Source organism: Sturnus vulgaris, chromosome 13, assembly GCF_052056855.1.
Source record: "Sturnus vulgaris isolate bStuVul1 chromosome 13, bStuVul1.hap1, whole genome shotgun sequence".
NCBI lineage: Eukaryota > Metazoa > Chordata > Aves > Passeriformes > Sturnidae > Sturnus > Sturnus vulgaris.
In genome coordinates, this window is record NC_142255.1 from 10,021,054 (window position 1) to 10,092,457 (window position 71,404).

General features: G+C 39.6%; 4 protein-coding genes and 1 long non-coding RNA gene across 11 annotated transcripts in view; 3 read left to right on the top strand and 2 right to left on the bottom strand.

Annotated features, from left to right (window-relative positions):
• Window positions 1-17,918: 17,918 nt before the first annotated feature.
• SLC24A5 (solute carrier family 24 member 5) lies at window positions 17,919-27,255 on the top strand. The gene is made up of 9 exons (XM_014874116.2): window positions 17,919-18,040; window positions 18,292-18,471; window positions 19,762-19,845; window positions 19,935-20,038; window positions 20,354-20,454; window positions 21,206-21,489; window positions 22,433-22,639; window positions 25,376-25,477; window positions 26,027-27,255. The coding sequence occupies exons 1-9, from the start codon at window positions 17,947-17,949 to the stop codon at window positions 26,347-26,349; spliced, it is 1,479 nt and encodes a 492-aa protein (XP_014729602.2). The 5' UTR covers window positions 17,919-17,946; the 3' UTR covers window positions 26,350-27,255.
• On the bottom strand, window positions 20,122-44,089 carry MYEF2 (myelin expression factor 2). Of its 2 annotated transcripts, XM_014874112.2 has the most exons (17): window positions 43,854-44,089; window positions 39,133-39,362; window positions 37,874-37,926; window positions 36,591-36,598; window positions 36,386-36,479; window positions 35,327-35,518; window positions 34,538-34,691; window positions 34,083-34,132; window positions 33,933-33,996; window positions 33,678-33,779; window positions 33,428-33,478; window positions 33,284-33,352; window positions 32,903-33,001; window positions 30,571-30,642; window positions 29,148-29,350; window positions 28,986-29,037; window positions 20,122-27,233 (listed from the first exon to the last, which is right to left on the bottom strand). In XM_014874112.2, exons 1-17 carry the CDS (start codon window positions 44,072-44,074, stop codon window positions 27,070-27,072), a joined length of 1,878 nt encoding a protein of 625 aa, XP_014729598.1. In that variant the 5' UTR covers window positions 44,075-44,089; the 3' UTR covers window positions 20,122-27,069. The 2 variants fall into 2 exon arrangements, with proteins under 2 accessions (XP_014729598.1, XP_014729600.2); XM_014874114.2 differs by lacking the exon at window positions 30,571-30,642.
• Window positions 44,090-52,206: 8,117 nt separating this feature from the next.
• CTXN2 (cortexin 2) lies at window positions 52,207-57,430 on the top strand. 2 transcript variants are annotated; one of them, XM_014874059.2, is made up of 3 exons: window positions 52,207-52,410; window positions 56,128-56,264; window positions 56,983-57,430. In XM_014874059.2, exon 3 carries the CDS (start codon window positions 57,037-57,039, stop codon window positions 57,283-57,285), a length of 249 nt encoding a protein of 82 aa, XP_014729545.1. In that variant the 5' UTR covers window positions 52,207-52,410; window positions 56,128-56,264; window positions 56,983-57,036; the 3' UTR covers window positions 57,286-57,430. The 2 variants fall into 2 exon arrangements, with proteins under 2 accessions (XP_014729545.1, XP_014729546.1); XM_014874060.2 differs by lacking the exon at window positions 56,128-56,264 and having other exon boundaries at window positions 52,277-52,410.
• Window positions 56,307-71,404, bottom strand: part of LOC106851823 (uncharacterized) — a 54,362-nt gene continuing 39,264 nt past the window's right edge. For both annotated transcript variants that reach the window (XR_015806505.1, XR_015806504.1), the window contains exons 10-15: window positions 64,398-64,488; window positions 62,698-62,819; window positions 62,068-62,110; window positions 59,815-59,883; window positions 59,085-59,168; window positions 56,307-58,056 (exon numbers count right to left, since the gene is read on the bottom strand). This is a non-coding gene — a long non-coding RNA (uncharacterized LOC106851823). The remainder of the gene's footprint in view (window positions 58,057-59,084; window positions 59,169-59,814; window positions 59,884-62,067; window positions 62,111-62,697; window positions 62,820-64,397; window positions 64,489-71,404) is intronic.
• The window catches only part of SLC12A1 (solute carrier family 12 member 1), a 43,486-nt gene continuing 33,434 nt past the window's right edge, over window positions 61,353-71,404 (top strand). For 2 of the 4 annotated variants that reach the window (XM_014874062.2, XM_088172536.1), the window contains exons 1-4: window positions 61,353-61,942; window positions 66,327-66,461; window positions 66,661-66,736; window positions 71,281-71,376. In XM_014874062.2, coding sequence (XP_014729548.1) covers window positions 61,532-61,942; window positions 66,327-66,461; window positions 66,661-66,736; window positions 71,281-71,376 — 718 coding nt within the window. In that variant the 5' untranslated portion in view covers window positions 61,353-61,531. The remainder of the gene's footprint in view (window positions 61,943-66,326; window positions 66,462-66,660; window positions 66,737-71,280; window positions 71,377-71,404) is intronic. The other 2 variants (XM_088172537.1, XM_088172538.1) reach the window with 2 other exon arrangements.

A 71,404-nucleotide genomic window follows, 5' to 3' on the forward strand; every position in this document is an offset into this window, starting at 1 on the left:
TATCAAGGACAGTATCAAGAAACAGCCCTCACAGTGACTGTCAGCTGCCTAGGCTTGAGTTAAAATAGCTCTCTTCTATATCAAAACTTGAGTCAATGTTGACAAAAGTTTACCAAAAGGCTCAAAAACACATATCCTCTCTGGACTAATGGGAGTGAAACAAAACAAAACCAGCAAAAAGTCACCAGGCCAAACCACAAGCCAATCACCACAAGAGAGGCCAAGCTAAGCACAACTTCACCCCTGACAACAGTCAGGAAAATCATTGTCAATACTACACAGCTTCAACAATAACTGAAGTATTTGGCACCAACCCACCACACAAGGAGCCCACTAATCTTGTGTGAAAGATCCAGAAGCAGTGAAAATATGAGACATGAAGAAAATCATTAAATGCTCATCTAAGTACAACAGTTTGAAATAAGCTAAAGTTATTGGATTACATGATTTGTTGGCTTAAACGCCCTTTTAAGAACATAGTAAATGTTTCTATTCAGCAGCCACCATCAAATTTACAATTCTATATATTACACCTATATATTGGCAAATCCCTCTTCTTTATGCAGGATAATTTAGAAATAAGGAAAGCATATGCAACAAATTCTAATAGAAAATGCACCTTTACATGACTAAGAAATAAACAAAATGTGGACCTGGCTGTACAACACACAATTTCAGAATTCCTCACAAAGCCTGAATGAGCTCAGCCTTAGCTCAGCTGACTCTCCTGCATCATACTGCAGGACTGAGGCCCATTTTAAAATTTTCTTAACAAAACAGTCTAACATAAAAAAAACCAGTAGCATATTCTCAACCAAAACCAAGATGAAAACTGATTTCATGTTTAAGTAACACAAGTACTTTCTTAGGCAGAAAAAAGGCAAGACTTAGTTATATATCACTACAAAATAATGGTGGAATGAAGTGAAATTATGATATCTATCACCTCTGAGTCATCTGAGCTGGTTTTAGAAATGGATACCAGCAGCAGAACTAGTTCTCTGGACTGTTTAGCCACTGATAGCTAATCTATTGTTTCTTGTCTTTTCTCCCCTCATTCTCTCAAATCTGGAGTTCAGAGAATGCACATTAAAACATTTAACAGACCTCAGTGCTGTTTTGTCCCACACCACTTTAAAATAGTAGCATATCAAAAATTTTAAAAGAAATGTTGTACAGTAAAAAAATGACATTTATGCTCTATTGCTACAAGAATTTGTCCAGTTCAGAATTACTTCTCAAATATTAAAATATTTTATACAGTATTAGAGATTATTTGAGAAAATAACACCTATGTTCAGCTGGTGTTTTGAAACAAAATACAGTAAGTGTTTCAAAGTAAATTATCGTTTGTCTATAGTACTCAGTATGTAGAATTTCAGAGGGAATATTTGAAACATCCAAGAGAAAACAGACTGGCATTTACAGTTACTAAGTTCAAACAGCTTGCATTTAAAACAAAGAAACCCCACCAGATACAACACAAAGCTTTAAAGCTGTTTTCCCCTGTTTGGATATCCAAGCCTCTCTGACAGCAGGACAAGTCGAGGTTTCTCAGACTCAGGTGAAACCTTGTGACAGAGACTGTTTGCTCAAGCATCCATAGCTACCATGAACATAACCAAGTGCAGTGGTACCACGGTGGCCTTTTGTCCAACCTTACAAAAGGAGAAACTTGTCCTTACATCTACTCTAAGTATTAATTCACATTCTGCAGGCAACAGAAACCAAACAAGATAATTCTGTAATATGCAACTCACCAAGGATGCACATACATTCAAAGCAAGATTCTGAGAATATAATGGTTTTGATAGATTTAAGATATCAACAGCCATTACAACTTTCATTACAAGAGAATACAAATAAAGCAAAAGAGTTACTTACCAATACTAATGACTGCTTCAGCATTAAAAAATGAATTATCTTTAGGAGCAAGAAAGGGTATTAAGCAAGTTCTGGCACATATCCACTGCACTGGCCAAATGGGAATTACCAACATTTAGATATCCACATCCAAAGTAGAATTTTTTTTTCCCCAAAGGTAAAACCCACCATTTAAACAAGCTATGGTCACATTTTAGGTAAGAGTACTGCTGCTGCTATTTCTGCCACGAGTTTTTAGTCAGTTCTTAGCCACTTATATCAGTGAGGAATCAATAAGATGATAGCAAGCAATGCTGTCCTGGACATGTAATTAACAAAGCCCTGGTCCATCTAAGTCACAAATACAGATTGTACAGAACAGAATGTGTGAGAGAGAGAGGGGGAGGGAGAGAATTAATTATAAATGCATCTAATTTGGCTATAATACAGGCTGCACATGTGGACTGAGAAGAGTCCATGGCCCACAGTGTGTAAGCTGTCACCAAATTGCATTTTGCTAATATTTCATATCTGTAGCCAGCAAATTAAGCCAGCCAAAGTGCCTCCTGCCCAGGTAGCTTTGCTGACTGTGTTTAGATATCAGACAGACAGCTACAGCTCGGTTTTGCTTAATATGGTTTCTCTTAAAATTTCGACAGCTGGCTGAATGCTCTAGCAGCTTTTAGTCAAATTATTGCAAGGTTTCAATTTTCATCTTAAACCCTGCAGAAAGGAATGTAATCATATTATGCTAATAAATAACCAGTGCTTTCAAGGGCAACAGAGGAAAGAGATCATAAAATTGTACAGATCAAAAATATAAAGAAAAAAATCTTAAGGAGGCACAAGTTCTAATTTATTTCACATTGATGCTTCACACTGGTGGTCAAATAAATGCTGTTTTGCTTTCGGTTTTGCCATTCATTTTGATATCCTGAGGTATTGTCACCAGCAGGAGGAGAACATTAGTTGTGATGGAACATTTGCTTTCTTAGAGCTCTTAAATTCACCAAATGTCTTCACATTTGGTATATAATGGTAGAGATACACCTGAAGCAGACAGAAACATCAGAAAAACATCATCTGTTTCACATGCACAATCTTACAGTCTACTCAAACAAGCTAATTTCCTGAGAACAAATATTTAAGGCTATCTGGGCATGACTGTTTCTATCTCAAACAGAGATTATGGTAGTAAGTATCATTTACACACATAGGTAAACTGATAGATCCAGAATGATCTAGCAACTTTAGTATTTTATTACTAGAGTAGATTATGTACCTTTGGAACTTGATACAAAATCAGCCGCAAACACAAAGGACCTAAAGGCAGGATAATTACAAATGTTGATAAGCAAGCTGCCGATTAATAGCCATTCCTCTTGCACCTGACATTTGTCTGCATTTGGATATGACTCTGAAGCACCTGGATTTTTCTTAACAGCTTTGAGATTAGAAACTAAAAGGTCACCAGGATTTGATTTTTAAACTTTTCTCTCATTCAATATTTTAATTATATATCATATTCAGTGCAACAAGAGAAAAATCAAAGTAAGGTATTCAAATGCATGAATGATCTGATTATATTTTTTGCCTGTATCTGTACAGATACATCTATCATAAACACTGGTATGGAACTAAGAACATAAGTTTTTCTTTAAAATTGTTAACAATAATTAAGTATCATTGGCACACTATATTTGCATGTACTCCAATAGGAAATGCAGAATGAGGCAACGTGTGACAGAAGCAAGCTCTAGGGAGACAAGGTCACTCCATTACTAAATCCACATGGACTGTAACAGATGCCATCTCCTGTCTCAGCTATTAGAAAACACTTGATCATTTGTTCCTGTTTTGTTTGCCATGTACAGGGTAATCAAGAAAGTGACTTCTCAAGTAACACTAATATTTAGAAGGTTATTATTTTTTTACTCCTACATAGAACATTGACACTGTCCTTGTTTTAAAGGCTACAGATGTGGGAGGAACTTGCTAAACTCATCCTGCCAGCACTAGCAGAGACAGCAACGTGCATTTGTTTATCACACTGCTCTCTGTGCTTTGCAAGGTCACTGTCTCCAGACAGCTGTGAAGTATCCACCTGCAGACACAGACACAGCACAGATCTGTCCAGCACTTGTGGAACAAAACACACAAGGAAACAGTGGGGTGAGCTACTGAAAGGCAAGGGAGAAACCAATCTGCCCAGGAGTAAACACAATAATACCCATGTGCCTGGAGAAAACACCAAGCAGCTACCACACAGCACTGCTTCAGAGACCCACTTCCCACCATTCAACTGCCAGGGGAAGGCCACTAATAACACAAACCCTAGAAATCACAGTGGATGTAGAACAGTCAAAAGGAGCAGTAGGAATTATTTTCATCCCCCTCCAAGTCATCACAAATCTTCAATACAGAAAACTATTCCCATCTTTTGAAAATCCAAGCACACTAACAAGTTACAGAAACATTGGCCATACACTGTTGCTTTACCTGTTGGAAGTCTCTATTTCCAGCCCTGGATTTTAAAGACATGCTTGGCATGACTGCTCAACCAGATCTGGCTGAAGATCTTAACAGGCTCATTCTGTGTGAGTACCAGCTGAACAGAAATTGCAGCCACAGCACCCAGCCAAGCATGTCGTGCCCATCACAGAGAGCTTGCTGTGTTAAACCAGACAAGATTGCAATAACCTTGGGCTTTTAAGACAACAAATACTAATCACTGGCTGACACCAGCAAGTCCTGCTTTCTAGTGAAGAGTTTTCATTTTTGTATGTGTCACCTCAAAAACCGTCGCATTTTTAATTGCTTCAAACACTGCAATGGTGGTGCCAAGGACTCTTATCTTAAACTTGTAAATCACTGGTCCTGCTATGAAATAACATCACAAGGAAATGTTGCTAACCATGGCTAAACACTACCCACAATACACCTGTCAGACAGAAAAATAATTTCATTTTTTATATGAAGTAAGAACCAATTTATTGAGGGAAGAAAGTAAACTGTAGAGCTTTATTGCTTCCATAATCATTTTCTGTTATCTGATTCTTTCCTGACTGACTGCACACACAACTGCCTATAAACATCAATGGGAAGTACATAATGACAACTTGGGGAGGGGAGAAAAAACCTTCACCAATCTTCCCAACAGCTTTTAGAATTACCCTCTTCTCCCTCAGTTTCAGATAAAATATGTGGACATAAGTTATCTGAAAAATAGCTGTAACCTCTAAACTCTCAAAGTATAAGCTGGTATATATTTCCTTATAATAAATGATACTACCTTATTTAACTAGTTTTTAAACTAAGATATATTGAAGCCAACAAATATTACATAGAGGGGAAGTGATGTAGCCGGTGACATTAATGGGCATTAGGGAATTGCAAAACGAAAATAAAGCACTTTTGCATTGCTTATAACAGTTTTCAACCCAACTATTAACACCTGGATAAAAGATTCTCTTAACTCTGGCAAAAAAGACAAAAATCAAACAAAACAAACACAAACAAAAAATCCCAGTCCAAGAGAAGGTAGCATCAAAAAAATGTGTAAAGACAGAGAAATGAAAGGGGGTGTTTGGCCTCTGTTGCACAGATGCTTGGGGTGTCAGGCACTAGCTATGTAAGGTAAAAATATGTATGGGACACTGATTCTAACAGCTCAGAGATAACACACAAGGGCATCCACATCACTCAAAAATTATTCCCCAGCAGGTACACAGCCATTATAAACCTCTTCCAGAATTAGATCTCTCCATTATTTCTCAATTCCAGCACAAATAAAAATTACAGTTTTCTATCCCTATGGGTGATGTGGGTTTCACAAGGGTCCATCACTTCACAAGACAAGTGGGAAATAGCTGTATCACTTTATGAACATTTTGCATAGCTCAGCTTGACTGTTTGAGACAGACAGGTTTCTATAGGTAAGATCAAAGTGGGGTGTAGGAGGAATCTGACAGGAAAGAAAAACTATGAGTTAGATAAGGAGCAATCCAACAAAGATTCAAACTACAATAAAGAAGCTATTAGCTTGAAGAGACAACCTGCCTGCAGCCAGCAGTTATGTGCTTTTTCCAGAGCTAAGGGAAGAAATACAAGATAAATAAGTAAACAAACACCCTGGTCCATTGAAGAATGGGATGAGCAGGGCCAATACATTGACACTTTCAGAGGATGCAGCTGTCAGCTACCAATCCAACCTGTCAGACCTCGAGTCAGCTGGCATGCAAACACCACAAAGAGCAGTCAACAAAGCAGTAAATGCAGAAAGGCCCTTCTTTTTTACTGTTGGGTGAAGAAATAAATTAACATTTTAGGCTTTGCATAGATAAGTCCTACTGGGCAAAACTGCTCCAGCCACAAAGGCACCTAGGCAGGTGAGAGAGAGAGTCTGATACACACAAGAGCACATGAGCACTACAGGCAGCACTGTAACACAACATCAGCAACCAGGCTTGAGAGCCAGAGGCAGCCCAGCCATGCAGAGCAGAACTCAGGTACAGCCAGCCCATGTGAAATAATGCCCTCATGCCAGCCCATGCCACAGCACATCTCCTGAGCTGGTGAGGAAACAAACCAGGGTCATAGCACACGGCTGTGTAACTCTCTCCATACGGCCCATCAGAAACATTAATCTCATGTCTCACTGATTTCCAAGGAGGTACAAGAAGCATACACATGTAAATTACTCTCTTCCCTAAAACAGTGAAAATCACTTAATGCAATGACCACTTCATGCCTCCCTTGGCACAGAAACAAGATGATGATTTCTACCTGACCCACAGGATCAGCCAAACACATCCCAGAAACCCCTAGAGTTCTTCTCAATGCAAGTGCAGGTTGATGAAGCTCAAGTCAAGTATTTAGTCAATTTTATTTATAATCAAGCTTTCATAATACAAATTTTGCAAAACAAAGTGGTTTTTTCGTTAAGAAAATATATATATAAAGTTCTGTTAGGATACACTTCCTTGCCATGTGCCTCGCTTACCATGCCAGAACAGTTCTGTTTTCCAAATTCCAATCTTGATTTTCTCTGGATGAACACTGGAATGAGCAGACTGACAAAGGACAATGCAGTTAAACCCTCTTTAAGAGAAACAAAGGTCAAAACATGGCTTGGCAGTATGTTTCCTGCTGCACCCTCAGTAGTAGGAGCATTATAACATGTTCTGCACAGGTAACAGTGTCAGTTTATATCCACACACACATTTGCAAGCCCTGTCCCAGTAATATCATGAACAGGACATGGTCCTCTCACTGAACTGTGTTTTGAATGATTTCTTCTGTGAACAGCTGGAGGAATGCTGCTCTCCCAGTCCTCAAACAGAAGACTTACTGACAGCCTGGAAAAAGCTCTGTTGCAGTACTACACAACAGAGCTAGTTTCTTACAAGCCATTTCCAGTTCCACGTTGCAAGACATTTTTATACTATCAACCGAATAATCCAATAAAAAGCAGAGGAGAGCTTTAGTTATAAGCAGCAAAATACAAAATTCTACCACAGATAGTGCTGGGAAGATAAAGTCTCTTCTCATAGACTAGAAGTGACAGCTTTGCATTAGAAAGCAGCAGTAGATATTCAAAAGCTCCAGGAAAACCTGTAGTAAAGGCACCAAAAATCAAAGTGCAGCTGCTCTTTTTACTGTTTAAATCATTATATATTAGCAACAAATCTTGTTGTTGGCCAACACTCAGAAATGGCATATGGCCAATAAAAGGTTCAGTGGAGTTTTCCATCTGTCACTGGAATCAGCTATGGCTCCAGCTCATACATAGTAAGTTTAGTGTCATAATTATTTGTGTACTAGATGTCAACCACTCAGTCTAACATAATCATTTGACTACACAATTTGCTAAATATACTGCCCAAGTAAAACACACAATAACCATGGACCTGCAGCTCAAGAGAAGCATTTACAGGGTGTAAGGCCAGCACTAACCAGAGATAAGCCTGCATGCAGAGGGGACTGGCTTGCCACAATGGGCTACACAAATCCAAACACACCAATGGATCCTCTTGCTGTGTATCAAGGACAGTAAGAGGCACCATTCTCTTAGTACAATCAAAAATATACCAAGTCAGTCAGAGTGGATGAGTGAAAGTGGACACAACATATTTTTTTGTATTACAGATTCTAAGCATATGGATTTACTTTGCTGAATTCACAGTCCTGCCAGCACAAGGAGGCTGACAGACTACGCTTTAAACTATTTTGTTTCAGTGTAGGTTCAGGAAATGCCTTAGTAAGAGTATTGTCTGAGGTTTTTAAAATTCCTTCTACAGCATTTTCCATGAGTTTTTAACAGCTGTGGAATAACATTTTTTCTCCCTCCCCCCATAGCACTCCAATGCTATGGATCCTGCACTGATAGGTCTTTAGGGCTGTATTTAGATCTGGATTTTCCAGGCACTGGGATTTGTATTTCCATCAGCCAAGAGTCACAGTCTGCTTGGTCCCAGATCTGGGTGCAGGCACAATCAGATTTCTATATTTTTTAGTTCAGACAGAAAAATCTGCAATACTCGAAAATGCAGAGCTTTAACAAAGTGGGTGATGTGGGAGTGGAGGGGAGGTGTTCTAAGCTGTGCTGGAAGTCAAAAGCAAGAACATTTTTGTTTGTGCAAGTTTGCAAGTGTACTCTCTCTTCCCTAAGCTCTACATCTGCTCCAAGAGAACTACCAAAGTACTTTAGAGCTACTGGATCTGACCTGTGGCTGGCTTTTAACATTTAGAACCTGGGAAGCTGGAAGCATGGTAAAGAGGGATGTAGGAATTCACTGAAACCTTTCAGAATATTTAATAATCCCTTTGTGGTTTGGTCAGAATTGGCACAACTTCACAGCAGTAAGCTGATTTGCACAGAAATGGCCTCATAGCTCTAACAGATGCTAACAGCACACAAGAACAATTTTTTGCTGCAAACAAGGTCCTATGCATAGAATTGCTTTGTTCAGGATGGAGAGCAGAAAAAGATTATTAGAAAAAAAATCAAAATACCTCAAATAAAGAGAATAACTTAAATGCTCAACTCAGTTGCTGAAACATTAGTTATCTTCATCAGAAATGAAACCTTAGAGTAACCAAGACACTCTGTGAGGCTAGCAGCCATAGCAGGACCTATTTCAGAGCAGCAGGGGGAAAGCTGAGGATAGTCTTGAGCATCCAAAGGTCAAATACCCACAATTATTGAAGGCTAGTGTTTATAACATTTTCAAATTCTTGGACAGAAGAAAATCCTATTAAGCAGATTCAATATTCAGTATCTCAGGGATGATTAAATTGAATAAGACCAGTTCACGGGAAAATCCAAGAATCCATTTAAAGCCATTCCTTATTCCAAGTGATTTTTTACTTGGCTTCAGTGGGCATAAACACCAAAAAAGTACAATGAGAGGCTTCACACAGTCTTAACCCAGCCCAAGTTCTTAAGACACAAAAAAAAAAAAATCAAGATGCATTTCCAGCCAAAAGTGTGGAGGTCGTTCACAAAGCTGAAACTCTCATAACTACTCCTGTTCAAACAAATGGGGGAAAATGGTGGAGAAAAACTAGTACATTCAACTACAAATTTCTCAGTGTGGCAGGTGAAATCCAGCAGCAACAGACTTGAGAAAGCAAAATATTAGCTCAACATTTGCAAAAACCTTTGAGCTAGCTGTTCCCATTCAAATTGAGAGTAAAGAGGGTCCAGGGTGGGCATAACAGATAAAGAGCCAAGGCTTCTGAAAGCAGATCCACTGGATTCATGCAGTTGTTACTAACAGAGTACCTATTCAATTTCTAGCTGATTTGTTTCTATCCTCACCATTTTTTAATCCCAGCTGGTGACTTTCAGCCTGTTAAGCTGAATCAGGTATTCATTCAGGCAAACTCTAGCTGAGAAATCTTTGGCAATGGATGGGAACATCCAAAAATCATCCAGGAAAAGGTAAGTCATAGTTGTTTGTAAAAACTTACTATAAGTAAACTAGTCTGTACTGAAACAGCTTTCTTGGATAGCAGAAAGAGAATAGCAGCAGGAGACCTGGCTTCCATTTCCATCCCCTGCTTACAAGGAAAATGGTCCATGAAAGAAATTATATAAACTTGCATACACTGTGCACATTGTTTCCATAGTTGTTGATTATGTTTATCAGTGACAAATTACTACAATGAAATGATGTTTCTAGTGGCCAGGGAGCAGATGCATAAGCTAGAAGCTTTTAGATTCCATGACATGTGAGAATATGAGATTTCCGTTTTAGCAACGGAAGAATATAATAATTGTTTTATCCTGAGGGAAAAAGTTTCAGCTCTATCACATCAGTTCTTCTGTCAGCAGAACATGATTCTTGTGAAAGATACAGTATTATCTATATATTCTGTGCCAGCAATTAAGGCATCAATATGTTCATCTTTTTAAGGTCTGATAGAAACTTCAGAAGTTGCCTTAGAATATTGACAACATTATGTTCCAGCATCTACAACAATGACAGAATTACTATTAAATGCATGAGGTTTTAAATATTCTGTATTTCACAGTGGAGCTTTTTAAAGTTTGCACTGTGATGGAATCAGTAGTAACTCAGCAGAAGTTTATGTCAGCTTTAAAGACACTCAGCCTTTTGACAAAACACAAACTGCATTTCTGGTGATATCTCACGAGGAAGCAGTGAGGGGCTGCACCAAAGCTCTCTAAAGAGACACATTCCCAGAGATTGCAATAATTCTATCTTTTAGTTGTCTGCACTGCTCAGTTTGAGCAGTAATAGCTCCATCATCTCCTCTGCAGAAGCACAGAATTGATTTTGTTCCTTTGTCCTCATGTAAAGATTACAGCATTTCCAGAGGAAAGGCAGGCACCTGCACATATGTAGTACTTGTATATTAGTCTGGATACAATTTTCATTAACTCTACCCAAAATATAAACTGGGAGAACTGATTTACCAAGAAGTTTCAGCTGAATTTCTGCCAGTTTTCATAAACTCCAGGTTCACAGAGCTATCTATCTAGACCATCTTTTTGCATACAGCTGTTCATTTATGTTTTACCAGAAGGTTGTTCTCTTCAGTTTGATGCCCCAAACAGCCCCCTTCATTGCAGAACAGGCTTATGCTTTCCTGTCCAGCCAGGTTGCAACAAAGGCCTCTGCCCCAGCTCCTGAGAAAACTGCTCTCCACCTTTATTTTCTCCTCCTAAGCAAAAGCACATCTAAAAAGCAACCAAGATAATTTTGCCCTGTCAGCTTCACCCCTAAGGCTGCACAGGAATGAAGGGAGGAAAAAAGAATTTACCGGAACATCCCACAATGCACACAAAGTGACAAAGGCTTAGTACCACAGTTACTGCACCAAAAACTGAAGGTGCTTTAAAATGAAAGAAGTCTCCTCTAGAATGATGCACGCAGGAGTAGAGTTTTGCAACACATTGTCTTGTAGCAATCCATTTCTGAAACAGAGAAACATCCTCAAATCAACATCATCTATTACATTGTAAATAATGTTAGTACCTGCTAAAACAACTTGGTAGCCTATAGGCTAGAATTAAATGTGTCCCTTTTCTATTATGTCAATAATAATTCTTTTTCTAATGCTTGTTCAGTTATAGGAATACATGAAAAGAAGCAATCACATTGGAGAAAACATGTTTTGATGTTGTTTACACAGACACTTATGTACTGAGAGTTTATCTCCTGAGATATAACTGAGATTATAGAATTTGCAGGCAATAACCATAAGAATAATATTTTAATAATAAGAATAATAATTTTCATTTTATTTATGTAGCATATAAATGCCCAAGTACTTGCAAATTCAAGGTCAGCCGGAAGTTGCCAGAGCAGGTAGATTGTTTCATTAGCAATGCAATGAAAAACAGCAAAACTTCAACAAACCCAGCAGATGCACTGAGATCACAGAGGCTGTGACACACAGCCTTCAACACACATCTTGCTCTCCAAAATGCTTCAAGAGAGGTACACTGAAAGGACAGCAGGTAGCAGATGAAGCCAAGCCTCAAGACAGCCAGAGCAAGAACTGAAGTAAAAAATTTCAGAGCAAACATAGGCTTCAAAGAGTGGGAAAACCCAAGCTTATACTCCAGTGTATGTACAAGCACAATAGTTGGTTGAAGTGTTTGTGTCACCAGGAAGAGGAAAAAAAGCAAGTGGAAGCAAAAATCACAGAGACCAGAACTCCTTGGTGCATAAAACTGACAGAAAAGAGAAGCTTAGAAATTGCAGGCAATGAAGGAATTTTCTGCTCTGTTTCTCTTTTGTCCACAGAAAACAGACTTTGAATAGTTGAGGGATGGGAGGAAAACAAAGCACCAATCAAGAAAACAATCCACCCAAGGTGTTAGTAAAGAAATCCGTTATTCACTCATTGCCAGTATCTACTCCCATTTATGTGTTATGGTGTATTTACCTGACCCCTGGAATAACCCTGTAGAAATAGAAGTGGATTTATATCTGGGCTATTCATAAACCCCTGGAGGGATGGAATAGAGCAACATGAAGTGATCATGGTGCAATATTACTATTATCCATAGGACACCCCTCACAAGCCCCATCATTTTGCTCCATTCTTTGGCCATCCTGCATTCAAACACCTGACTTAGGTGCTTGAAGGAGGCTGGCTCTATTTGAAATCTTTTTAGACTGTGTGCAATCTTTTGAGCTTCACAGCCTTAAGATGTTCTAAAGGCACTATTGAGACACAAAACAAGAACTACACAAAGAAGCCTCTCTACAGTATTATTACTGGCAATAGCCCTACTCTCTGGGTATATGTAGGTATTATATATGAGTGTAGCAAGCCTTTGTGGCAAGATTTTCTGCTGTGATCAATCTAGTTAACCACCATCAGTTTCATGATACCACAAACGCTGACATTCACAATATATCCCAATTGTCTTAATGAGAACTTCTGACCAAAGGAAAGCAGTTAACACGGAGCAGCACTCAAATAATAATGGAGAAATTCTTACTTACTTAAATCTCAAAAACATTTAATCTGAGACAGGTTTCATTTTCAGTTTGAGAGATTCCTTCCATGTCCTAAGTAGACAAACAAACCACTTGATGAGCAAGCTAAGACCATGAGAACTGCTGTAGAACTTTACCACATAGGCAGCAGATGAAGTGATGGAGGTCACTGGGCCTCAAGATGGAAGGTGCAATTTTGTACACTTGAATTGCTAGAAAAATAGAAACCCCCAGGCACCAAAATGAACAGATTCAATTTTCTTCAACTAAAATTAATACATCCTCCTTTAAGCAGGCATTCTCTTGAACTTGAATTCACTTGAGAACCACCAAGAAAAAACATTCTGCAAAGTAGTTTTTAGCTTTTTTGACATTGTGGTTACCCATTAGATACACCTTTATCTGGCCATGAGCCACACTGCCACAGGTGATGACTGTACTCCTCAACATGCATGACAAATATTCCACAACTGCAATCCACACAGAAGAGCAGTCTCAACAACTCCCCACACTCTCTTTGATTATATCATCTGAATGCTTCCATGGTCCACATGCCAAAAATAACTATGTTGCTCACTCCTGGTGGCTGAAATTATTCTGAAGGCAGACAGACAGCACTATTGAAAAGCTGGAAGCTCCCTGCATTTAGCTCACTTATAATTAACACTCAAGTCTAATTATGGACTACCTAAAAACATATAGTGTTCACTACTGCACAGCTTAGAGTCTACAAAAACTATTTGTCACACGTGCAAGGTCAGAACACAAAGGCCAAGAGACTTAGAATAAATTTGATTCACACCAGCCTGCACCAGCTACCACAAATCATTCCTCAGCTCAGCAGTTTTCCTGGTTGTCACTAGGAATTGCACTTTAGTTGTATCTTCCAGTGGTCTTCAGAGATATTCCCAGCAAGAGCATTTGGATCTTGGAGCTAAGGGTCAGAAATCAAATCCTTCCCTTGGACATTCTTCTTAAGCCACGAATGCATTTATCACCCCTTTCTTAAATCATGAGATTAGCTTGAAAATAATATTGTCATGTGCTTATTTGTCTCCAGCATTAGATGCTCAGATTCTCATTTTCAAGCTTTCTTTACAACTATTTATTTGGAAAAAAGAGAAAGCAAGCTCTAATTCTTGTGTGGCTAATGCACATCAAGCCGATGCTTTAAGAAGAACAGCAGCCATCATGAGAGTTGGCAACTCTCAAATTGGTGGTTATGAAGGAAAGAATATTAAACAGCTATCATTAATCTATCTAGACCCAAGAAGTGAGCCATGAAATGCTGACAAAGGGGAATATCTGATCTGACAATGACGGTATATTTATCTTTTAAATGAAGAATAATGGAGTTACACTGAAGAGACTCATTTTAACTTTGCAACAGTAAAGTATTTATCTCATCACCTTAGGTTGGTATCTGAGCACCTCAGGGTAAGAGAATTTATTCTATCAGCTCTTTTAAAGGCCACCATTTTACACTCCAGAGATGCCACAGGAGCTGCACAAACAGAAGAAAAGGAGTGTGGAAACTGACCTTCTGAACAGTCCTGATGCAGCCTCCCATTGCAGCAGCAGGCCAAGTAGTCAGTGCCTTGCTCATCCTCAACTGCTTTTCTGCCAAACAGGGATAATACCAGATTATCACAACAATACTGAGGTTTGGGCCATGTTTTGAGGATGAAAACATCTTCACTTATTTTGTTTCCCAGCACACACACATTAGGCCCTGTGACTGGGAGCATAAGTGGTGTGTGCATGCACAGGCTGTCACAGAAGAAAAGAACAGCTGGGCACAGGCTCTACATCCTGGGGCAAGAGCCAGAACACTGAGGTACAGCTAACATCAAGCTGCCCTCATATCAGCCCTGTGGCTGCCTGAGCATCCTCATCAAAACCCAGACTAGAATATTTTTATACCGAGCTCTACCAAAAAAACAAATCCCAAAAACCAAAACCACAAGGCAAGGATGATGCAGACACTGATCTGTTTTAATCACTGTGATTAAAACAGTAGGTGGCAGCTTGAGTTATAAGAAAAATTGAAAGTGTGTTTATAATTAGGTAAGCCAGAGAAACTCAGGATTACTACACAGGTATAATCACCTATATCTAAGTTAACCACAGATTCCTTACAAGGATCTATGCCACCCTTCCCTTCTCCCATAAAGACTGGACCTCACACCATAAATAATACTTTTTTACTATTTTAAGCTAGTCATGAATTCATCATGTCATCCCCATATCTCTTTTATCTAAAGAGTGATCCCACCAACAAGGACTAATACCCCCCTTAAGTTCTGATAAACTCACCTGCTTTTCTCCCTCACTATCCATGGTCTGTCTGCTCAAATTGTGAAAAAAGTTGAAGAAAAAAAACCTTTCCAACAAGCCAAAGCAAACGCTCTGCTTACAGAAAAACTCCTTGGTCTTGTACTGGAATCCCACTCTCCTCACAAGAAAATGAGTACCTGTTTTGTGGAGATACAACAGCTGATCCCAATAAACATTTTCACTCCCACCTGCCCCCTAAATTGCACACAGCTGGAGTCACACTTCTAGACAGTCCAAGCTCCTTTTGCTCTGTTGGGCAGCAAACCAAGTCCCTGTCCTCAGTTGTGTGGGACGTTCAGAGCATTGCAGCCAGCTCACACTGGATTCTGGTCACTGGGAAAGGAGCAGCAGCTGCTGTAGTTTGATGCTCCCTTACCCTTTCTGAGGGCTGTGCTCAGGCAGCCATAGGAGCCCTTTTGCACTGGTGGAGCATTAGTGTTAGCAAACAGTCACCCATCTCTCTCCTTAAGAAGCTCTGAAAAATTTATTTATTCATTACTTTTACTACTGGAGAGTAGAACTTAACCCTAACAGCAGCCAAAAAATGCAGCAGCAGACATTGAATCTGCACTAATATCCGACCGACCTCAGCTTCACAGAAGCTCTCTCACACTGCAACAGCCCAGGCCTGGCAGCCAGCAATGCTGAGCCAAAACCTCCTCTGGCTGCCTGCATTTCTGTGCTGGGTCAAGCATGCAGACAGGCAGCTCATGGTTCCTCATGAAAGGATATTGGGGGCTTTTTTTTGTTTGTTTGTTGCCTATCTTCAGGGGTGTTCTTGGCAAGGAGGGTGCAAGTGCAGCACCCTCACTCAATGACTTCTCAGCAAATTAAGTGGACTTAAGCCTTCAGTAAAATCAAAGCTCTGGCTTTGCTTCAGCTATGCATGGAGAGGGGGTGCCTATAGAAAGGAATTCGAGCTTGAACACAGAGTAAAAGCAGAGCAGAGCAAAACCTTCAAATCCTGAACTCACATGACTGAGCTTTCCTAACCATTCAGCGAACATGTTGCTGTACCAGAGAGCTCGTTGCCATCAGAATGGCAGGCTTAGAAGTACTTTAAAGCAATTTAAAAAAGAGCCCACCAGCAAAAAATAACTACTTTGAAATGAAGCCGCTGATATTAGAAAACTGTGCTGGAGTTTTAAGAGTAAGCCAATGATAAGTTTTAAAGGAAGAGAAGCAGTGGCAAGGAAGCCACTTAACTTGATAACAAAACCCTTCCTGTTGACCTATGTAAAGAAAGAGCCACCAGTAATTTAGACAGGGAATTTTGTACTGTCTTCTCTGGTGGAAAAGTGTGATTCAGAAGAAAATCCTTAAATCTTTCCAGACAAAAATTATCTATTTTTTCCTGTAAAGCAGGAGAAGCAGTATCTTCTCTGTTGCTGTCTGATTTTCAGAGAGCACACAGAACTCATTGGTGAACATTAGTTAATGCCCCTAAAAATCTTGACTGTTAAAATCATTCTTGCTCTAGTAAATGCTCTAGTAAAAAGCATTTTAGGTCACAGAGGGATCAGAAACAGGCAACAGCAATTGCTGCAGAATTTGTTGTTCCAGGCCATTTTTCTCATTGTTCATACTAGAATAGTGGCTGTATGATTATGTTTGATTCAATACAAAAGGAAAATACCCACTTTTTCACTTTTATCTCCTGTATCCTACAGAGGGGTTGAGCACATACTAGCCAAATATCATGGATGCAAGGAACTTGAGGAGTTTAGAGGGATTAGATGCAATGAAGCAAAACAATCTGTTCCCATTTTCATTTCTTACTCACAAATGTGAACATCAGCCCTGCACCTCACAAACAAGTAATAAAACAGACACTCCAAAACTCCATTTGGTATCACAGGGTTATAAATATTTCTGGAGACATGTCTGCAACTGATACAAGGGAAACACAACTCTCTTCCTGAGAAACCAGTGACTGGGGAAGGGGCAGGGGTGATGACTTTACAAAGCTTAAAGACTGCATTTTACTCTATAATCTTCGGTTGTACTCGTGACTTCATAGTGGAAAGGTCATCAGACAAAGGAGTTCAGTGAACTGGCTCTGAAGGCAGGAACTGTGTGTGGGTCTGAGCTTTGCCCTTGCAAACCATTCCCGTAACTGGTATGGCCATCTGCCCTGCTGAAGGGCGAGCCCGGTGCTCACACAGCCCGGCACAGAGATCCTGGGAATCAGTGGGAATAAAAAGAAATTGTCACAGCAGAAAAAAGGTGCGGAGGAGCAAGCTCCAATTCACCTTCTAAGTGCCGAGACACCACATAGCACCTGGATACCGCGGCACCTGGCACCAAGAACCTGGCACCACGGGCGAGCCCTCCGTGGCCAAACCCTTCGCTCTGCCCCAGACTCAAGGCCGGACGGGGCGAGGCCGGAGCGCAGCTCCCTGTGGACCCCTCGGACGCGGCTCGGGCTCGGAGGCGCTGCCCGCAGACCCCCGGGCCCCTCGCTGCCGGCGGCGAGCGGCGGAGCGCTGAGAGGGGCAGTGGGACCCCCGCGGGGTGTGGCGGCCCCTGCGGGCGGTGGAATTTGGGGGGCGGTGGAATTTGGGGGGCGGTGGGACCCCTGCGGGGTGGGGCGGCCCCGAGGGGCGGTGGAGGAGGGCGGGGAGGGCGCGGCTCGCCGTGACGCTCGCGCCCCTCGCCGCAGCCCGCGCTCTCGGAGCTGCTGCCCGTGCTTGGAGGAGCCGCTCGCTGTCGGAGGAGCCGCCGGAGCTCAGAGGAGCCGCCCGCGCTCGGAGCGGGCCGGGCGATGCGGGCGGGCGCGCGGCGGCGCGCGGCGCTGGTGGTGCTGGCGGCGCTCGCGGCCTGGGGAGCGCGGGCGCAGCGGCCCCGGGACCCCGCGGGTACGGGCGGACCGGGAGGGGACCGGGAGGGGACCCCGGGAGGGGACCCCGGGGTCCGTCCGAGCTCTGCGCAGCGCGTCCCGCGGGCGCCTCTGCCCCGCCGCAGGTGTGCGGCGCTCCGGTGGCATCGCTGCAGCGGTCCTTGCTGTGCTAGAGAGCGAAATCCACCGGAGCTCGAATCCGCAGACGTCCCGCGGCCTGAGGAAGGGGAAGCTGTCAGGATATGTAACACTTTTGCACTCGATTTTCAGAAAACGGGACGCGTTGCATCCTCTCGTCTTCATCGGAGTTTCCTGAAGGATTTTTCACACCGCAGGAAAGGAAGGATGGAGGAATCGTTATCTACTTCATAATTATACTGTACATGTTTTTGGCCGTGTCTATTGTGTGTGATGATTACTTCCTACCTTCCCTAGAGATCATCAGTGAATGTAAGTGACATCCTGATCTTTTTCCGTAAAACTGAGCAGCTTGGCATTAAACTTTCTCTTTTAAAAAGCTTCAAAGTTAAGAGTGCTCTGAAAGAAAACTGAAAGTTTCATTTTCCATGCACAGATGTGTCCATACGATATTTAATTTGATACACTGGATCAATATTTTATTGAAAAAACGTACTGATTACACTGCACAGGTATTCATTTAATATTTGCTTTCTTTCTGCCTGGAAGAAAAGCTGAGGAATCCTCAGTGTTAACTAAACTGACAATGTAACTTTGAGTTGCACAGTACTATATCCAGGTAACTATTAGTAAAAGAAAAAAAAAAAAAAGGAGAGATGGTGATGTGTGAAACCAAAACTCTTCCTAGGGTTGTTTTTCTTTGAAAGTAGTGAACAAGTGTCAGGAGGAGCTACTGCTAACATATTAAAGGTATGACACAGGAGGGAGAGGAATTCTATGGTTACCACAGTTCTAAGAAATCTAATCAACCTGCAACAATTCCCCTGGCTTCAGCAGACCACTGAAGAAAAGAGATGGTCTTGGCAGAGAGTTCGGCTTTTCACTGCCAAGAATTAAAAAAATTCCCTAGGGAAACTCATCCCTGAATTGGAAAACCCTCTCCAAATCAGAATACTTACAGCAAATGTAAGCTTAAACACTGCCATAAGAGCTGGTGTTTTGTTTATTGATGATAAATAAGCATTTGTCAGACTTTTGCCATGGCCAGCCATACGTCCCTGTACTTTGTCTGCAGGACTTGATCCACGGAGTGAGTTACATTTCAGAATGTCAATTTGCCAGAAAAAAAATCTCGTTTCTCTTAAGCAAGACACAGGCTCTTATACTGTCTATACAAAATGAAAATTTAAGATCACAGCACTGGTTTGAATTTAACTAACATTTCTGGTATGTGAAGACACAGTAGTACAGATTTCCCTAGAAGATAGACAGACTTGATCTGGATCATATGACAATATCAGACTACAGCCCATGGAATTTCCCCACAATTATTACCAATAGGAAACATAGTTAAATCTTGCATACAAATGCTGATTTTACAAGATATTTAAACTAATTTCTGTAATGAAGTTAGAAATAAAACTAACCCAATAGATCAGGCTAATTTTCAATATATTATTTTACGAATCTCATATAAATGCTATATGAAAATACTTTATTCTATTAAACTGTAGTAGTAGCTATTTATACTAATGAGAGTAAAGGGTGTTGGTTACTGAAGTATCCATTTTTTTTAAGCAATTATTTTTGTTCTATCCTCAGGCCTCGGCCTCTCACAGGATGTTGCTGGAGCAACTTTTATGGCTGCTGGAAGCTCTGCTCCAGAGCTTGTCACTGCTTTTCTAGGTAAGAGATATGTTTTGTCCCCTTATAGCTTAGAATTCTTTTCCTTGCATGCCAAACTGAAACATACCAGAGAGTCATTTTCCTTACAGGAGCTTTCGTGACAAAGGGAGATATTGGAGTCAGCACCATCCTTGGATCAGCAATATATAATCTTCTTGGTATTTCTGCTGCTTGTGGGCTGTTTTCCAGTGTGGTATGTATCAACTTTGATAATTCTGCTCCTAGGCACCAAATAGGTACCCTTTCTCATTTGCCAACAAAAGCCAAGAGACTTACTATGACAACTGCCAAGTTTATTATTTAGTAGCAAAACCAGCATGTAATCAGTTTTAAGATAACTTGCTATGAAAGTTTTTAAAAACACTAACTTGTTAAATATCATACTTAAGTCATTCCTAAGAATCTTTAATTTTTACATAATATAGAAACAACATATTGATGCAGCATTTACAGCACTTAGTGAAAGTATTACAGAGAGGTTTAAGAAAAGTACATGACTGATCTGCAGGTTTCAAGGCTGTCCTGTTGGCCGCTGTTCAGAGACTGTCTGGCATATACCATCAGTGCAGCAGCGGTCCTTGCCATGATATCTGACAACAGAATTTACTGGTAAGAGCACAAGTAGTGTTGAATTCCTCTTGACTGGAGATTTGTGAGACAGTGTTTTGAAAAACAAACAAAAATCCCCAAGCCCCAAACTTCCAAGTAGCCTGAACTGCCGTTCACTAACAGAAATAAACATCCCGTTGGAAAAAGTCACAATGCTTGTGAAGATTATTACCTAAACATTCAAACTCTGCATATTTATGAAGTTTGATCTGCATAGGTCTGTCTGTACAGACTTCACAATTTCTATCACAACTGTTCTGACATAGCAATTAGTGTTCAGCATTTACTCCTTTTGAGCCTTTCCTTTCACAGCAGCATTGTTCTGAAAAAGATTTGTCTGCCAGGAGATCATGAGTTTCTGATGTTTTAACTCCTCCATCAACACTGAAACTCCTGTTACTTCAACAAGACAGTCAGGTCCAGCATTAAGTCTCTAGAAGTTTATAATTAAAGCATTACATGAAGACTCAATTTTGCAAACATCAGGAAAATGTTCAATCAGTAAGATCCCCTGAAAAAACATGCAGCTATACAGTATACAAACAAAGTTCTGCAGGGGAGGGGAGTTTATCAAACTGCTGAAGGACATGGGGACACTCACAAACTTCCATGACAGCAGCCATACAATTGCAAATAGATGCTTTTGTGTGTTCTCCTTTTGCTATTCATGCAAATTTTCTCTCTCTCTCATTATGCCCACAATTGGGTTCTTTTATACTACATGTCATATAAAACTTGTTTTTCATTCTAGGTATGAAAGTGCATCCCTATTATTGATATATGGGTGTTATATTCTGGTACTATGTTTTGACATTAAAATCAACCAATACCTCATGAAAAAGTTCAGTCCCTGCTGTACATGTTTTACAAAAGCCATGGAAGAGAATGCAGAGCAGCAGCCACTGGTTGGATGGAGGGATGAGAGTGGACCTCTAATTCGTCAACAGTCAAGAACAGACAGTGGAATTTTTCAAGATGAGCTGGACTACTCTCAACTTTCAACAAGCTTACACGGGCTCGATGAAGTATCTGAAGGTACAGGTATTACACCTGTCTCTAGCACTCCACATGCCTGTCTGCATCAATTCTGATCAAGAGCAGGTTCTCAGAGAGTATTAAGATTTTGCTCGCTAAAGAACTCCAGCTTAGTATTTAAGTAGATCATTATTATAACCTGGAATATAACATTGAGCAAAATCAGAATGATGGTTTTCATATGAAGTTAGGTGCTAGAGGAATGCAAGGACAGTTGCACATTTGTGTCATAGTAGAACTTCTGTCTTTGTTGTATTTGAAACTTTTCAGCAACACTGCCTGTAAAATGCACTGTCATCCGAAAGCCACAGGGGTACTGTACTAATATAACTATTTCCTTATGACAGTGGAAGGTTCATAGCCCAAAATATGAATAGTATCAAAGTAAAGGGATAGCTGTGATGTGGCCCCAGGTCGTGTTTCCTCTTGGGCAAAAAACAGCAGTTGGTACTTACTCCTGGTAAATGTTACAGGTAAACCCTCATAAAAAAATTAATTTTCATCCACCTTAGTCCTCCCCTGGTGATGTAATAAAAAACATTTTAATCATAGAACACTGAGTTGGAAAGGGATCTCAAGGATTATCTGGTCCAAACTTCCCTGGCAAAAGCATGGTCCCAAATGGGTCAGCACCTGTTCAGCTGAATCTGAGAAGTATCCAACACTGGGGAATCACCACTCCCTGGGGAGATGATTTTACTAGTGATTATTCTCACTGTGAATAAATGTTTTTCTTGTGTACAAGCAGAATCTCCTCAGAAGTACTTAATTTCAGAATTTTGTCCAGAGAGATGTAAGTACGGGGTAATACTACAGCTGAAACTTCAAAAAGAATTATTTTTCATCTTTTTTCAGTATTCTCACAAGTAGAAGACAGTAATATACTGTATGCTATGGATTCAAACTTAATGCTACAATTTAAAAGTTACTTTTTCTTCAACAGATCATCCGAATGTCTTCACCATGCCTGAAGCAGATATGAAGAGAATTTTGTGGGTGTTATCGCTTCCTATTATCACACTACTCTATTTAACTATACCAGATTGCAGAAGACAGTTTTGGAGGAAGTGGTTCATGGTGACATTTTTAATTTCAGCAGCATGGATTTCTGCAATAACTTATGTTCTTGTATGGATGGTAACAATAGCAGGTAGGTACCAAAAGTGGTGTTGCTATACCAGTGAAGAATCACTGAAAAAGTTGTGAGGTTTCCCTGTGAGGTCTCCCTTTAAAAGTCAGTTTAGCAACTCAGACTGTGATGTAAAAAAACACAATAAAAACAACAGGAACTTACGTTTGACTGCTTAGTTGCCACCCTCTTCTATCCAAAGATCCAACACTTTAGAGTTTAGCTGCTTCACAATGCTTACCATCACATGAATGAGAACTTCATGTAGCTACAAAAAAACTGGTCTATTTTTAAAAACAGAGTTTCACTAAACTGCTTCATTAAGCAAAACAATTAGACACACACACAACAATAAACTTGTCATGCTGAAAGCTGACAAACATGAAATCCACTAAGACTGGATTTAGAGGTCAAAGTTTTTGGAAAAAATCTGTAATTTCTACACCTGTGTTTTTCACAAACATTACAGTAAGAGATTTGGCATTAAATTAACTGCCAAAACACTTCTCAAATGGTGTTTATTAAACATTCTCGGAGTGTGTATATGTGGACCTCTTAAAAACCTGCATCATAAAGTGGGGCAGTAAAAGGACTGCATTTAAGTGAGAGAGGGGGTATGAACTTGTATGTAAAAAACCTTCTCCTAAAAGTACTTTGAGGTATTAAAGGTCTCCTCATTTCACTGTTTCTCATGTCAGCTTGAAAGACATCCAGTTTTTAATTTTAAGAACAAGCAGAAAACAAAACTAAAACTCTACAGAAATTTTTCAAAGCTTGCCATTTTCACATTATAGCTCACTAATCCTACTCAAGTATTCTACTAGTTCAGATATGAATAGCTCCTTGTTCAGTGCAGAAACAGACCAACGCATTCAGAAAACCCTTGAGAAATTACTAGTAGATCACTGGATATTATACCCACCATGTAAACCCTGTGGTTAAATCATTTTCCACTTGTACCTACACAGCAAGGGTTCACCGTCTGGATGCTAAAAGCCTTTGAAACAGGATTCAAGTCAACATTATTGCTGTTCTACAATACAAAGCATTAATTCATATGAAAGTAGGTACAGTGGAGATTCAGAGTGTATTAGTTCACTTTCAAGAGTCATCACAGGTAGTACTGGGGTCTTTGGCCCACTACTTCTAGGTAAATTATATTCTATTTACATGTTAAAACACTACAAGTTAAACACACAGTATATTCAAGTTCAGGCTCTCATGAAGGTTGACTCAAAGGTTCTATCATTGCATAATCAGCCTATCAGAATGTCACAAAGGTATCATAGCTGGGCACTAAACTGGGATGGTCAAGAACAAAGTTACCTTAGAACATCTTTCTGTTGCTGGCAAAGAAAATTTAACTACTTATAGCAACACATCGCTACTGATACACAAAATTGGCAAAAGCCTAGAAAGGTAAGACTATTCTGTCTTGGTGGTCAGTTGCCAGAAAAAAAAAATGAACCACTACACATTAAATAGAAATCTATCTAAGAAAAAGAAAAATTAGTTTCTCCTGAGTTTATATTCTGTTTCATAACGTTCAGAGGGCTAGAAACTAATGTTGGATACATAAGGCTGGTTCATTCGTATTTCACCTTGGTCTGAACCATTATTTTCCAGCCTGGATGGTTTATAAAAGCTGATTTGTTGGTCCCTCATCCTACAAATCTATTAGAAGTGGTGGAAGGACAAAGAGTACAAATTCTCCAACAGGATCGTGTTAGTCCCTCTGAAACCAACAGTTTCAAACATAAATTTATGGGGCTGCTCTAGACTAAGCTGGTAAGTAATAGACAAGCATTGCTGACCTAGCTTAGCATACTGCCTCTTATTTAAATGAAATTGCTCTTATTAAATGTGTCAAAATATTTCAAGTAAGAACTCTGATTTCAACAATAAAAAAATTAAGATACATTTTAGTGAACAGAAGTTTAAGCTTAACTAGAGGTATGAGATACTTCAGCATAATGTTGCTTCTGAATGGTTCAACTGCTAAAAGAGTTTTGAAGAATCCCTGCATTTTAAGTTAGAAATTAATACAGTTACAGGACATTTGGGGCTAAGAAAAATAGAGATTATGGAAAAATAAGCTGACCTTCTAATAACAGTTTAAAACTTTTTTTTTTAAATTCAAACAAGTATTTCCCTAAAGGAACTCACACTTATATGGGGTTACTTGTACTTACAAGTCATATAAAAATCCTGCGTGTTGATTCTTCCAAATCACTTTCTAATTGGAGTGAAATGGTAAAGGCATGTAGTTGAGACAGTATTCTCATATCTTAATGACTGTCCTCCCCAAGAAAATTCATGTGCTTTTTCCCCTCCCCCTGAGGGGGTTAAAAAGAATGATTATAAGTTATTGCTTCATGAGATTTTTGAACACTAACAATGAGATGCCCAAAACTGTAAGAGAGACTATAGTATTTTCTAGAAATTGAGGGAAAAAAAGAGTAGTAATTTATGAGATATTTAAACTCCTACTTTTATCTGGAAGAAAAAAAATCACAATTGTTATTGTCTTGACCACTGCAGATTTGAAGAACAAGGAAAAGGGTATTTGTTGTTCCTCTTTAACTGCTTTGTGGTTCAGTCATCTCACATGTAGTTAAGGTTAGCTGACACATTCCATTTGAAATTACTGTATGATTACTGATTCTTTCTCTAGCAAACAAAGTCCAAAGCACTTTCTTTGGATGAACTCTAACTAAAACCACACTTGGATTTCCTACCATTATTTCTCAACTGCAGGTGAAACGCTGGGAATCCCAGAGTCAGTAATGGGTCTCACATTACTCGCAGCAGGAACAAGTGTACCAGATACAGTTGCAAGTGTGCTGGTTGCTCGAAAAGGTAAAGATTTTAGTATTTAGGCTCATGCCAATGGATGTGTTTAAAAGGTACTAGAAAAAGAAAGAATTCCAGTCAACATTTTGATAAATTCCAGGAGTAACTTCAAAATTTGTGCTCCAGATTTTAGAGCTTATGTTTACTAAAAATAAATAAATAGCTTACCTGAAAAAGCTGTGGCTCAGACATTTAAAAACTTCTCAAGAGTATCTCAGAGAAGTATTCTAGATTGGTTTAGTTGTTGTTGATTAAATATTACAGTTTTACTGCAGAACACAACTGTAGGTCTTGGTATTTTAAACATAACTGGACTTTATAATAGCCTATCTAGCTTAATTTTAAGTGCAACTGTGCAGATGCTGGTGATTTAGGGAGACTTTCTATGGTTGTGGTACCCATGTTCTGTAGAATCGTGACTATAGTTCTTCTGACGAAAAATCTGAAAAGGGTGCTCTGTGAGAAACTGAGGGCTGGCAGTCTGTTCCTCCAAAACAGTTTGGCAATTTCATGCAATACAACTAAGCCAACTTATTTGTACTTCTTCTTTTACAGGAAATGGAGATATGGCTATGTCTAACATTGTAGGATCCAATGTGTTTGATATGCTCTGTTTGGGAATACCCTGGTTTATAAAAACTGCCTTCATAAATACATCAGGACCCCTAGAAGTGAACAGCAATGGTCTGATATACACAGCCATTTCTCTTATCTGTTCTGTTGGTTTTATTTTTCTGGCAGTTCACCTGAATGGCTGGAAAATAGATAAAAAATTGGGAACAATTTGTCTTGTCCTGTACTTAGTATTTACTGTATTATCAATTTTATATGAACTTGGCATCATAGGAAACAATCCTACAAGGGTCTGTGGTAACTAGTTTTAATCAGTGATTATGCTGATGAAAAAAATAAAAGCAGGAGAAAACAATCAGTTTCTTCATTTAGTCAAAATAAAATTAAAAAAACTAACTCCAAACTCCCATTGGGCTCTAAATCTTATATACAGAACTAAGTCATGTCATTAAAGTAATATTAGGTAGAACAAAAACATCACAGCCTAATTGGAGCCCTTTCTTTTAGAGTCAAGAATTACAGTATGACTACAACGCACATATAAAACCAAAATTCTGAAAAAGACATCTACTTTTTACATTACAATGTTGATACACACTGGAGGGGAAAAAAAAGATCAGAAAACACCAAATAAATCCCACTATGCAATCTGGAGATTAACAGAGAAAATGGCTTATTTTATTAAAAACAGTATAACCATTCATTTAAACTGAATGACTAGAGACACTTGGCCTAATTTTCCAAAGGCACTGAGCATCCAAAGAATCCACAGTCTATAGGGACCTGCAGGTGCTCAGTGCCTCTAAAAAAACAACAAAAATCAGGCAAATTGTCTTTAAAAACCAAACATAGTAAGATTCAGTTAACAAGAATCACAGTATATTAAACACTATACTGTTAAAGGCTGGTGGGATTTAAAAGTTCCTTTTTACAGCTTTTGTAAGCATACAATGTTACTAAAAATGACTTACTAAGATAGAGAAGCTAAACAGACATAGGAATGTTCCTGAACACACAGTTTTAAATTATGCATTGCGATCCAAGCGGACATCAATTTCTCTGCCACTGATTTTTATGCCGTTCATTATCCTACAGGCCTTTTCAGCAGATTCTGGTGAGTCAAATCTGACTGTTCCACAGCCCTTTGATTTTCCATTCTCCATTTTTATTTCTGCAAACATTACATGACCTGAATAAATAAGTTAAACAGCGGTTATTTCAAGTTCTCACTGCATTAACAAATTAAAGAACTCACAAGTCATAAAGAAAACATTTTTAAGTAAGATCTAGGGGAACATACTATATTGGCACTTTCAGACTGATGGTACATTGACTCATTCAGGCAAGGTGACACAGCACAAAACAGCAGGAAAGAATCCAGATCCGCTGTCTTGAATCTTTCCTGAACTATGCCTATATTTGACTTCAAGTTTGAAACAAAGTGCCCCATAAGACTCAGGGAAAGGTTTGTGTTTCATACTGACACAGGTGTCATTAATAGGCATTAACTGAACTGTAGCTTAATCCAGTCCACCACGTTTATCACAAAAACACACCAAGCAATAGTCACAATCAGGCAATTTTGTTAAGAAGCTGCAGAGCAAAATTAAAGCCTTTAAAACAATAAAGTTACCAGGCTGGGAGCAGTGGAAAAGTAGCACACACTATTCAATTCCTGCTGAGCTTCCTTGAGGTTGGACATTCAGCTCACAAGGAAGTATTTTTATCAAGATGTCCTGGTACCTCTGAGAATGTTTAGTTCCTTGGAGCTAATGAGTTTTTGCTTACGGTGTGTTGTAGCACACCCTTCCTAAGCCCCTTGAATGTCACAAGGAACAAAAAACTTTTCCCTGAAATACAAAGCCTTTTACTTTTAAATATAATGTAAGACTAGCCTTTCACTGAAAGAAACTGAACACTGGGAAACAGTCTTTGTATTTCCTTACAATACTGACATGAGCACAATCTGTTGCTTATAATTCTTAAAAGCAAGTGAACATAATTACTACATCCATTAGTTCACAAAGAAAATAAAAAAAAAATTCTGAACTATCTGAAAGTTGCACAGGAAGACCTGATAAAAGAAAGAACCTGTTGTGCTATATCTTCCATCTACAAAAAAAATCAACAGCTTGTAATTTTTCATAGTTGAAATGCAAGGTTTAATTTATATCAAAACTGTAAACAGCTGTATGATGACTCTTAGGCATCAGTAGTATGTTTTACATTATTTATCCTGTCTATCCAAAATAAGAAGTCATCCTGTAATTCAGTTAAAGCTCTCCATTCTAAAGTGTGTTGTCACATTTTTATGACATGAAAAACATGTCATGTATTTCTACACCCAAGCTTTATTTTTCACTTATTTCTGTGAAAAGACCAACTTTTCAGTATTAGATAAAAACCATTATTGAATATTTGTAGCAAACCTTTATTTCTTAAGATACAGGGGAACATTACAGCCTGCAAATATGGTCGTCAGGATCATCTATATGTATAAGAAAACCTGTAATGCTACAATGGCAAAATTACCAACTCTGATTTGATGCCACACCATTTCTGAAGTAATGCATGACCTGGACAGACCCAGGCTTCTGCATATATTTATCTCATAGGAAACACTACATTATATACTTTTACTGGCCAGGAAATATATCAAAAAAAGAAAAATTTCAAAGAGTAATTTTATTAATGGAATAGGTTAAAGTTTATAGCAACTGAGCACTCAGAGCCAGCATAGCCCATACTGTACTTTGGTCTTATGTTCTGTCATGCCTAAAAATTATTTATATAACTCAAGAAAGCTGGGTGAAATAACAAAGATTAAGCTAGCCAGACTCTTCTTCAGAGTCAGACAATAGCCTTCCTGTTGTTATCTAATAAACACCATGTAACACATGAAGTCTCTGGAGATGAGCAGGGGTAAGGTTCATATACATACCACATTGACTGAATTTCTCCTTTAGCTTCTGCCAGGTCAAGTCAAAAGGAAGCTACAATAAAAAAGTATTATTGATAACAAAATATTACAATGAGATTAAGAGCAGGTAATCAAGCATACACACAAAATACACTTGTGGTTTCTATATATTTAATTGCTTACATTTCTCACAAATATCTGGTTGCCTTTAGAGCCTAATCTCTCTCTCATGCCACTTCCCATTGGGCCAGGCACAAATCCTCGATCGATGTCCATGTTCCTGTCCAGGCCTCCACCCATGGCTGGTCCCATTCGATCAAAACCAGAACCCATCCGATCCATTCCCATTCCTCCAGCCATATTGTTCATACCACCCATTCCACCACCTACACAGAGAAAGAAATGGAGGATAAAATAAAATCTCCTTTTAGTAATAAACACACAAGTATTTGGTATCAAATAAAGTTCTTGTGTCAGGAGAAGAATAACTTTATTAAAACTGCTGTAATATAAACCATAACTTATACATGCACAGTGATTTATTGAGGAACATGGCTAGTATTTTAAGACAAAGTATTACAAGATACAGAGTGTCAGTTCTAAAATAATAGTAAAACCAAACTGCATCAAGCTATTAGTCATACCATCTAATGCAGCAAAATGTTGAACACAAGAATTCAGATGTAAAGTCTGTCTTGTTTAATTAATAAAAATATGATACCCTTTACCAAAAAGATCAAATAAGTAACTGTGGCAATACTTTGATACAGATAATTTGATCACATACACTATTTTTATTTGGCTTCCTGCATTTACAGTCATCTTTACTTAATGCAGCCATACCCATACCCAATTACAAAATCTTCTAGAGATGGCTGGTTTTTTTGCTGAGAACAGAAGTTACTGCAAGTACTGTAAACCTAAGTGTCATGGTTTAAACCCCAATAAAAAGTACATACATGGAATAAAATATACTAATTTATTTTATATAAAGAACAAAAAGCAATAGCATTCAAATACTATAATATTTCTGGATTCATAATTAAAAATGAGTGTACAGTAGAACTATCAAGATCATGCATGAGGGACCTTCTCTAAGCCTTATGCCTCCTAAGATTGGCACTAGCAGGATTTTAGTTTCTCATCTGCTCTAGCCTGAGGAACGGAGACAGTTGCTGCAATACAAACTCAGTATTGGAGCTTTGCACAAAATTAAACTGGGTGATAATCTGAAATTGAAGGCTGACTTTTTATTTCAATTATGACAGATTACTGAGGTTCAGCTTCATGAAGTTTACTCAAATAACTCTGCCTGTCTTTTTTTCTGAAACACAAGTTTAGTTTAATCACTTCTCCCTCCAAACTAGAAGTTGAAACCATTCCAAAACTAAGATTAAGGGAAAGACTCTATTAGCTAGTTTTCCTCTGAACTTTTACCTCAACAAAACAGCTTTGAGAACTGTTAGACTTGTCACATGCAACAGAATTCTACTTCCATCAACAGCAAGGCACTACACTACAGCAAGTTCCTCTGACACAAGTAGGTGTACACGGTATTGTTACATTGCCTATGCATTTATGTTCTATTGAAACAAGTTAAACCTACTCATTCCAGATCTTACTGGGCCCATGCTAGGTGCTCCCATTCCTCCTGCAAAAACACCAATCATTGCACCACCTAAACAGAGAAAAATAATGAAGTGACATACACTGAAACCACCAGTTAGTGAAAAAAACAAAGCACACACTAATGAAGTGCACTGATCTCAATGTTACCTGGCAATATTTTTCTATAAGGGCACTTTAACGTGTGTCTTTACTATACAAACAAAATAGGAAAATCTAGTAAGTAAAATTAAGTTTCTCCTTTTCTACTACAGGATTTAAACTACTCTGATTTCTTTCTAGTTCTTCTCCCCTCTGACAGCCTGCCAGCAGCACAAACATGATAAAACTAAATTCCCACATTGGGAAGAACAACTCAAAACTCAAGGCTTCATCTTATACAAACTTGATAGTATAAAAAGTCAACAATTCTGCTGCAAATTAAACATCCTCAACGCCACTCTGATACTATAGCCCAATCAAAAGACACCTTCCTGGATTTCAAGGTTACTAAAACCAAATGCCTTCATAGTATTTCTTTTTAAGATACCATTAACCTAAATATTGTTACAGGAGTACATTAAGGCCTTCCCTGATCAAACAAAGTATCTATTAAAAGTCCCTACAGTTTCCTTCCATTATTTAAGTTTAGGCTGGAAATCTCTAATTTTTCTTCTCAGGACACTACTCAAATGGTCAGATCACTGACAAACTGTAAATTGAAGCTTGCTGGATCTACTGAATTAAAGACACCCACATCTATTTCTCACAGTGGCCATGGTCATGAATTTCTAAAACAACGTGTTACCAGAAGACTCAGAAGCCTACTGCTTACAGAAACATTTAAAACTGAAGTGGCCTTGCATTTTCACTCAGGAAACACATGTTTATGCAAGTAGCCAGAATTAAAGCATACACTTAATTTCTAAAACATTTATCCCAAGGCCTTAAGACTAGCTCAAAGGACGAGCTTATTATGTTCTTACCACTTCTACACAATTATGAGTATTGAAGAGAAGCACACAACAGTTCCCCTTTGCTATGACTTGCCTCAACTAATATTTTTTTAACTAAATAAACAAATCAGTAAATCAAACTTTTAGACCACGTGAATCTTATGCTCATAGCAGTTCTTCTCTTTCAAGGAGGTAAATTAAGGGAATGGAAAAGTACAAGAAACAGGGAAGAGGAAGAACAGCTGTCTCCTATAATGCATTTTGTGTTCAGTTTTGGGCCCCTTACAACAAGAAGGCCATAGATGTGCTGGAGTGTTTCCAGAAAAGGGCAACAAAGCTGATCAAGGCTCTGGAGCACAAGCCTTGTCTAGAATGGCTGAGGGAGCTCGGATGCTCATCCTAGACAGAAGACTCAGAGAGGACCTTTCTGCTCTAACTACCTGAAAGGAGGTTGCAGAGATATGGGGGTCAGTTTCTTCTACCAAGTAACAAGCAATGGAACGAGAGAAAATGGCCTCAAGTTAAACCAGGGAGGTTTAGATTGGATATTAGGAAAATATGTTTCACAGGAAGAGTTGTCAATCATATAAACAGGCTGACCAACGAAGTGGTGGAGTCACTATCCCCAAAGGGATTTAAAAGACGTGTACATGTGGCTCTTGGTGACCTGGTTTAGTGGTGGACTTGGCAGTGTTGGGTTAAAGGTAGGACTTGGTGATCTTTTCCAACCTAAGGGATTCTATGATTCATCCAGGTAACAGCACAGTAACAAAAGACAAGAAGGCTCCCCTGGTGAGCTCTTCCACACCTCTGAAGATGGAAGAGTAACTCATTCGAGGCAACCCCATTGCCAACAACACCATCGATAAACAAAGTAATGCTGGCTCAGTTACAGAAGCAGCCAATAAACACCATTCTGAGCTATACGAGCTCAGGAGGCAGAACAAAAACTGAGGGCACCAAAATTCAACAGTCCTGTCCAATGCTACCTGATCTGCAGTAAAAACAGTATTATACCATGCATTTGTAAAACAGGCTTATGGAAGTTACAAAGGCTGTACATGGACAGCTTGTTCAGGATTATGAGAAGCATATACTTCAACACCCCAAAGATTTAATACACCACAAAATAAAGAGTATGAAAGTAAATGCTTTCCTCAAATAGATATTCCATTTATATTTTACAGAGGAGGGGGAAAAACCCTCCATACCTGAACTTCTGTCTTAAGTGGTAACTGTAATGAACACTCAGATTACATCTTTACACTAATGACTGGGGGAGAAGGAACAGAAAATGACCAAGTGAAACAAGATCTCCTCTTCTTCTACAAAAATTATTCCAGTACTATGTCACAGAAAATTTAACAGTTACCATACCCATCCTTCCAAAAGACTCTCCAAAACCACGGTTCAATGCCATGTCACCACGACCAAATTCTCTTTCCATGTTTGCTCCCATTCCACCACGGAACATTTCTGTAAAGAACAAAGCAAAAAAAAACAGGAATATTTCTGTTATTTACGTTTAAGTTGATGCTCCTACAATGCTTGTTTCACAGCTTCTTGTTTACATAGAAGTGAGTCTAATGCACAAGTCAGACGCACCTATTACACACTCAACTCTCCTGCCAGTTCCTATGTCTCCACTCATGCAGCTACTTCATTTGAACTCATCTATATTACCCACCCCTAAATTGAGAGCTTTTAATAAATAAGCATTAGCAAACTAGTAGGTGTGCAGGAACGGTGTTCAACTACCTCCCATTCGGTTGACTCCAAATCCTCCCATGTTAGGCATTCCTTCCATTCCACGAAATCCAGGAAGTCCTGTAAAATAAGGAAAAGTCTTTTCTATACAGTATTAAAAGAAATATTTAAAGCAAAAAACTTCATTGCACGTACCGCCTCCCATTCTACTCATTCCACCAAATCCTGGGCCGTCTATTCCCATACCTTTAAACCAAAAAGATAAACAACACTTAGTACACCCTAATGGATTTTTTAAAAGTCAGAGTTGAAATCTCAAAAGCACACTACATAAGGCTTGCTTTGTCAAAAATCTGACTTTTTCCAAACATAGAAATGACAATTTTAAACTTTTAAAATTTTTAACTAGCTCTGTATAACTTAAAAATGAAGCATATGGATTTACCTCCTGGACCCATGCTCCCCATTCCACCACCCATGCTCAGCTGTGTTGCACTGATGGGCTGTCCACCTGGTCCAAGCCCCATACCAATGCCACCAAGACCACCTCAAAAACAAAAAATAAAGAAGTATGATCAGAAGAGAGACCTTCCTCTGTATCACAGAGATCACAGTAAGCAAAAGTGTTACTAAACTGTGCCAAAAAACATGGATCACCATATACTAGGTGCAAGGAGTAGTAAACAGAGCAGGTACTCACGAGGTAATTGGGAGCTTTTGCTGTCCACAACACGGAAGTCTTCATGAGGAACTGATTTGTCATCCTGATAGAAAACAACGACGTTATGCTATGATCCTTTCAATGTTTTGCCAGAGACATATAAAGTAGAAAGAAATGAAAGCAACTTACCATTTTTACATGCATGGGTCTATCAAACAGGAATTGTCCATTGAACATAGCTGAAGAAATGCAAGTCAAGGAATCTTAAGGAGGCAATTTTAACTGTTTCTGAAGAATTCATGTAGTAACTTCTTATAAGACACACAGTAATTGTACAGAAATATCTTTCCCTATCTTATCTTCAGCAACCCAATTTAAGGGCCAGAAGACGTAATACATGCTGTTAGGTACATTAGTTTCACAATTGCCACACTGCCAGGTATTTTAGTTTTGTTCAACATCATGAGGAACTTTTAGAATTGAGTAGCAAATTCAGTCATTACAAATGTAATCTGCACATTATTACACTTTAGTCTCTGTATCATAGCTACAAGACAAACAAGCACCATTTGCAAAACTACACATTGCAGAACCATTAAACACTAATCAATATATGACCAATTATTTTTCAAAACCAAGGATACATATTGCTTGAACAGCTTCAATTGCTTGTTCAAAGGTAACTGTTCCCATTCCTCGACTCTTGCCATCTTTATCTTCTTTGATGTCTGCACGCTTCACAGTTCCAGCAATGCTGAATACCTCCTTCAGTTTCTTCCAGCCAACTTTGAAGTCAAGCTTAAACACAGAAATACATCAGTGATTTCAGTGCACATCTCTGTTCTGCCACTACATTTGGAAAAGATTTTCTGCATTGCTGTTAACTCTTCATTGACAAAGTGCTTGATAACTGCAAATACTTGAGATTTTGTAATATACATACACTGTGTCAAAGTCCAAAAAGTCAACAACTTACTCTGTGTACATGTATTTTACTTTAATCAACACAACACCATTGGGTTGTTTCTTGAGAAGAGCAGCTGTAATTCCATGAGATCTCATATAAATACAGTAGTCTTTTGTGCTAATAAAGTACTTGAACCACTGTATTTGTTGGAACTTTATTGTGTTAGTCTAAGGTAACCAGCAAGATAAACTGAAGATATATTTAATAAAAAAGAAATGCAATTGTAAATAGTGAAAAGATGTATAAAATATTTTTGAATCAACAGATGAATGCAATAATTAGAAGTGCATGTCAGTCTCAAGAGTTTAATATATGTCCAAAATCTGAACACATACCCAACATTTTCAATTGAATATACTAACTGTGAACTATTTCCAATCTCTTCTTTATATTAAAACTGAACTACACGGGTATAAGATGTCTTACAAAGATCAAACAAAGTTATAAAACACAGATTTAAGCTTACATTGGCAACAAAAATCGTGGATCCAAGCCTGCCTGCTTGCAAATTACTGATAACCTCAGGAGGAATGTTTGGATTATTGAGAATAGAAGGTGGTAAATTCATCATTCCAGGTGCTGCATCAGGTCCGTGTCCCCCTGGAAACTGCCCTCCTCCCCGCTGCAGTGCCCTACGAGCATGTTCCCCTTCAGGATCCTGAAATGTGGGCACAAACAAAGCCACTTAACCATCAACAACTGGACTGCAACAAACAAAATGGTACCATTAGAAATTCTGCATAAACCCATCAAAATTATCAACTAAGAAATACACTTGTCCATGTCAGAGGGATCATGAACTGAATTAGCATGGAGACCTAATTCCCTCACCTCTAGAGGTGGGTCCTCTCAGATGAGGGCTGAGGCATATTGGCAAAGCACTTGTTGAGGAAGCGTGCACTGCCACTTCACATGCTGTACCTAGCCTATGGACAAGTAGAAAAGATTTCAAGCTAAAGGACTGTTAGTCTAGCACTCAAGACCTGAATTTATTTAGTTAGGTGGTGGTTTTGTATTATTTATTAATACCCTTTTTAAAATTGTAACAGGACAGGAAGAGCTGCATCAGATGCCATCATATGCTGCAGCAATACAACAGAAATGCTGACGTTATTTCACTTTCCAGAGTGCTCAACTTCTCCATTTCCAGCCCCATGTTTGCACACATGTAGTGGTTTAATAGTTAGCTCATTCTGTGTCATATTTTGAAGCCGGTAAGCAATATAAACATAGAATTACTTAGGTTGGAAAAGACCTGATGACAATAAGGTAAGAGAATATGAAGTAAAGTGTTTTAACAAAAAACAACATTAGATTATTTTGACTTTAAGACATACTTTTTGTCAGTTTGCTTGGCATAGTATCCAACCTTCTGCAAGACAACAGGCAGTTCAGCCCATTAAGAAAACTTCAGAAATAATGAAACTGGAAATTATACATCAAAGATTCTCAAAACGCTGTATGGTCATCTCAGGAGTTTAGCATCTTCACCATTTCAAATTCAAAACAGCAGCAACAAACATACCTCTTTAATATTCAGGGGTCTTCCACTAAGATCATATTTGTTCATAGTGTCTAATGCCTTCTTAACAAATTCTTCATCTTTGAATTCAACCACGCTTAGAAAGAGACCAAAACATTTAGAGTATTAAAATAAAGTTTAACATGCTAAAACTAAAAGAATGTTTGGATAGCAGTGTGCTTCTACACACATAAAAAAAGAAACTTACCCACAACCCTACATCCACGAGATTTGTCATCATATGTAAAGAGAAAACAAGCAAAAAAACAAGAAGTCAGTCAGCACATATGACACAGCAATGAAGATTCCAGTTAAAGATCCCAGTTCACTGTTAAGTAACTATACAAGTTATTTTCAGCTTCCAAATCCGTAATATATGCTCTTTAGTGGTAGCCAATCTGAATTTCTCCTGCTTTCTCAGCATACATACCAGTCAAATGCAAGAGAATACATTGTCTCTTAAGCTCTTTGAGTCAAACCAGAATTGGAAAAATGCCACACAGATCCATGTAAGGACAACTGGGAAGAGGAGGTAGGAGGGAAAGGGTGGAAAGAAAATAACCCCAAAACATAACCAAAAACCAATCAAGACACTCGTGATGTCATTAAAAGCTGTCCACTAACTACAAAATTCAAATCTACCTATATCAAGTACACCACTACAATGAAAAAGCAGTCTGCATACCTCTTCAGTACTACAGCATAATTGAGAAATTGCCTTATAAGAAAATAACCTTATTGACTGCACCAGCATCCTTCTTATAAAGCAAAGAGTTGAGGATTTCTTTAAGTATTGCAAAGCTGACAGCATGTTTTAGTTTTAACAAGTATTAAAGAAGTCATTTACAACAATTGATACAACCTCAGTTAAGATTCAAACCTGCATTTCTCACGTTCTCACTGCAGGTTTGGAGCTGCTATTGGCCAAACTTTTGACTATTATTAAGAAGACAGAGGAGCTTTAACAATCTTCATTATTAGTGCCTCATTGCAGGCACTCTGTTGGCTACCAACAATCTCCATCCATTTAGTTTTAAGAAAGTAAATAGCACTGAGCCATTGTTTAAAAGTACCAACCCTGCAAAGCTGTGAAATCAGGCACTTCACCCAGTATATTCTTAGCTAACTTTTTATATTTATTGGCCCCAAGAAGAGAATACTACACTAACAAAATTTAAATAAAATGATTGATTTAATGAACATCCTTTATATGAAACAGATTTGTACCAAGACAAAGATGTTGGCTAAAAAGAAGAATTAAGTAAATGCAATTTGTTAACATTTACAGAAGTACTTTGTCCCTTACAACCAGCTAGTGAGAGTTGCATGAAGGTATCAGACTACTTCTAATAGAGAATCCTCAAGGCTACCTTAATGAAAATCAGTGTAAAAATGAAACTTACTTTCCAATAACTGGTATAGGTATTATACAAAAATAAAACTGCTGAGGAACTTTTAAACCTCTAGCAGATTGTTGCCCACGGCACTTACCCTTGATTTTCCTTCAGCATCCTTAAACAGCTCCACGTATGTAACCTCACCAACTACATAAGACATACAAAGGGAAAATACCAAGAGACAATGCATTTAAACACCAGTATCTTTCTTTACTGTGCCCCTGTGCACAAGTCTACAGAGAATCACCTATTATTCACCAACAATCAAAACCAGACCAGCATACCTCCTGTCAATGGCTATATAATTTAGCTAATTTTCAGAAATATGCAGCAGCCACATTCTCAAAAGCTAAAAACAAACAACTATATTTAACCTAATTCATACTACAGATCATATTTTGGCCAGTATGATATAGTTGGTGAACAAATTCAGATATACACAGTCCCTTAACCTAACAAATGAAACGTCAACGTTCACTGAAAAGTGTTACATTTATCATCCTACTCACAACACCTGTTTTAAGGTGACTTTCTACCTGAATATCTTCAATCAAAAGTTTGCCTTCAATAATAACCAAATTTACACATCAAATATTGCACAGCAAGCGACTCACTTTCTAAAGTAGGAAGTTTAAGTAAATCAACCAATCAAATAGTCACGTCACCTTACAACAGATAAACCAGCAGTTACAGAAGGGGGGTCTGGCATTTTTCACAGCCTAAAAGCCAAGTGTGCTTTGCATTACTTTTGAAGAATCAATTTTTCAAGGAAAACACAGAACTAACTTTTTACAAAATCAATATATTATCGTTATTTTACCCCAAATGTAAAATAACATTTTTGGGGTAGTCAGATTTCTCTATCAGAACTGCAACAATAGTAACAAGCTTTTAAGAAAAAGCTCCAGACAAACAGTCATGGCAGTAGTGACAATGCAGACAAAGTTAATGCCACAGCCAGATTCCACCAAAGAAATACAAAACAACTTTTGAAAGACATCCCTTATTATTCAGGTTAACACACTTCGTGTGTTGCTTAAATACAATAGCCCTTAGAGAAAAAGAAATCTACAAGAACTACAACTAGACAAAACACAATCTCTTTAAGAACTCATGAGGTCATGCATATACTCTCTACTGTCACACCAGAATGGCAGAAGATTGTGAGCACTTCATTTACCCAGCCTACCCTGCAATGCAATTGTCTCGGATGAAAGAGGGGGAAGGGAGATAGATGTACCAAGTAAAGGCCAAAACAAAAAGTCAAATCAAATCTGTGTGGCTCAAAGGACACATCGGTTGCATTGAAGCCCTATCAGTTTCTGTGGAAGTGTGTCACAAGGAATAAGTTACCTTTCTCTCTCATCAGGTCTTTAATAGCTTGCCATTTCATGTCATACGGGATGTTGCTAATAAAAACTCTATTGCGATTAACAGCCTTCTTGTCTCCAGAGCCTGTGTTCTTCTCCTTTGCATAGGGGTGGAATCTATTCTTGTTTCCAAGAGAAGGGATTGCCTTCGCTTTTGCAACGAATTTCTCTTTCACAGGTGCTTTCCCTTCTTTTGCTGTCTCATCATTATCCCTACATTAAAAACAAAAACCCAAACAAAAACACTATTAGTCTTGTGTTGGATCATTAGACTGTCCCACTTCCTATCTATATAATTGCATATTTCTTATGATATTGGAATTCCCAAGATGTCAAATGCTGCTTTTCAAATTAGGAAAAATAAATTCATGCTACCAGAGTAATTCCAAAATTCACTGTTTTATAAAGAACAAAAAAATGATACAATATTAAGTAAAGAAAGTACACCTTACTAATTCCTTTACATTCCATTCCACAGAATCATAGAATGCTAGAATGGTTTGGGTTGGAAGAGACGTTAAAGATCACCTAATTCCAAGCCCCCTGCCATGGGCAGGGAGGGACACCTTTCACTAGATCACCTTACTCAGGGCTCCATCCAACTTTTAACACTTCCAGGGATGGGGCATCCACAACTCTGGGCAACCTGTGCCAGCACATCCTGTCTGTCAAGACTCAGAAAGATGGAACTATGAAACTACTACAAAGCCCAAAACAGAAAGAGTGAAAAATCAGCTACAGTACCCATGCCTTGGTGCTTTGGTAATGTTCACACCTCACTTGGACAAGTTACAGGATATTCAACACAGAAGTGGGAGTAGAAACAGTCTAAGCTTGGGAACTGAAACAGCTCAGGATGCTTCACTCAATGGAAAAATAGTATATCTAAATCAACTCAAATTAGTTTTATATCAAATTATGTTTTATCTACCCTATAAATAATTTTTATTCGCAATTTGTGCCAGACTACTGTCAGACAGAAATTAAAATTCAACTAAGAACAACAAATATTTTTTCAGTTTCACTGCTTAACACAACTAGAATTTGAAAACTTGCTAAATGCATAGGAAACAGCTGTATTAAGCCATGCTATGAATCTAAGACTAATTAAGTAACTAGGTATTATCCACTAAAAACAAGAAAACAGATGCCTGGCCCTCCGTCTTTCGAAACTTCACCAATAGCACCGAAATTCTCCTTTCAAAATATTTTTTTTTAGATGAAAATGCAAGAAAATTGGCTGCTTCTCTTTTAAGGCAGTCCAAATCTCAATTTCAGTAAGACCATGCACTTCAACAGAATTAGAAGAAATATCTATAACTCTTCAGCGTTCCTGATATTGTTACCATCACCAGGTCATTTAGCATGCTGAAGCTCAAGATGCCTGAATTGTTACTTTTAAAAAGGAGAACTGCTGAACTGAAAGAATCCACTGAATAAAGTCACACAAATGTGATCCACTAAACAGATGCTACTTAGCATCTTTAACTACACATCACTGTCTACTTAAAGAGAAACTTAAAAAGTACTTTTACAGAAACATGTATTTTTAAAAGCCAGAATTAGCATTTTGAGTTAGAACAACTAGAAGGTGCTGTCCTACAGGACTGACAGAAGTGAATGAATGTGAACCTCCTTTCTTAAATTACATTGCTATCTTTACTATATTTCCCACATTTTAGAAGGCTTAGTTTTTATCTCATTTCGACACTTCAGAAGGTTCCAGGCATTTGAGTTTTACAACCACAGCATATGGCAAAAACAGTGATTTTGATTAACAGACAGATTTTCAGCTCTCTGCACAGTTAACAAAACAGTAAGTGGCAGTCCTGTACTCAAAAGCGCATGCAAGAAGATTTTTATGAAGCTAAATGTATCATCTACTCAAGCCTGGGCACTTTTCAGGGAAGAGTACATTCAAATATAGCCATATTTCTCCCATGACTTTTTCCCCAATTTTGAAATACTCATATGGGATTAACTTCACAGTCCTTGTGTTTACTCGTGGATTAGCAACTGGGAAATGCATGGATACTCCCCTGGGGCAAGTATTTGTAAAATCTAAAACATCTCGAGTCAACAACACGTTATCTGGTTCAAGCATCCTCCAACGTTCCTCTGCATCATCCCTCCTCCACACCACCCTGTCTGTGTGACAACATAATTCTTGTGTGGCTGTGTAATGAAGTGAAATGAAGGGAACAATGTAGGAACTGGAGGGATTCAGGGAGGAGGCAAAGAGCTGAGTATCAGGTCTTCCAGTCAGATCAGTTCCTTCCAATCCCATCTGCAAATGCAAAACTCCTGCCCAACGAGACTCCTAGTAAAAATCTGAGTTCTTCCTTAAGTTTTAGGATTAGAGAAATGGATTCTCTTCAGCCTTTTAAGCTCTTTCCTGCTTAAAGGATTATGAAAAAGCCCCTTGGTGCACAGGATGAGACAAGTCTCCAAATATGGAATCCAGAGGCTCTGCAAGACCTGCCTGTACAAATCAGTAAAAAGCACAGAAGATACAAGCCTGGCACAAACTCCTATACCTGGGAAATAAAGCAACACTGCACTTGGTCTGGGAATCACAGCCAGGCTGCTGAAAATAGAGGATTAATTAAAGAAACAATCCTTCTTGCAAAACTCATCTGCCAAAACCAACACAGGCCAGTGAACAGGCCAGAGGCAGAGATCCTTTTACAACTCTTACCCTCCTCCTTGAATGTTAAAAATAATTTCAATCAAATAATACACTCAAAGCAGTGTCACTTTAGTCACCTACAGACCACAGAAAAGCCAGACTCAGAAATTGTGAAGTGACATTTTCATGGGGGGAAAAACAACAGTAATTTCTAATCTTTACCTTTTGTATGAGCTACACATTTCCTACATTAAATTAATATTTGCCTGTGAAATCACAGACCATCACCATTCCTAGGACTGGAAAAAAGATGTCTGCAATTAGTTCTTAAAAAAAAAATACATATGCTCATTGATTTGAAAGATCAATTATACCTTTGGAAAAGAAAAAGCTTTTGAACTTTCCATAAAGTTTTGAAGACAAAAGACAAGCTTTCCACATGCAAAAGTAGAAGCCTAAAAACAATAAGCATATGATGTATCAACATGAAAGCCCTAAAACTTGATTTTTTAAAAACAAACTTCTGCTCCTCTCCTCAAAAGTGTGCAGAATAAGCAGACAGAAATGGAAGAAGTTCATAGCATGTGATTCCAAAGCACATGGATAACTTTAGCTTTGTTGTGCTGAACAGTTCCACTGCCCAACACAAAAAACTTAGGGAAGCGTGCAAACTGAGCCAGGATTCCTCTCCAGTTTAATGAATGCTAAGCAAATCAGGTTAATGAAATACTTATTTTAAAGTAATACATTTCACCTACACACTGACAGCTTAATCCCTTGTACACCCGTTTAGGGGAAGATTAGAAACTGTATGTGAAAGAGTAAGATTTGCATTTCTGTTACCAAGAACCCCCATTACTTTCAAACTTCAAGTTGTGACTTCTACCACATAGGATGACTGGGATTTTTCATTGGCTTGTGAGGTTTTGGAGGGAAAAGAAGATATTGTTGACAGGAGGGATACAGAGAAAACATATAATTTCAGCAGTAGCAACCTCAAAAGGCAATAAAATTTATACACCTAAAAGGGGCAAAAGGGTGACAACCATCCTGTGAAAATACAATTCTAATCTGTGCAGTTTAGAAGCTGAGGGCCAGACTAGGGGGAAAAACCACAAATCCACAAATTCAATTTTAGAGTAAAGTAGAATTTATAGCTTGTAAACTAAACTAAATTTTACAGAGTCAAGTAAAGGCATGAAGTACATCTTTATTCCTCCAGCTTTATACTGAACATGATCCCACAAGCATTTTTTTAAACACAACAGTATCAGAGCACGGCTGCTTAGAACATGTCAAAACTTCACAGACACCAACAGCTTTGATGTACTGTAAGTCTCCTGGAAATGTATTTCCCTCCAAGATCTGAATGAGATTGGAAGAGAAATTGAAATTCCAACGATCTTAGGCCAAAACCTAGTTCATGTAAAGAGAAACAACCCTCAAAGCCTGATATCAAGAACAACCACGCATACAAAGTTATCCACGGTATTGTTCCAGATAGCTGGTACTTACAGCTCCCTTATACTAAGTTCCTTTTACACCTACTATACAAAGCATAATTTTACATACTCCGTGTATGAAAATGTTACCGTTTCCAAGAAAACTTCGTGCATGCATGTGCGGGGTTTGTTTTTAGAAAGTAAATTACTATAGGTCTGTCTTACCATTCTCACGTAAACAAAAGACTAGCTTAACGACTTTACAAATAACAACGTTTCAGCACGAAGCGGAAACGTAAACGGCACCAGAAGCGATGCAGAACACTCCTGGAGGAGCATCCCGTGGGAACCGGTCCGCCGGGTACCAGAGCCCGGGGCTCGGAGCGCAGCCCTGCGGGGCGGCCTCGCAGCGCGCAGCCCTCGGGGCCGCTGCCCGAGAACCGCCACCCGCCCCGCGCCCAGGCCGCGGCCCCCCGAGCTCCCGGGCCGGGAGGGCCCCCCCGCCGCCCGGCCCCGGCCGTGCCCCGACCCCGCGGAGGAGGAGCCACGGGGGCGGGGGGGTCCGGCCACCTCCTCCCGCTGCACCCCCGGCCGCGTATCCCCCGCTACCCTCCCGGCCCTGCTCTCACACACATTTTGACGCCATTTGCGCTGCCCGCGCCGCTACCGGGTGCCGCGGCCGCCGCCGCCGCCGCCGCCTCCTCATCCTGCGGCGGCTGTTGCGGCGTCTGTTGTTGCGGTGCCGGCTGCTGCTGCGGCTGCTGCTGCTGCTGCGGCGACGGCTGTGGCGCCTGGCCGGCCGCCTCCTCGGCTCGGCGCGGCGCGGCCGCCTCCGCCCTATCGCTCTCCGCCATCTCGTGCCGGGCCGCGGCCCAGCGACCGCCGGTTTGAAACGGGCCCCGACCGCCTCGGCCTCGCCGCGCCGCGCCGCGCCAAGTCTCGCGAGAGCGCCGCTCGCGGCCGGGGGAGGGCACGCGCGCCGAGGCTTTGTGCGTTGCCGTGGCGACGCGAGCACTGCCTGGCCGCCATGGCCGCCGCTGCGCCTCACAACAGCCGCCTGCTCTGAGTCACTGAATCGCTCAGTCGCAGAAATAGCTCGGTTGGGAAGAACCTCTGAGAGCTTCAAGTCCACCCTTTACTATAGCACTGCTAAGTACATCACTAAGCCAAGTCCCCAAGTGCCACATCTTAACGTCTTTGAAATCCCTCCTGCAATGGTGACTCCACCACTTCCCCTGCAGCCTGTGCCAGTGATGGACAGCCCGTTCCGTGAAGAACTTTTTCCTAATATCCAACCTAAACCTCCTCTGGTGCAAGTTCAGGCCATTTCCTATTGCCCTATCACTTGTTTCATGGGAGAAGAGACCAACTCTCACCTGGCTACATCCTCCTTTCAGGCAGTTGTAGAAAGCATTAATGGATCCTCCTGAGCCTTCTTTTCTCCAGGCTGAACACTCCCTCAGATGCTCCTTACAAGACCTATGCTCCAGACGCTTGATCAGCTCCATTGCCCTTCTCTGGACACACTTCTGCACCTCAATGTCCTTCTTGCTGTGAAGGGCCCAAAACTGAACACAGGATTCATTGTGCAACCTCACCAGTGTGAGTAGAGGGGGGATGATCACTGCTCTAGTCCTGCTGGCCACACCATACCTGATTAAAAAAAATTTGTATGGTCTTTTTCCAAACATTTCAGTACCCCTCAACATTAAGAAGATCCCTATATTCATTGTGAACTGAAGGTTCCCAAATTCTGAAGGATTTGGATACAACCAGCCCTTAATCTGTGTTGGGAGAGCTCAGATAAAATACAGAATTCATACAGAATATGCTGAGTGGGAAGGGACTCGTCAGGATCATCCAGTCCAACTCCTGGCCCTGCACAAAACACAAGAGTCACAACCTGTGCCCAAGAGCATTGTCCAAACACTTCTGGAACTTTCTCAGGCTTGGTGCTGTGACCACTTCCCCAGGGAGCCTATTCCAGTGCTCAACCATGCTCTGGGTGAAAAACCTTCTCCTAATGTAACCTAAACCTCTCCTGACTCAGCTTCCTGTTGTTTCCCCGAGTCCTGTCATAGAGAGATCAGTAGCTGCGCTTCTGCTTCGCCTTGTGATAATGTCGAAGATCCCAATGAGGTCTCCCTTCTGTCTCCTCCAGGCTGACCAAGTGACCTCAGTCACTCCTCATAAGGCCTCCAGACACTCCACCATCTATTGGACAAAGTTTAATAATTTTACTAACCACAAATACAAAAGCATTTCTAAAGGGATAACCAAGTATTATATAAATATCTAAGGAAAGCCATTCAGTCCTCTGCAATGAATTTAGATTGGTGGCTTCTGGTTGCTGACCTACTGACCTGTACTAATGTGGCTTTTGGAAGTAAACTCTTTATGAGCTGCTGAGACTCTTTTGTCTGTCCTTATAACTGCCATAGCAGGTGTTGGTAACATGAGATTTTGGAGAAAGCACTCAGAGCTACTGCAAAACACCCCAATAACCTCCATTCCAGATGAAGGTAGAAAGGCATGTCCAGAGGTCTGATAAGAGATGTAATTCTGTTCACACATTAACCGTAATTAGATAACTATCTTGGTATTTGCGATAATAATCACAGCTGGAATAGTTAATGTTTACTTCATATTGCTGTCATTACATTTTACAGCTCTCACTTCTGCAGGATGAAGGGGAGTAATTCCCATGTTCAGGTTACCAGACCCTCTGTTTGACTGTGCTTTGCACAGAGCATCTCAAGTGTTGGAATCTTATACTCCCTAAAGCAGTGTTATGGCACCAAGCAGCTGACACTGAATTCCTGTGCTCATGGGCCTGTGGATGTAACAGGAGTTGCTGACTTTCTTACACACAGTTTGCCTACTTCTTCTGAAGAATCTACTGACGGTTTCAACTGCTACCTCCCTAAGTTTGTATGCCTTTTGGGCCCGTGGGTCTGCCTGAGGTGAAGTCAGTTTTCCCCACAGCAGCCCTCAGTGCTGTGCTCTGAACTGGTAGCTGGAAAAGACTTGGTAAGACGTTGGTGTTTGCTGGGACAGCACCACAGCTGTATCTCCAACATTCCCCTCTCACCAGTGGGCTGAGGGTGTGCAAGATCTTGGCACAGGACACAGCCAGGACAGTTGACCCGAACTATCTAAAGGGATATTCCATACCATCTGCACAGCAACAAAAGCCAAGAAAAAGGAGAGGCAAGGGTGGGGAGAGAGGACATTTGTTATGACATTTGTCTTCCAGAGCAACTGCTATGTGTACTGCCTCCCAGGAAGTGGCTGGACATTGCCTGCTGATGGGAAGGAGAGAGTAAATCTGTTTTCCTTGGCTTCCATACACAGTTTTGGCTTTATTCAACTGCCTTTATGTTGATCCATGAGTTTTTTCCATCTTATTTTCTTGCACTTCACCCTGTTGAAGAGTGCTGGAGCAACTTAGTGGGCACCTGATAGCCAGCCAAGATCGACCCACCACAGCCCAGTGTGTATGGTTTTGTACCAGTAAACTCTGCTGTCACACAATGGGTTTTGCAATAAATACTCAGAACTGCAGAATCCATACACATCCAAAGATGTGTGAAGAGTGTTTTGTATTAAGGCTGCACTGGGGCATAGACTGGCTAAAAGCCTGGAGGAGTTATGGTAGCTTTGCCCTCACACCACAACTCCAATTTAGAGCATTCTGTTCAGCTCAGTTGCCTGTGTCAGGATTTTTATGGCAGTCTTACCACCTCTTCTACAAGTTGCACACACAGTCACTCAGTATATCTGTCTTCAGAGAAAAATCATACAAATGGGATACAAAGAGCTGTTAGGGACCTGACAGGGGAGAACTGGGATTAAAAAGTAGAATTTCTTTGGTCTACAAAACTGCGTTGAAAAATGTTTTAAGTTTTTCCCTAGGAAGACTCTTGAGTATAACATGGTTGAATTTTTTTTTTAATCTACTCACCATAGTTAAGTGTAAAAAAAGATAATGTTGTCTTTCCATGCCATTTCCTGTGCTGACAAAAATCTCCTTTGTTACACACTGCTGGTCCCTCCTGGCAACATTTAAAATTATCTTTTGATATATGGGCTTCCAACATTTCTTCTGCCTCTGTTCATGTTCTTACAGGAGACAGACAAGATTTTTGAGGAATGTTCTTGTTAAAAGGGGATCCTTCATTTGGTACAACACTGTTACAAGTGTTCTTGATCTGCTCTCCTAACAAATTCCTCTTGTCATCCCCCAACATAAATGGTGTTTCATAGTTATAAGTAGGGTGTATGGCATAATGGTTGTACATTCTTGGCAAGCACAGAGTTGACAGTACTAATTTACACACAGAGTTGAGGATAATGAAATATTATTAATGTTCTTGCATATATATGTAAATATAAACAATGGTAAAGGAACTACTACTGAAAATGTCTTGTACAAGTAGTTACTGAGGTAAAATAATTATGTGTATTTTAAGGATCAGCATTATTTACAGTAACTCTCCAGTAAATTCAAGTCCCAAGTCCTCAGTGACAAACAAGGCCTGGCTCCCGATACGCTAATGAATAAATATGTATCCTTTGAGAAAGGACCACTTTCAGTCATCTTTTGTTTATCCCAGTATTTTTTAAAATTTTGTTTCTGGTTAAGTCATGATCAAAAGCAGTTCAGCAATACTTTTATCAGGTGGGATTTGTGAAAAAATTCTATGTTCCTGGAAGTCAGTTTCTATGGAACTGCATAAAATGGGAATTTTGAGCCTCATAGCTTTTAAATCCGTTTGACTTTTCTTTTTTTTTGGTAAATTACTGTTTTCAGTTCTCACCTATATGATAGATATGTCACACATAATTCTTCCTTTGTTTTCCTGGTACCTAAATGTCCTTAGCATTTTTTGTACCCTCTCCCTTCTCCAGGAAGCCCCAACTACAGCTGGAGAAGGATTCCTTTAGCAATATATTTACTTTGTAAATATTTTTACTTTCATACCTTATTTAAAGATTCCTTTTTGCACAGACACAAGTATTTCCAGACCAGTCTGCACTGCCTAAGGCTGCATCCAACCTGCACTGCTTTACTTTGTGCTAAAAAAAATAAAATTAACCCTACTCTGCAACTGGCACCCTCTTTTGCATACTTATAGTGGACCTATAGTAAAGCAAATCCTATTTTCCCCAAAGGTTCTCTTTGCATTTAAGCATTATAGAAACAACGGGGTATCAGTAAACCAGGAGACCTGCTCTACTTGATCTGCAGGGACCTAACTTGTTTTCCCCCATGGAAGGCTTATATCTCCCTAAGTATCATCAAATTTTTTTTCAGTGTTGTGCAACCTTTGATCACAGCCTGAGTCTCAATCACCTATTTTTTTACCCCTAAAAGGCTGCATGAGACCAGACTTCTGGTAACACTTCTACTGTTCCTATATGGAAACAATTCCTATTACCCCTCTTCCCCCAGACATGACACTAGCTGAATGACAAAAGAAAAAAACTGAGCAACCTGCTTTTTTGTTGGTCCTTCTTCCACTGTCAGTCTGAGTGCCCCTAACATACCCACCACCTGTGCCTCTCAAGTGAGGCAGCAAACACCTCCCTCCTGCAGGTGCAAGGGGAGCTCATCCTTCCCTTTGCCCTGTCGTGGCTGGCCGGGGGCTCGCCCCAATGCCGAGGTGGAGGAGCTGGGGCCATTTGCCTCCTCATGGACAAACTCTCCCATCCCACCCACACAAGGTGGCACTGTTGGTTTTCACTGTATTCGTGCACTCTTCCACCTTCCCCAACACTAGCACTGATTGGACCTAAAGGGGGTGATTTTCAACCTTCCTCAGTTTCTGAATCCTTACTCTTTTCCTATTTGAAGAGTGGGCCTAGTCAGATATTTAACATGGGGAGACTGCTTTGTGGGACTTGTTTTTCTGCCTCATTCCCAGCAGTCACCAAAGCACTGCCCTACAGACCCACAGGGCTGTAGACTCTATGTTGCTGGTGAAGTCAGCATCTAGTAAAAGCATAGCCTTTGAACAAGCACAAATAGAGATTCAGATATTTTAAGACTACGTAAAAAAAACATGGTATAATAGAGATGTTTATTCTTTTAAAAATGCTAAATACCTTGAATTAAATTACATTAAATAATTTCAAGTTACAACTGTGATCAATATATAATCTACCCATTTTTGCTGTGCACCTCTATTACTGCTTTTATCTCCCCTGTATACTGTTGCTTTCTGATTATGCATATTCTAAAAAAATTTGCTTAAATTTGCTTAGGAGGGAAGTTTCAACTTGATCTGTTTCTTCTGTGCATAATATTCTTCACTGACTCTGCCCACTTAAGCCCATTTAAAATTTCTAGCAATTGAAGAGAGAGTTTGTTTGCTTGCAAAGAACACTTGAAGAGCTGTTTAAAGCTAAACTGAAAAGCAAGTTACAAGGGAGTTAGTTATCCCTCAAAACAGTTACATTTTCTTGACATCTACACCACTCAAGTGATCCTTAAACATTTAAAGTATCGACCATCTAATAGCTCTAAGACTTCCACGTTGCCTTTCCATTGGCACTCATTTGGCTTTAAGTGTCTTGCCCAACCTTGAATTAGGCCAGTTGAATTTGCCAACTCAACATAACAAATTACTAGATGATTATAAAATCTCTATTTCTGATCAAGGGCTCTTCTTTCAGGAAACACAGTACTCCCTAAATAAGAATCAAATCAACAATAAATATTATTGAAGTCAGAGGAAAGTGATAGTAACAGTCAGTTGAACACAAAAGATGAATCCTGATAAAGAAACTGAAAGCAAAGAGTAGTGAATGTTCCCTTTGTCCATATATCCAGAATGATTCACATATACTGCTCTCCCATTTGCCTTACCAAAAAATCACTTTTCCCATACAAAAGCAAAACTTGTGATTTCCAAGTGAAAAAGAAATGAAATGTAGGAAAAGATTGCTATTCAATCACTTTTCCCTTATAAAATATACCATCTTGAACAGAAAAACAGTGTTACTTGTCTGCTGACAACTGGTAGATGAAGGAGACTCATCCCTGACTGCTGGCTGCCAGTTTCTTTTCCAGTTTCAATTCCAGAAAAGTGGATCTTCAATACATAAAATCAGAAGTCTTTAGAATAGATCATGAGTGTCAGATTCCTAGAAATAAACACATGATTTCAGCAACTTCTGCCATGCCAAAGTACAAGAGAGACAATTATTTCAGTATTTAAAAAAAAATCTATAAGTTCAGTCCTATAAGAATAACAAGACAAAAGGATAATGTATCTATAAGGAGTAATATCCCACAAGTAAATTTTTTCCAGGAAAATGGTAGTGAGGGGCCCAGCATCCATGCCTAAATTGTGGCAGAAGAGGCAAGACACACACCCTCAGAATGTGTTTCTGTTGTCAATGCTGTTCCTCACTCCCAGCCACAGCAGTCAGAGTGGTCCTAGCTACTCACAAGTAATTTTTCCAATAAGGTTCTCCAAGTATAGGAATGCTCAGCAATTACTAGGAATCTCTGGATTTCTGTCACTCTTCCTTAACAATGATGCTAGGTTGACAAAGCAGTCTGAAATTCTGAGACCTTGTATTTGCTCCTCCCAAAATTTCAAACTACACCTTTCCATCTAGTGAGAGACCTTCATGTAAAGGTCTCTCATGATTTACCCCAAGTAAATCAAGGACAGGGCTAAAAAAGAAAACTACAGCTCCTTAGGAACAGTAGGGGCTCTATACACATATTCTGAAAGCGCAATCTTATACTATTTTAAACTATCTATTTATAAAGTCTTCATGGATCTTTAAATATGAGAGGCACTTCAAAAATTAGCTTGTCTTACAGACATTGTTTATCACAAGAATAATGCTGCAACATTAGAAAATCAAACCAACAACCATTAGCAGTTAACCATCAGTTCAACCATTAGTTCTGACATCAGGAGAAAGCTGTGCTTTGACTCTACCCAGTGCTTAGAAGTTCACTGCAGTCACAGGAGAGGAATCAGGCACTAAAATGGCAGGCAAGGCAAAACCCTTTTTTTCCCCAGACCATTTCAAGATAAGGTTTAACCTATCATACTTATTACACGTAGCAAGAAACATGAGAAGTTTAAAAAATATTTTGTACAGAACAAATTATGTTAGTAGGTCTACAGCAGTCTCAGAAGTCTCATGATGCATGACAGTGTGATACAGTCCTGTTCCACTGACCCACGTGCATCCCTGCAGGGGTTTATTCACCCGAATGATTTACAAATATGGAATCACTATCATTTGAAACAGATTTGTTATTTATTAATGCAATATATACAGATCCAGCTTTGGGAAAATCAATCTTCTTTCCTAATCCAACTTAAACACCTGCTGTTGTGGCAAATAGAAACCACTCTAATATACAACCAGCACCAGCTAAACGCAGCTAATGAAAGGATATAAAGCGAGGTCTATGCTTCAATCGTTATTACGATTAGAGCTGCTGGGAGGACCCGAGGCCACACTGCGGGCACAGCCTAAGAGGCTCTCGGCTCAGCACTCCCCGTTCAGATGAGCGTGTGCACCTGCCTGCTGTTTCTCGGCGAGCAGCGGCCCCGCCGCACCCAGCACGGCTCCACAGGTCCTGCTCGGCGCCGGCGGCAGGGCTGCGCCTCTCGGCCGGTGCCGGGGCCCGGGAGGGAGGCAGCCCCTCCTGCAGGTACCGCAGCCCCGTCCTCTGTCACTGCAGAGACCACCCGGCCTTCGAGGCCCCGGCCCCCGGCCTGGGCGGCGGGAGCGGAGCAGAGGAGGGAGGGCTGCTCCCGCTCCGCTCCGCAGCGGCCCCGGCCCGGCCCTTACCGATGCACCGCACGTAGTGTTTTGCAGGAAGTTTCCACGCTCCTGGGTTTAATGCGTGCAAAGCGGGGCTGGAGAGGAGCGCGGCTGAATAGCGATGGAAAGGGGCGGGCGAAGAGGTGGAGGAGGAGGCGGTAGCAGCAGCGGCCGTGTTTAATTTTTTAATTAGGGCGGTTTGAGCATCTCCCGGCGGAACCGCATCACCGGGCGGCGAGGGGAGCCTGGGCGAGCTGCCCCCGCCGCCCGGGACCACCCCGAGCCGTCGGGACTCCAAGTTGGGCTTTCGACAGCCGGCGAGGCGAGCCGGAGGCGCGGGGAGCTGCGCGCTCCGCTACCATGGGCAGCGCGGGCGCGGAGGACAAGGGTTCGTACGCGGCGGGGCCGGCGGGCGGGGCGCGGGGCTGACCTTGCGGCGCCGCCCGGCCCGGCACGGCCCGGCGGGGGCAGAGGGGGACGGAGGGAGGCAGCCGGGACGGCAGGGACAGTAGGGCAGGGCAAGCGCCCAAATCTGCCTTCCCCGGGGTAACGGGGCCGGTGAAAGCGAAGGCTGCGCGCCATCCTACAGCAACAATTGCTCTGCAGGTGCTCGGTCTCTCTCAGCCTCCATCCTCTGGGAAGCAGGCAACACTTTTCCACATTCCCAAGTTAAGGATGATGCTAGTGAATGTTTTCTTTTCCCGCATCACTATATTATCCAAATCTAGTTCACTTATATGAATGAATTCACAACACAGCAGCTCTCATCCAATGAAGGCTCCAGGCTCATATATTTGTTACAGATAAAATCTTATTTCTGTAATTCATTCCTTGTTAGAAGGCTGGAAGTGTCACTGCTCGGCTGCTGCTTCTTTGCGGGGGAATGCTATTTATGTGAAAAAGTGTTGCTTGCACCCTGAGTTACCATGCTGCAAAAACACTGTGTGGGGCTCTCTTTGCAGAGCTGTGAGTCATGCATTCATTTGCTAAGCATCCATGCCCTGGCCTTCCGACCTTCACCTCCCTGAGTGTCTTACAACCCATACCCTGAAGAGACAATATTGTCCCCAGCAATTTAGAGAATACAGGCATGCAGTGAGCACATGAGTATGACAGGTCGGCTGTGTGGTCACCGTGCTCCTTTTGCAACATTTCTGGCCATGTGTTGTTAGGTAGCTCACACTCTTCAGAGAATTCCATATTCATGCTGATTTCCATTTTTAGTCTATTTTATAGGACTTCTCCATTTTAATCTTTTACCACCTTCTATGACCAATTTCTGTAATAGCATTTCTGGAATATAGTTTTGTTTCCCTGAACAGATAGTTAAGGGCAAATTAGGTGCGTCCAAAGCTCCCAGAGAAGGCCTGTTTATATGTCCCTTTCCAAGTTTGGTTTGCTGTTACTCAAGCACAAGCTCAGGACTGAAGCTATTCAAAGTACTTTCAGAATGACCACATCCATGAACCAGCAGCTGGGCTGCAGACATCCAAGAAGAGAACAGATGGCCACTGATGTGGTCAATTTTGTTACAAACTGTCATGTAGGACGTGAGGTTTTAGGCACCTGAGGCTTAGTCCTGCCAAGAGGATGAATGCTCCCAGTTTGAGATCCTGTAAAGATATTAAATTCCTGAGTACTGAGCTATTCTAAAAAAATCCTGTAGGGGGTTCTGTGAGAGAAAGACTGAAACCCAGAACACCAGGAAGATTATCCTGGTTACTTTCTTGATCTCCTTAAGTCTCTCTGCAAACCTGAGAGTAAAGGCTAGGTCTGAAAAAAATGACACCCTTTCACCCCAAATCACCAAATAGCTGGGATCTTCAATCCACACCAAACACTAGCAAAGTTGGGGTGGTGATTCTGTTGAAACAGGAATTTCAGCATCTTCCTTCCAGCTGCCTCACAATACCTAGTACCCGTGGTGTTCCCCTTTATCTCCCATAGGTGCAACCAGCACCTCCAGCTCATGCCTCTGTTTTTCTTAGCTCAGTCTTTAGCTGTTTTCCTCAATCATATTTTCTTTAGGACTCTGTTTGTTTCTTCTTGCCTCAGAAGGACTTCCAGTGGCCTTTTATTTCACAGCAGGATGTTAAGGAGCCTTAGTTTTTGCCAGTGCTTATACGAGTAATGAATCAAAGGAGGAGAAGAATCCTGACCTGTAAAAAAAAAGATCAAGTTCTGTCTGGGGCAGCCCCCACAAAATGGCTCTGCAGATTATAAATGATACAATGCCTGTCCCCATGATGCTGTCCTAAAGGCTATCTTTGAGGATTTTGGGATCCAGGCCAGGTTAGTTAGCATTCACAGTCTTCTGACTCAGGACTTTGACAGATACACTGCAGCAAATGAAAAGGTATCTTGCCTAACTGGGAGAGGATCTGTGTGCAGCACTAAAATGCGAAAGCAATAAAAGGTACCATGGCTTTGGGGATACATAATTAGAACAAAATTTCCTGTGAACTCTAAGGCTTCAATTACAATTTCTGAAATTCAGGACAAGGAACAGAAGAACACAAAGCTGCACATTAGAGTTTCCCAGAATCAATCCCCCCCAGGCAAAATACACAGTTTTCTCATGCAAACTTTTGTTAAATAAGACTAAGATATCAATTTCTCCACATTTCAGCATCAATCAGGCTTTGCACAGAGATTTGTCCCATAATGTCTCCTGACAAGCACATAATGGACAAACAAATCCCATCTAATTCCAGTTTGTAAGCTGCAAAATTAGTAAAACTGGAAGTCATAATCTTGGAAAATTACTCTCTGTGGTGAAGAAATGTTATGTCAAACACAAACATATTTGTCTGGACTCAGCTCAAATTCAGGGTTCTCCATGGCCAGCCTACCCCTAACATTCTTCTCAATGTCTTTCAAGAGAGAAACTGGGTTTTTTGGGTCTGGCTTTTCCAGGTAGTGACTATGCATAATTTTCCCGTATAAGTCTTGTTTTTAATTTTTATAACCCAGTACCCTATGACTTTTGGAAAGTAATTTTTTTTCCTTGACTGCTTTTTGCTCAAATCAACTGACTTCTAACATTAATTTGTGATATTGAACTTTCTGTAATTTTTTTTCCTGCAGAAGGTCAAACTTAATAGAAAAATTTGAAGTATGCCCAATGAAAATCCATATTGCAGGTGGGCTTTACCTATGATGTATTTTCAGAAAATGAATATTGCTTGTTGTTGACATTATTTCTAATTCCTATAGTCTATATCTGTATCTTTCTCCCAGCTTAACAGGAATTAAAACAGCATGACTCAAAGAGCAGAATATAATTCAAAACAAGGAAGGATCTCATACACAGGTCTATAGAATAAACAGAATATTGTTGTTATGCTCTGGTAAATGTTTAAAGACTAACAGGAAAAATTATTTACTATCTACTATACTGAGGTTTATTGCAAAAACAACAACAACAAAAAAATAACAACAACATAGAACCCCTGTGTTTTGCCCTTCTGATCTTGGTTCTGAAATTTTTGTTCTTTAGGATTATAGTCAAAAACCCCACAAATTTTGAAGTTAGAAAGGAGACACCAAACAAGATAAAAGCTCTGTCCATTTCTGTCTGATCGGGAATACCAAAAGTTATTTTTACTTTTTCTGTTGTTTTTACTTGTGGGCTGACTCAGAGTATGGCTCCCCTCGGCCATGGCTACAGTACAGAGTAGAGACACTGGAACTCCCTTTAACCTGGCTTGGCAGTGCAGGTACCTGAAGCAGTGTAGCCATGGCAGCACAGAGCTCTGAGTGGCCTAATTACTCTGCCAGGAAATAAATGGATACTGGCAATTCCCTGGGGAAAAAGAGGTTGAATTGTTAACAAAAAGAGTTTCCTCTGAGGCACGTTTGTTAAATAGGTGTTAGCAAGAGCCAGCAAACCTCAAGTTCTAACCTTAGAATAAAAATGTCCTTTGGCACTTTTGATGTCCCAGCCTTGCAATTCTCCCACTGTCTATAGGTACAAAAGAAAGATATGATTCCAATATCTGGTGGAAAACCTAAAATAAAGCAAATTATCCCCAACTAAAATCAATAGGTAAGATCTCCTTAAAAAGACAAATATAAGAAGTTTTTCCTTTCTGGAAATATGCAGAGCTCTCCTGGTGGCAGCAGCGGGGTGGAGTTTCTTGAGCATCCTGCTTGCCTAGGACACACATCAGGGTCAGGCCCCTGAGCAACGCGAGGAGCACGGGCAGATCTCCTGTTCACTGTGCCTCTCAAAATGGCAGGGTATGTATGGGGAAGACCAAGGAGAAACAAAGTAGAGCAAGATTTAGGGGAAACGAATTTAATTTTGTTATCTCTTCTTCCACCAATCTTTACTCATACAGAAGAGTGGACATGTATAGAGAAAGGTGAAGGAGTAATTTTAGCAATCTGCTCACTTTCTTACAAGCTCACACAGCATTTTTTTTCTCAAACTGGAGCCCAAGACTTCACTAAAATTGCACACACGGTCTTTTATTTTATAAGTTGGATCTATTTATGTAGACTCTGAGCTAAATCAAATGAGTAAAATCCACATAATTTAGCTGAAATTTTCTTTGAGGTCAATGCAAGTTTAACTAGTTTAAGCACAGAGATGTAAAGTAATTTCAGGAAATATACCAGGTTTCTGCATGTGAAGACCATAGAAAGTATTGCCAGATCACAATCTGTAGACTTATGCCCAGTCTGACAAAATGTTGTTTGCAACAACTGAAATTTCTGTTTTGAGGAGACAGAAAGCCAGAAAATTGTGAGTCTGCTGTCTCAAAACAGAGGCCAGTAGGTGAATAGTGTGTAGAGGCTAATAGTTGTGATTTTATCACATTAATTTAAACATGAAAAAACAACAGGACAGTTCTAAAATCCAAGCTGGTTTTCATTTTCAAATGTTCATATGCTACAGCTCAGATGTATGCACCCCATTTAGAGCTAACCACACTGATTTGATGTTTCTATGCAGGCAAAGAAGCAATAGAGGTGAAAATCCCACAGAGCCACCAGGATGTGATGCCCAATGATGAGCAGTAATTACTGCAGCAACACTTCAGCCAGCATGAGTGTCAACGAAATGTCCGCCTTCCCTCTGACTTTAGAACAAAAAACTGGCTTTGCCTTTGTGGGGATTTTGTGTGTTTTCTTGGGACTTCTAATTATCAGATGCTTCAAAATCTTGCTAGACCCCTACAGCAGTATGCCTTCTTCCACGTGGGAAGATGAAGTTGAGGGGTTGGATAAAGGGACATTTGAATATGCTCTTGCATGAAAACTCACAGAATATCCTGCCTTAAATTTGATATTGATTTCATTCTGGAAACCAATTATTGTTACATTTGTTATACATACCTGCATTTTGGAGATATGTTGGTGGCATCCATTTTGTTAAATAAATATTTGTTGCAAACTCAAAAGGTACTTCATTTTGCTTTTATTTGATGAACAGTGGAATGGTGGACAAGAAATGGCTAACAGCAAACAAATACACAAAAAAATCACTAGAAAGTTACCATGGCCAGTATGTTTCAGATGAAACCTGGCTCTTCAGAGGAGGATCTGATGTCTACTGTGTCTCATGACAGGCTGAAGAAAAAGACAGGCTCATGAATGGTGAGTGTTTAAGTGGTAGCCCCCTACCCTCCTCATCCAACATATTTTTCTGAAACTCAGTGTCTATACTTGTACACTGAAGATACAAAAGTGGAGGACAACAAATAGCTGTGGCTTAGAGGAGATGTCTGCAGTAGGTGTGTGTCCATGTTTTTATTCCACTTGGTTACAGAAGATGATTCACTTTAAAATGGAACTGTCTGGTTACCAGCTGCCAGCAGGAATTACACCAGTCTGGCAAGGCCAAAGCAGACAAATTCATGCTGCTTACCCATTCTTACCAAGCCCCCAAGGAGGGATGGGGCCCAGAGCTGTACACACCAGCACTCTCCACAGCTGGTTCTTCTGTTTGTGCTCCTGCAGTTGTACACAGTGTATGATCTGGACTGTCACTGATGAACTGGTCATGGGAGATCCTATCAAAGCAGAACTGAAAGAGCAAAAGCAGAGACTCAAATCTGGGTGTTCAAGGTCACCCTCACACACACAGCTGTTTAGCAAGTGTGACAGTACTTGACAGAAATTCAATTCCGTTTTTAAGAAGGCTGGCATTAGAATTGTAGGCGCTGTCACTTTTGCTAAACAGATCTGTTTGCAATGAGGAGCTAAGACAAGGAGATCAGTTACAGAAGTTGTTTTCTTTTTCATGTATTTTGAAAAATACGTGTTATTCCTTTTGCCCTATATACTAGGCAGAGGCAGACAGTGGAACAGCAGACCTCAAGTGACATTTGGAACATAAAATACTCAATTGTACAGAGAAGGACATGAATCTCTTGTCTGAAAAATACAAGAGAGGAACAGCCAATATTAATCTACATTGATCCATTTAAATTATAAAACATAAATAATTTTGTGAATGTAAGGGCTTTCAACTGCTTCAGATTATACATAAGAAAAAATTCCAGACTCTCAGAGATTCAGTATATTGCATTTATCCTAGTTAATTTAGCCATAAAATCCAAGGTAGATATCAGTACAATGATTCATGTGATCTGTTATTGCTGAATAGGATCATCCACTGCAGAGACCTGACACTGCCATTCTTTTTATGTACATCTAATCAGCACAGCTGAGCTCTAGGCTGTCAGGTTAGAGTGCTGAAGATACTTAAGTTATCTGGGTTAAATATAGTTCAGTTATCTCTAAACTACACAGAAGACACTGCAAACATATCCAAATAACCCCAATATTGTCTTATTATTTTTGTTATTGAGCTAATCTATTGCTGGAAGCAATTATCTAATTCCCTTCTAATTACAAAGTTTCATCATTTCCTGCCTGCTCTTTTCTTCATCCCAAAAAGACTAAGAAGTCAGCCTTCCCAGAAACAATACAGAGAACATCATTTTTCAAAGACTGCTTAAATATAAAGAGTAAAACTTTAAATAGGGTCAGGAGTAAATGGTTTGAAACCTCATATAGGACAAGAGGACGCCCCCCAAAGAATGATCCTACCGATTTCACTGAATCTTCTGCATAAAATGCACTGATCAGATCCTGTCCTGAACTCTTGTTATCTGCATGACTATATATGCAGAACTGAAAGATAGAGAGAATATGATCTGTTCAGAATCAGGCATAGCTAGGAGGGAAATGGAGATAACAAAAGTATTTTCAGGCCCCCCTAGAAATTTCGCAATGCCATAAACCCAGTAATTGTAATGGATAGGTACATTTGCTGGTTAAAAGTTAACAAGCTAGAATGCCTTTCTAAATCACCATCTAGAAATGTTTTGAAAGAGAGGGATTGGATGGTCTCTTCAGTATATTAAACAGGAGAAAAATCTGGCCAATAAGGCAGAGTCTGTAATGCCTCAAAGAGAGGGTCACACTATATGCATGAATAAAAGAGGCAGATTGTCCTTCCCTAAAAACACAGGATTGAATGGTAAGTTAAATTACCCTGAATAAGGTAAACTTGATTATTTATGCATAATGCTAGAAAACTAAACACAAAGTTAATGGCAAATAACAGTTCAGAGATCTCTGGAAATATATTGTGAAAAGTACTATTTTCAAGAACAGCAGAAAGGTAAGAGACTTTACTTTTCCTAGCAAAACACTAATATGGAAATAAGACAGTGAAATGACAGAATCATTTTACTTGGTAGCAAAATTTCATTGTCATCAAAGAATCAGGATTTCATTCAGTCTTGGAGATAGAAACAAGCATAGTTTCACTGACCTCAATGACAGAAGATTTGTTTTTGCTCCTTCATGCCTGAAGATGAAACACTTTCTTGCAACTTTAAGGCTGAAGGAAGCAGAATACTATGATCATAAATGTGTACTACTACTACTACTACTAATAATGTAATAATAATAATTATAATAATAATAATACAAAGCCAGTAGAAGTAAGATTAAATAAATAAATGTAATATGTTGCTGTGAGGCTTACACAACATTAAGCAGGAAAACGAACATAAATATGAGGGGTGACAAAGTGGTGTCTTAGCAGAGAGGTGACAGCAGAATATTACCTATAGCTGGTGGAAGAAATAAGAAAATATGCTTTAGCTGTATCTCATACTGAAGATGGAGGACATCCGATTATCAGCTCTTCAAATTATAATTTGGATATGTGATTTAGAGAAAATTTACATTTGCTGAGCTATAAATATTGATGCCCTATTTTATCTTTCAGTGCCAAAGGACCAAAAGCATTTCACAAAATCATTGAGAAAACGAAATTGAAAAAATCTTAGGAGTTCGTCTAGTCCAACCTCTTGCAAAAATATGGAACTTTAAAAAAATGTCTGTAATGGGCTTATTTATCCAGATTTTCAGGCCATATATTTGTTTGTAAGATATATTTTGTTTCTAAAACTTTCTGCTTTTACAAATGCTTGCAGGGTTTCATGTCTAAGCATGCTCTGGTTTAGTGCCTTTGAACAAACTGGGCTCCTACTGAATTACACAGGTCTATACAACCACACTCCCTAATCTTAGAAATATATTTCAAGACATATGATTGCCATCATTTCAGTAGCTCATTTCAGGGCTTTCTAAGCCATGCTTTAAATTGCTGCAAAGGTATTTAACCTACTAAAGGCCTTAAATATACGTACTCCTTCTCTTGGAGTTTTTGTTTGCTCATTTGTTTTCTTTGAGGAGATCTGTGTGGGATAGAGGAGGTGAGAAGCAGTTTATACAGCTGTGTGTTCACCTCTCTGTGGGCTGCTACTCAGGGGGACCTAGACAGGCCAGAGGAATGGGCCAGCAGGAATCTCCTGACATTCAACAAGGACAAATGCAAATCCTGTACCTCAAACAGATTTAACATCTGCACCATACAGGGAGCAAGGAAAGTACTGGGGGAGCAGGCTACAGAGGAGCAAGCCCCATGCTATCCATTGCATGATCATGTTCCAAGCTTGTGTACATGGATGCTGACCATGTCCCCCTGCTCTTTTGTGGGTTTTCATAAAAGAGACTGAAACTAGAGGAGTTCTTGGCTCATTTACAGCTCAGGCCTTTACCTCCTCTGGAGCTTGTACCAAAATACTGCTGGTTTGGTTAGAGGGCCAAGTGCATCCATCAAAGATTGAATATCTTCACAAGCTCTGTCTTTGCTTCAACTATGTTTTTACTCAGTAAGTCATAGGATGACAGTCTCATGGATACTTGGTGAGGCAGGGGAGAGGGGAGAGCTTGTGGTGGAAAACTTACCTAACCATGCAAGATAATAGAAATAGTTTATTTATATCTTTTATAGCAGAAAACCGGCAGCCAACATCAGAAAAACTGCTTAAAGATACAAGAGAAAATTCTCAGCCCTTCATTATTTGAGAAGCAAAGATCTGATATGCAACAGCACTAAACCCTTTGCTGCATCTGCAACTGAGTGGCTGCAGCCACAGAACACAGATCAGTGACCGAAGTCTGTAACATCCCTGAAGATGTCAATGAACAATGCACCAAACGTGTTCTTGGATGCAAATGCAAATCGGTTTCAAGTTAACATAATTAATGAAGACAATGACAACAATGAAACAACCCAAGAGGATGTGGGCTCTGACCCACCACATTATGAAGAAACATCTTTTACTGATGAAACACATAACAGACTAAGAATCAGTTACAGACCAGGAAAAAGAGAATTATATGACAATTTCCGTCAAAATGGGGAGAAAACAGAAGCTAGCTTACATCCCTATGATACTCACAGTAAAATGTATTATCTACAGACTTTTGGCCATAACACAATGGACCCAGTTCCCAAAATTGATTATTATAGAAACACTGGCAGTGTCAGTGGGAATAAGCTCAACAGACCAAGCTTATTAGAAATTCATGAACAACTGGCAAAGGTAAGTGAAAATGAAAGATAAATTTTTTCTCTATTCCATTTCCAGATTGTTAATTCTGTTTATTAATAAGAGAAAGTCCTTAAATTCATGGACCTTGCCCAAGAGAAGTACAACTAACTACTTACCATATTTCCTTTGGTAGCTTCAGTTTGTTCTCTGCTCTGTACCCTGCCCAAAGAAAAAATTTTTATTAAAAGGTAATTGTAACATACTTGAAGCAGAAAACCATAGCTTAATCTTGTCTAAAAGTATGGATCTACCAAATCTCTTCTGTTTCACATAAGAGTCAGGATGGCAGATGGTGAATGTCAATTCATAATTTAACCAAGCTACACAATTCACACTTACTCTAAACTTGAATTTTACATCAATGCATAACTAATTTTGACAGATTCCTCTGTTGTACGCATTAACAAATATAAGTATTATAAAAAAGATTACGTGAAACAAATGCAATTTCAGTTGATCAGATATCCAGAGCACTACTTGTTTGTTGCTGTAACAAACCCAGATAGCAAGAAAGAATCAAGAACAAGGGTGTTGAGGGATAGCAGACAACACTTTGCAGGTGCTGATTCAGTGAATAAATTTGAGGTTAATTGTGCACCTATCAGGGCAGGGCTGGAAAGAGAAATATCATTGCTATAGTTAAACTGAGACAAAAAGTGTCAATATGCAACAAAAACTCCTTTTATTTGAGTTAGGCAATTGTGAAATGAGAAAACTTGAGAGAAAACAAGCTCTCATCCCCATACCGCTCAGTTTTTCATACTTCTGAGGTCTGAATAATTTGGACAAGCTTCTGATTTTTGAATGCTGGTCCAGATTTTGTTCAGACTTCTGTTCTCTGGAGATTCCTCTTTCCTATGGAGGGTTACTATAAAGTAATGAAATCAAGAAAAAATATAGCCATTAGTAAATTAGGACCTGATTCTTTAGGGTCTTATTAGGGCAGCTTCCTAGTTTTGGCCTGACTTACTCAAATTAAGCTCTCCATAGACCTGTGTAAAATAGCTTAAAAGGAGAAATATTTCCAAAGATGAAAACAAAGCAGATAGGAAAAAGGAAACATACTAATTTAGTATCCCTACTCATTTGCAGATGTACAAGCTGCTACTCAAAAGACTAAACACATTTCCACACCCAGAGAAATTTCTTCTTATTGAAATAATTTACTTCAGTATTGGCTAGATAGGAATAAAACTGTATCTTGTCTTTGAACATAATGTTGAATGAACATGTACTGAATATCAGCATATTAAAGTATTTTCAATTTTGATGACAACCAGAAATTTTGGGGTTTTTTACTGTTGTATCTCTCAATGGTTTGTATTCTTAAAACAAAATTAGATAATTTTTTTAGGGTTTTTTTACAGCTTTCACTTAAACATGATTAAAAAGAAGGCAGATTACATAACAGAATAAAATGAAGAGAAAATTGTTTCACATGTTGGGACTGTTAGAAAAAAGAGAAAAGAAATCTAACTTGGAGATTTACAGACTTTTTCCAGTATCCAGTATCCATCTTACAGAAAGATAATCTTTTGCCTTTCAAAATAGGAAGGTGAATGTCATAGGTAATGGGATTTTTGTTACACTGGCAACCTGCTGTGCCCTTATGTGGGTTGTGGCCCTGGTCTGGGAGCACAACCACAGCTCTGGAACAAACGATGCCCCATTAGCATGGCTGGAGCCCATTCCTGGCTGTCCCATGATCTCACTTGGTGACCTTGGACAAATCACTTCGGTCTGCAGAGCTTTTGCTGAAGAATAAACAAACACGAGGTCACCAAATAGGAGCTTAGTAGGAAAGGGAATTGAGCTGTCAGGAAAGGCAGAGGTCCCCTCAGGAGCACAGGCTGTACGTGTGCTGGATGGGATCCAGCCCCCGGCAACGAGGGGAGGAGATGCCACACTGAGCGTGGACAGCAGTTACAGTAATAGCCCAAGGTGCATTTCTGAAGCAGATGCTTTATTCCTTTTTTACTTAACCACTAAAATCTGGGTTTACCAAACCATACCCCAAGGCAATCCCACCCCTCACCCCCGGTTTGAAACTCAAGTATTTGAAGACAACTATTCTGTCAGAGCCCATTGCAAGATTCTGATAAGAAGTGGCATATGTTTGACTTCAGATTGCTAAACATCACATAAGCATTCCCATTGTGCTTTGATGCTGGGCTTAACATCAGAAGATAGATATTAATATTTAATACATTTTTTAATATGTAATTTTTCAAATGTCAGATTGTAAGACAGGCTGAAAGGAACTTCAAATATCTAGTTTCCACACTGCTGGAGTCAAATGTGTGTCATCTTTTAGCAAGATGTGTCAGTTTTTGCACACATTAAGCCAATTAAATCCCTAAAAAATAGTCTAAGTGCTATTTCATAGCTGATGGCTGGTGATAATTACTTGGGCTTAATATTTACCCTACATAAGAAATAATCTAACCTTTCTTCCTCTTGGCTATTCTCCACACTTGTTATGGAGATTTGATGAGCTCATCATCTTTAGCCTCAGGAGAGATGAAGAAAAAACCATTCTGAAACAAGGAAAGGAAAATGTTTGGGTTAGTGCTTTTTTTTTTTTTTTAAGCAGTTAACTTTTTATTTTAGTAGCTTTTCAAAATGTTCTGTCACTTTTATTCCACATCCTTAATGCATGAGTAGCACAGGTACAGCTGCTTGGTAAATAACCAATCATTCACTAAAGCACACCAATTTAAAATGCATTTATGGAAGGTTTAAGGCCATAATTTATGATAATGGCATAGAGAGCACAAATTAATTCAAAGTACAGAGGAAACAACTTGTTTCAAGTACAAAGACCAAACCCTTCTAATGTTTTGTCTTTGAAATTCTAACCACTGTAGCAAAAGCCCATCATATTATTCTGCTGATCTTCCTTCATTGACTTCAATCATTTTGAGCAAACAGAGACATTATTATTTCAGGGTAACAATCGTCAAAGTTATCTAAATATCTCAAAAGAGCTCAAAGTCACAGGCTTTCAACAGATCTTGTACTCCCACTTTTCTTTGGGCCAACAGGACAATAGACACCAAGTTTAGCCCATGTCAAAACATATTATCCAGTCACTTATTTTTCATTTGTGAGCACAGTCTGGGATTTACTGTGTCAAAGGCATTCTAAAATCTTACATCATTTTGGCTAGAGCACCCACTGGGGGCAAGTCCAAACATTAGTGTAAGAGGCATACACAGTTAGTCTTTATGTCTGTTTTGGGTTTGTGTGTTGGCTATTTTTAAATTTATGGACAAAATATAGAAACAACCTTAAAGCTAACCAAGATTTAAAATCTCATGTTTCACAGAATCACAGATGTCTTTCCTCCTTGACCTGCTTAATTAATCTGGAAGTATCTTCATCACCCTCCAAAGCCTAAAAGTATCTTGATTCTTCTCCAGGAGTGGTTCCCTCTCCTGACTCTCTGCCAGACTACAGCAACATGCAGGGTCCTTCCTGAAGGCCTTTGAGGAGGACCCAGAAAAATCAGACAATTGCTAACCTATAATGCCAATTCCTCACAGAAACAGTGAGAGCTCTGAATAAAAAAAAATACCATTAAATTAAAAGACAATTACAATGAGTATAAATCCCAGCACCACGACTAATTCCTATTCAAGCCACAAGAATCATATCATGGGACTAAATTGTCTGAAAGTTCTGGGGCAAGAGAGCTGAAGAGAAAAAATACACATTTATGTCTGTAATGGAAGCGAACAATCTAAAATTCTGGGCTACTTTGGTTACCCCATAAATATGGCAATTCCTAATCCTATCTACTATGGTAACACCACTGGTGGCTAAACCACAGAAAGGATTATTCAATTTCTACATTTCACTGGCATTTCTCTAATTGTTTTCAGGAATATGTTACCCATCTGCTGTTGCAGTTATGTTTGTACTTCATTCAATAGGAAACAGTAGATTTCATCACAGAACTTCCCCATGCAGCACTCAGTTAGGTCTCTTTTCACTGTTTGCAATTATCCCTGTTTTTACACTCAGCGTTATTCATAAATTGTTGCAAGAGCATGCAGAGGCCGACCACAAGACCTTCATTATGTTAGATACTCTACTTACATGTCAACACAACATATATGTGGAATAGCTTACAATAAAAACAGGTTCGTATCAGATCAGGTAATAATGTATTTACTCTGCTTAAGTGCTTCTTTCATCTCCTCCCCTTGTTAGCAAGCCCACCTGCTGATGCCTGGTGTGAGCAGAATATTGCTCTCTACTCCAGTGACTGTAAAACCTGATCTTTGGAATTCTTTTCTATTATGTTTCCCTTATGCAGCCAGGTCCTCTACCTGGTACAAAAAATGTCTTTGTTTTCTGTGTGATCCTCCAGAACATTGCTGTGAGCACTGGCTCAGTCGAGAGAGTGGCAAATGGAGAAAGCACCACTGGAGATGAGACAGCAGCCAGCAAGGAAGAGGAGAACAAAACAGGATTTGTCAAATTTGGATGGGTGAAGGGTGTGCTGGTGAGAAACCTACCTACATTTCTAAAAAAAATAATTTAAAAAAAATAAAATCAGTTCTGTTACACTTAAGTCTTTGAAGAATTAAGAGATGGAGGCAGGCTTCAGGGATGTTTGGGGTGAAATGCACTTTATTACCCTTCTGGTTTTAAACATTACTTTCCATATTGAACTAATGCAGTAATTTTTCTTTAAAACCTAGGTAAGATGCATGCTTAATATTTGGGGTGTGATGCTCTTTATTCGACTTTCCTGGATTGTAGGTCAAGCAGGAATTGGTATGTATCTTATTTAATATCATTTTCAACAGTGAAAGGGATAAAGAGGATAAACTATACATGATCATGATTAATATATAATCTGAGATGTGCATTTGCATGTTGAGCTAAATAATGTTTTCAAATGCTTGCCAGGGTAAAAGACATTAATCCTCCAAACTATTGGAATTTTCCGGACTCACAGCCAAATTACTGCTTAGAGGCATAGATCTGTTAACTATGCATATGATCATCACATTTGAATATTTCTGAGCTTTAGTGAAATTTGTATTTAGATCCTGTAACAGATGTAAACTTCATGACTCGGGCCAACTTCTAATATGTGCGTACAGAGTTAACCTTTAAGAGTTCACACTTTGCTCATCTGTGAAACCCAAACCTTGTCATCTACATATTATAAACAACTCTTCTTCACACTTCTCTGCCAAGATGAAAACAGAACTGGAAGGAGGTCTCATCTCATCAGGATTTTGTTATTTTTAACTACAGAACAGCACTTGATACTAGTGTAGTATGAAAGACTAAGTTTTAAGAACTCTGCTACAGCTTTCATAAAAATGAAATAAGTACATTTCATTGTGTGCTGTATCTTTGCTTCTTTATTGTGCAATTTAATTCATTCAAATTCCAGCTCCCAGATCCCTGGGAAACTGGGCTCCGAGGCCTCCACCCAGTAGATTGCAGAGTGTTCAGTGAAACCAGCGAGAGAGGGAAGTGCTCCCAACACTGCAAATCTCCAGCACTGCAAGAGCAGCTCAGCTCAGGTGCAGTGCCCCACAGCTGGGTGCTACAACTCTCTTGTTAGAGCCACTGCTCTGGGGAAGCACAGAAATCTGAGCTGCCATAGCACTGTCCCTCTATGATCCATGGTCATACAGTTAGAGAAATGGGACCCTGATCTTTAACTGGTACCCAGACGTTATAAAAAACAGGCAGGATGGCAAGTAGTCCGGTTTGGATGATCACAGAATGGAAATATTCAGCTATATTAAGGGGTGTCAGCCCTGCTGGGCGTGGGTAAAAGTCAGTGCTCAAAATCAGATTGAATATAACTATCATTCACATCCTTGTCAATGGAAGTGAAATGAAACATCTCCAAAATTTTGCATGGTTGAAGTCTCATTTCTAATAAAAAGCAGTAACTTCATAGAAGTTTCACTTGAGCAAGACTAAGCTCTTAATTAAAAAAAAAAAAAATAAAAAAATAAAAAAAAATGAAATGCTTATTAAGAAAAAAATCACAAACTTACAGAGACACAAATAGGAAAAGAAAAACCAGCCCAACAATAAAAGATGCAGAACTAAGCGGAAGAACTTTAGTACTTCTGCAGTGCTCCATGCACGGCTCCAGCACCGTGCCTGACAAAAGGGTGCTTTCTGATTTTATGATGCATACCAAATGAGCACATACAGCCCAAGGCACTCATAACTATATGCCTTGCCATGAAAATTCTGCATCTTAATATTGCCAAGACTTTGCTCTGGGGCTTCATGCAAAATTAGTTTTTAAGGGCAGTTTAGTAACTTATTGATATCATCAAGAAGTATTACTTTGTTTTGAGGTGTGAGAATAGCCATAGGCAAGAGTAATTCATTTTGGAGCAACTTACTTAGGAGCCATATGCCTGGTTTTCAATCTAAACTTTAATCAGATTTTAACATTAATTTTCACCAACATCAGTTACAACCTTTCTGCTTTCATTTTTAATTTTACCATTTTAACTCATTGATAAGCAGGCTCTTCTTTCTTATGGTTTATTGCTCTGCTGTTGCTTTTTTAAATTGCATGTGTTATGCAAGGGGGTTACTTTTACTTTTGAAAATGAGATGTCATATTCCATTTAAATAATTTCTTAGTGCATTTTTGGAATGCCTTATAAGCAATAAGCTTTAAGTCCCCAGCCAAGCTGCTTAAGGAGAACAGTGATGGAAACTCATCATCACCAAGGCTCAGGGATTTCACTGGGTACTGCTACTAACATGGAAATTAAATGAGACAGTTAAACCACCATCTGGGCACCAATTACATCCCCATCATTAGAGGGCCAAAGAGACACAACCCAATTATTTCCATACCCTGATAGGCTGTCTTGGGCAAAAGCTCTTACAGGGGAAAAAATAGGATTCCACAAGGTTCTCTGGCTATCATCAGCTAGGAAAAAGGGGACAGTATGGTTCTGACAAGATTCCAGGTCCAAAACTAGTCTGCTATTTCCACCTAATATCTGGGGACTCTATGAAATCTGTATTTGTACCTCTACATGGAATGGTTAGACAAAAGCAGGGAAAAACACCAAGTTTATGCTACCTGCAAATCTGGCCCCGATTATTCAAATTATGTTACATTACATTACAATGACATTTTGGTTGAGTCACTTCATTTTATGCACTTTTCTTCTTAAATGCTAAAATTATTTTTTTTAACTTATCATTAAAGCCTTCCCATGAAGATGTTACCATCAGATTAGCAAAATATCTGACCCTATATATCATATACATGTTAACAATATGAATTGTGAAATGCAATAGAACATCCTTGAAAAGTATCCTTAGGATGCACATACACCTAGCAAATAATTTTAAAATTGATTTGAGAATTATGTGTCTAACTTACTCAATTAAAGAGGTAACAGCTCTTAAAGTCATATCCAGCTACTTCTCAGACACAAAATTTGCATGGTTGAACAATATCCTTCTATGTAATGGTAGCTGACCAAAAGGCATGACCAATTGTTTTTGGGATTTTTTTCAGACCTGCACATAAAACACTTACATGACTAGTTATAGTAAGAGTTCAGAAATCAGTAAGATAAACATGATTTATTAGAGGCTCAAATCACTTGAAATATATTACACTATGTTATATATAATTTATGGCTCACACATTACATTACTCTATCTTAAAGGACTGTGAGAACATGGCTGTACTTTAAGCAGCAAAGAACATTAGTTCAGAGACTGGATGTCTATAACCATCCAGTATGAACTGAACTCAGGAATCTGATCTGTAAGTCAGATGGTAGAAATACAGCAGATAAATCAATATGTTTGTAGTACTTCTAGCTCAATGTCAATTGTAGGATCTAAGTTTCAATTTAGATGAGCCCTGATCAATAAATACAGCTACAAGCAATGTATATTCTCCAGTTCCACACTGAATGCCTATGTACCCTATGGAAAAAAGACAGATATTGCATAAGCCTTAGCAAGCTCAGATAAAACTAAGAATTGATTCCAGGCTTGGCACCAAGCTGTAATTCTTTATTTTTTTCTCCTGGTTTTCTTCCTCCCTTTTCATAGATAGAAATGAAGCTGAGAGAAAAAAACGTTATATTATTTCTTCACCTGACTTGAAATAAAAAGGAGATCTGGAACTACAGAGACAAGTTCTTCTAGGTAGTGCCAGAAATCTAACAGCAGTAGCTGCAATTGAACCTTGGGAGGTGCAGTTTGTACACGAACAAAAGCTTTTAAATTGAGCAGGTAGTCTAGCCCTAGAACATGTAATCCAAAGAAGCTGTGGGACCTTTATCCACAGAGCTTTTCAAGAGATCAGCTAGCCAAAGCCAGCCCTGATTTAATCCTGTGTTGACAGTAGTTCTGCTATAAATGGGAGGTTGAGCTACAGATCTTCAGACGTCACTTCAAAGCAATGCTTCTATGATTGTAAATCATACAAAGCACATCCTGCTCATACAGTTTCTAGCAATTTCTAGCAGTTTCACAAAGTTAACAGAACCCCAACCATATAGTCAAAGACTGGAAACATTCTCAGATTTCAGTTTTACACTGAAACCCAGTTACCTATAAATAATCACCTACCACTGATATTCTGACGTTTGGTAATCATTGTGATATCAGCTAAAAAAAGAAAAATATTCTAAGTTCTCTATGACTATACATTACAGGTCACCTATTAAAGTAAACGGCATTTTAAAAGCAGTATTTCCATTTTCAAGTATTTGTTTTGTGTTAGAGTAAAACTACTTTTTGCAGGGAAAGAGGCAGATGAGCAGAGAGTGGGAAAGCTCAGCACTTGATAGCTCAGTGAGTGAGGATGTAGAAGGCTCCTACTCAGGTCTTGTCCCTTTGCCTGACAGACTCTGTCCTCATGCACTATGAATCTATACAGTCAGTCTTCCTCTGATTCAACATTTAATTAACTGATGAAAGACAACAGCATTGTTACAAGAGCTCTGGTTAATGTATTTATCTCTTCATTTAAACAGCCAGGATGTGTGTTAAAGGTAGGTATAAGCCTCCATTTCAACGGACACCTGTTTATTTCCTCCATCCTTTGGAAATCATAGGAATTCCTGGACAGGGTACTCCTATCAGAAAGAATCACTGTTTGAAGATTGATGGGGATAATTTACTATCGTGACACGGATTTCATGAAAATGTTCTGCAAGCTGCAAGTGGTCAACAGACCATCTTTTCAGTTTATTGCTCTTATTCTGGCCTGAAAATTCAATTTAAAGAAAGAATGATTTGTAGGAAACACGGAACATGAGTAAAATATTTTATCTTCTTATTACTGACAGGTCTTGGAGTAATCATAATTCTTCTCGCCACGATGGTAACCTCAATTACTGGGTTGTCAACTTCTGCAATAGCAACTAATGGGTTTGTCCGTGGAGGTAAAAATCTTAGGGTTACTAACGCTTT

What these genes read in the sequence shown, in the direction of transcription:
- SLC24A5 (XM_014874116.2), top strand. Translation starts at nt 17,947, where the DNA reads ATGCGGGCGGGCGCGCGGCGGCGCGCGGCGCTGGTGGTGCTGGCGGCG. An exon ending in GTGGGCTGTTTTCCAGTGTG is followed by an intron (nt 20,039 to 20,353) that starts GTATGTATCAAC and finishes ACTGATCTGCAG; the next exon opens with GTTTCAAGGCTGTCCTGTTG. An exon ending in ATGGATGGTAACAATAGCAG is followed by an intron (nt 22,640 to 25,375) that starts GTAGGTACCAAA and finishes TCTCAACTGCAG; the next exon opens with GTGAAACGCTGGGAATCCCA.
- MYEF2 (XM_014874112.2), bottom strand. Translation starts at nt 44,074, where the DNA reads ATGGCGGAGAGCGATAGGGCGGAGGCGGCCGCGCCGCGCCGAGCCGAG. An exon ending in TGAAGCTGTTCAAGCAATAT is followed by an intron (nt 34,133 to 34,537) that starts GTATCCTTGGTT and finishes GCATTTCTTCAG; the next exon opens with CTATGTTCAATGGACAATTC. An exon ending in AATGAGTAGAATGGGAGGCG is followed by an intron (nt 33,353 to 33,427) that starts GTACGTGCAATG and finishes CTTATTTTACAG; the next exon opens with GACTTCCTGGATTTCGTGGA.
- CTXN2 (XM_014874059.2), top strand. Translation starts at nt 57,037, where the DNA reads ATGATGAGCAGTAATTACTGCAGCAACACTTCAGCCAGCATGAGTGTC.